Here is a 71800-nt window from a genome sequence, read left to right on the forward strand (position 1 = left end):
TACTATACTGGTATATCTGTTTGTTAAAAAGACCTTCTAAAATTACATAGAGATGTATAGGCAAATTCTGGTCATTAGATTGTCAGTTTTGGTAAGCTCTTAATCTGGTTTTGTGTATGTCTTACTGGTTACAAATGTACGAGTACGGCAGTGATACCCCTTCAATCATACTGCCAGGTTCTCTTAGGGGGTCTCCAAGAGGCAGTAAAATGGCCCACAAATTTCTCTAAGGTAAATAGAATGACACTAAACTGGGCCTTTTGTTGCTCAAATCTGCCCCAGGTGTTAGAAAAAAGTTACAGAAGACAGAAAGATTTTAAAGAAAAGCTGAGAGATTGCTCAGAGGGTTTTTAAGAAGTTGGTAAATGTTTTGACATTAGACTTTGGAAAGAAAGAAAGGAAGAAAGAAAGAAAGAGAAAGTTGGGGCAGTGCCCAGAGGGAAAAGGAAAGTCAGAAAATAGGGGCTAAGGGTAGAGAAAGATCAGTGATGTTACTGCAAAGAAAAAGGACACTGGAAGAAAGGCTGTTTTATCAACAAGCCATTTAGACTGCTGGTGGATGAACTTAAAGGCATAAGCCGGGGAGTGCTGACCCAAAAACTTAGGCCATGGCACAGACCCATTGCCTATTTGTCAAATATTGGACCCTGTGGCTGCTGGATGGACAAAATGCCTGAGGACAATAGCACCTGTGGCACAGCTGGTAAGGAAAGCAGACAAGCCATCACTGGGGCAAGTCCAATGCCCACCTAACCTGCTACCAAGTTCTGTTCCTAGACCAGCCATGGGTGAAATTCAGTGCTGCCACCAGCCTGAACCCTGCCACCCTGATGTTGGAGACGGATCCTGAGGCTCCCTACAAAAGCATGACTGCCAAGAGGTATGCCTTTGCTACATGGCGTGTGCATGGAGCATGTGGGGAGAGAAGATTCCTGACTCCCACCGGGAAGATGATCCAGCAAAAGAACCTACTGGAGGCCGCATGGACCCTGCAAGAAGCAGCCGTGACCCATTGTTCCGGACATCAGAAAAGAAACTAGAGGGCAGATGAAGCCACTTGTGCAGCTACACAACAAGCAGGGCCAGCCTTGACATTGATTCTACTAGGCTCCCTGCTTCCAAAGGACCCTGGATACAGTAAGGAGAAATAAGATGGGCAAGAGATTAGGACTAGAGACTAAATAGATTTTACAGAAGTAAAATCAGAGACTTTTGGGTATAAGTACTTGCTGATATTTATAGACACATTTTCAAGTTGGGTAGAGGTTTAACCAATAAAGTCTGAGGGGGCATAGATGGTGAGCAAGAAAATTTTAGATAAAACAGTGCCCAGGTGGAGAGTTCCCTCTCACCATTGGTTCTGGTAAGCAGACATTCACTGTTTTTGTGTCTCAGTTAGTGGCCCGAGAAATGGGAACAAATTGGAAATTTCATTATGCTAACGAGCCCCATATCCCTGGGCAGGTAGAGAGATAAATTAGACCTTAAAGGAGACTTTAACTAAATTAACCCTTGAAACTGGCAGGGGATGGGTATCACTCCTGGCTCAGGCCCTTCTGAGAGTACACTGTCTCCCATTGTAAACAAACTGTCTCCCTTTGAAATGTTTTTTGGCAGACTGCTGCTGTCATGATCTGTGATGCTCTTGTCTCTGATCTATCCCACAACTGTTACCAAGTTCTTACAGATCTCCAGACTATATTGCAGGACAATTAGAGTGCTGTGCTACAAGCCTTTGGGAAGGACCCTGTCACCTGCTGCCTGCTCCACAAGGCACACCCAGTGAGAAAGACCTTATATTGTGATCCTGAGTACACCAACTGCTGCAAAGGTTGCCGGAAAGTGCCACTAGATTCATCACACTCCTTTGAAGAGGACAGTTGCTGATCCCACTGACCCAAAAGAAAAAAAGATGAAGATGAATCAAAGATTTGATTCTCGGCTAAGACAAGTGGGGAATGTAAAAGGCAGTAGCCTTGAAATTCCCTTTTTATGCAGTTGTTTGTTAAGTGCTTTTAGTATGAGTTGCTTGTAGTATGAGGTGGAAAATTCCTTGCCCCTTCCCCCTTGAATAAGCAGGACCTAATCAGTGAAGGCCACCCATTGTTCGAAGGACCCTGCCTGGGGACAAGCCTTATCAGGACCTAATCAGTGAAGGCCACCCATTGTCTTGTAAGTTGTTTGAAGGACCCTGCATGGGGACAAGCCTTATCAGGACCTTTGCACAGACTTTGTGGTGTGCTGTCTACCGGATGGGTGGTCATAGCCCATGGCAGGAGGATGTGGCAACCCTGCCTGGTTGAATTCTATTGGTTGTGTGATCTTACTATATTTGAAAATAGCCCGCGCTTTGCTTTGAATGGATCATGCTTTTGCTAAGTTTGAAATGATTGGATCTTGTGTTTGCTATAGCCTGTTATTGGATGTAGGTTGATAAGGTGATGTGCTCCCCCTCCCTGAGTGTAGTCTGAATTCCTATAAATTGTATGGTTTGAGCCCTGTTCGGGGTCGAGCTTGGTAGACTAACACCAGTCACCATCTCGGCCCGGATTGCAATTCGTCAATAAACATCTTTGCTTCCTTACAGTGGATGGTGGTTTGATTTATGCTCGCTAACATAAATAAGAGAGAAAAATAAGCAAAATAATTCCCTGAACTCTTCCTCCCCCTTCACATACGATGTCACATGGTTCCCAAACAATCACAGCCAACACTTTAGTGTATCTTTCCTCAAAGACTTATACAGGCTTGCACAGTATACTTATGCCAGGGAACAAACTTCATAGTTAACTTTGTACCACCTGGCATATAAGTTTGGCATTGTTCCCACTGAACTTTTCTCCTGTTTTTTGCAGAGCAGATTGTTGGCAGGGAAATAGCCTGGGTGCCCTAGCTTTGCTGTGGACTGAAGCCTGTGTGTTCTGCACCCCGAGTAGAGTCCAACTAGTCTCTAGTCTCTGTTGGGACAGACTGGGGAGCAGGATGGAACAGTTGTTTCTTTCTTTTTTTTTTCCTCCAGAGTTACTGCCTGCATTACGAATCCACGGGAGGCTATTTTCCCCATTTTGTTTCCCTTATTGTTGTGCTTGTTGTAGTTGTTTTTGTTGGCATAGCTGTTGTTGTTGATGTTGTTGCATAGGATAGAGAGAAATGGAGGGAGGAGGGGAATACAGAGAGTGGGAGAGAAAGATAGACACCTGGAGACCTGATTCAACACTTAGGAAATTACCTCCAGCAGGTGGGGAGCTAGGGCTTGAATCAGGATCCTTACTCTGGCCCTTGGGTTTTGCGCCATGTGCATTTAAACTGCTGCACTACTGCCCAGCTCCCCGGAGCAGCTGTTTCTATTACTGATGAAGTTCTAGTTCTTGCCTTCGGCAAGGTGTTGTTTTCGACGGGTTATGTTGTTTTCGCCAGGCTGGCTTCACGGGCGGGTAACAGACGACCAGGGACTCATGGTTGAGCTGTAGGCAGTATCTCTTTATTCATGCAGGACGCAGCACTAAGACGAGCTAAGTTAAACTCAAAGTACAGTACAGTACAACTCACAATGCTGTCTTTATATATACTTGCCAAGTAGTGTGGAAACAGGATGTGACATAGAGAGGGTGGAGAGAAAAGTGACTGGCGAAAATCAGAGTGTGACAAGGAGGGGGTGGAGCAGGCGAGAATCCTATCACTGAACCACAAATGCCCTGGAGGGAGGGTGGTACTTGTTAACAGTGGTTATGTAAATAGAATGAAGTGGTTATGTAAATAGAATAGTGTTAAGCAGGGGGGATTTAAACCAAATGAAACATAAGGGGTCTCATGCATACCAACAACAAGGTATACATGACTGTGTTTAAGGTGTGAGAAGTCATAGCTAGCAGTGAAGAGTGTGAAAAACAACAGTGCAGGATGGTGGGGCAGGTAAGGGAATGGAGGGGCAACTGGATAAAGAAGTGTCAAGTGCGATGAGACAAATACTGCTTTGTAATTTAAAAAAAGACCATTGGAGGTGATGATGCTGAGTGAAATAAGGGAGTGAAAGGCAGCTACCATTTGGTTTTGCTCATGTGTGGAATATAGAGGGTTGAAACACAAACTTAGCAAAGGAGGGGGTAAGGGATGGAAGGGAGGGGGAAAAGAGGAGGAGAAATGATAAATAATGAAGGAGAATGAAGAAAGGAGAAGACAGGTGAAGGGGGTGGGTGGTAAGAGGAACCAAATTGTCTCTAAGACTTTGTGAGGTGGGTCAGGTGGCAGCACACATGACCTGAAGCACAAGGACCAGTGTAAGCATCCTGGTTTTAACCCCATGGTATTCACCTACAGGGGGCTGCTTGACAAGTGGTGAAGCAGGTCTGCAGGTGTCTACCTTTCTCTCTTCCTCTCTGTCTTCCCCTCCTCTCTCCATTTCTCTCTTTCCTATCCAGCAACAACGATGTCAATAACAACAATAATAACCACAAGGATGATAAAACAACAAGGGCAACAAAAAGGGGGGGGGCACAAAAACCTCTAGGACTGGTGGAGGCACCAAGCCCCAGCAATAACACCAGAAACAAAACAAAACAAAAAAAACTTTGTGAGAACTATGGTTATTTTGTGGTGGGGGTAGGGTGTCACATAACTCTGGTGGTGGGTGTAATGTGCAACTATACCCTTGTAATCTTATCATCTTGTCAGCCACTATCAGATCACTGATGATGATAATACTGAAAAAGGTTCATCCCAGCTATAAACTCATTTTTTAGGTTAAGAACAGAACATTAAAAAAAAAGTCAACCTAAACTGGAGTTTGTGTATTGCACCAAAGTAAAAGATTATGGGGTGGGTGAGTGGTAGAGTACAGGTCCTGGAAAAGGATGACAGAGGACCTAGTGGGGGTTGTATTGTAATGTGTAAAACTGAGAAATGTAACTGAGAAATGTTATGCATGTACAAGCTATTGTATTTACTATGGAATGTAAAACATTAATCCCCCAATAAGTGAAAACATAAAAATTAAAATGAAATAAAAAAGTATGAAAGGGGGAAAAACCTTCAACAGAGAAAGCCAGAATGACAACCTGTGGAGCAGATCTGACAGCAGCATTCTAGCAACGGGGTGGGGGCTGGGGGCCCAGGTGATGACCTCTGAGCCTTTGTTCTTTGTTGCTTGCTTGCCTGGCCACGCCCCTTCGGCAGGTTGCCCACATTTTCTCTCTGAATCCTGAGAGTGTAGGAGGGCAGGAACCCAGCTCCATTGTAGCACTGCCCTTCTGGCACTCTTGCCCTAAATACTGAGCCCAGAGGGTGTGGAGGGGAGTCTAGGAAGAGCCTTTGCCCTATATTAAAAAAAAAAAAATCAAATTGCCCATTCAGTTTTAGTGTAATTTGGAGGCACAGCCAGAAGTCAGACAACCCCAGTGCCTGCCTTGGTGGGCGAGCCCCACCGCCCACCTCCGTGGGGAGGGTGGAAACCATGCGCCCTGCGGACAAGACAGGCCTCGGCCCTTCTGCCGCCATGGGTGCCACTGCAGAAGAGTTGACCATCTGGCGACAGCACATGAATAAGAACAAGCTGCACACCCTAGCTCGGCTGAGCCGGGATGGTAAGGACACCACCCACCCCTCTGTGTTCCTCTCCATGGGCAGGCTGGTGGGGCTGGGGGGCGGGTAGGGGGAACCCACACTCTGACAGCCTGGGGTGCCCCAAAATCTGATATGATCTGTATACTGGCAACAAGTCTGTGCCCAATAAATGCCACTCACCACAGCCACCTCCAAGCTTCCTGGCCAGGAAAAGACGGCCGGTGGCATCCCTGAATCCTGGGCTTGTGTTAAGAAACTGGGGTGAGGAGGGCCCAGGTTCAAGGCCCCAGTTCCCACCTTCAGAGGGTGGAGATTTTTAGGAGCAGTGGAGCAGTGCTGCAGGTTATCTCTTCAGTTTCTCTTGCACTTTCTCTCTGTTTTCCCCCTCTGTTGGAAAGTAAGTGGGGGTGAACGTAAAAAGAGCTGCTTAATGTTTGGGAGAGGACCAGAGCAGCATCTCCTAGAAGACTTTCTAGGCTTGTTTGAAAGTGAACCCCAGGGGGGTGCTGAGCTCTTGGCAAAACAGGTGCCTCATGAATGGCACCACCATTACCATTAAGTCACTGGGCTCTTGCCCAGACTCTCACTAAATGATGTGAGATAAACCAGGAAGAGGCATCTCTTCTTTCCCTTCCTTGGCATCTATTCGACTTCCATATTTTTATAAGAACTTTATTCTGCTGTCAGGAACAGGAGAGCTATGGTGTTTTGGTTCACTGGAAGTCATCTTCCTCTGTTGGACATTTAATTACTTTCCCAGTTTTCATATTTCCATTAAATTATAGTTAAAACATTTCTTACTAAACATCTGTTATTTTTTCCCCCCAAACAAATTCTGAAATGAAACATAACAGGTAATGGTTTTATGGGTCTTCTTTTTAAAAATTATTTTAAAAATATTTATTTACTTATTTCCTTTTGTTGTTCTTGTTTTATTGTTATTGTTGTTGCTATTAATGTCATAGTTGTTGGATAGGACACAGAGAAATTGAGAGAGGAGAAAGATAGATAGCTGCAGCTGACCTGCTACACCCCTTTAAGCCACTGCGCTACAGTCCGACTCCCGATGTTATGTGTCTTAAGAAATCTATGCCTGGGCAAATTTCTCATTTTTTTTCTTGATTTCTTTCTGATTTCTGCTAGTATTCCTTCCACCAAGCCATTTGGCTAGAGGTCAGGTTGCCTGGGAGATGATTATGTCACAAAGGCCACCCTGACTGCCAGTCCCCAGGTCATAAAGGCTTGTATTGTTATATGGGAAGCTGGGCAATGTTATGCATGTAAAAACGATTGTATTTACTGTTGAATGTAAAACACTAATTCCCCAATAAAGAAAAAAAATGACATTTGTGAACTGTGAAAAAAAAAAAAACGTGGGCACTGTTGGGGAGACCAGTATGTGACAAAGGTCAGCCTGGATGCCAGGTCCCAGGTCATAAAGGTGGACATTTCCCAGCACCTCCAAGTGTATGGCTGTGTGCTGGGTACTGGGGAACTGATCAAAGTCAAACTTTTTTTTTTTTAATTTATAACCTAGTAGGGGGAGATACACAAAACCCAGTAAGCACAGATATAAACACACATGTACAGTGAGTGTGAGCTGTAATTTGTATGGTTACTAGGAATGCTATTTTTTAAAATTTCCTTATTGGGGGATTAATGTTTTCCAGTTAACAGTAAATACAATAGTTTGTAGATGAATAACATTTCTCAATTTTTCCACATAACAATACAACCCCCACTAGGTACTCTGCCATCATGTTCCAGGATCTGAACTACAAGGAAGACTTTTACAGAGGGTGAGGGTGGGGTATGTTTCAATGTTGACTAGAGAAGGGGGAGATGTGAAGTGAGAATCAGGATCAGTGGAGCAGGAGGGGAGGATTTTCTTTGGTAGAGGGAACAAGGAGAACAAACACACTTGACTGAGGGTGGGTGGACAGTGTGTGAAAGGAGGTGAATGACAACACTATGGCTGCTGTCTGACTGGGCATGGAAGTATGTGATTTTTTTCCCACCAAGGTTATAGTTGGGGTGTCGTGTTGGTAATACAAAGTCAGCACTCTTGGCAGCCATATTTTCCTTTTAAGACAGCAGAATTTAGAGAGTAGGGAGAGAGAAAGATAGTCACCTGTAGTCCTGTTTCATTGTTTGTAAAACATCCGCACTGCTGGTGGAGAGCCAGGACTCAAACTCAGGTCCTTGCACAGGTCCTTGCACAAAAAACTATGTGCACTTAACTGGGTGCATGACACGCAGCCAAAGTGTCTGTTTAATGAGAGGGAAAAGTCATGTTATTTGGGGCACTGTCAGTCACATCACATAGGTTGGCATTGAGGATAATCCTAATGAGGGGGTAGAAGAGGAATGAACCCCCAAGATCTGTGCTGGGAAACACTGGCTCAGGTGGTAGTGTGGAGAATTAAGTGGAGGTCGGGAGTGCCTTTAAGAGTGATCTAAGTGACAGCTCAGGTGGTGGCACAGTGGATAAGATGTTGAACTCTCGTGTATTTGTTATACTTTTGCATAGAGAGTGCAAAAGCTCACAAGAACAAAATTTCATTTAAGGAGTTAGAGGCTGGGCTTGGACCTGGATAGCACACATGCAAAGTACTTCATTGTCCAAGGAAGCATTTTGCTAACTCAATTTGTTGGATTTTCAAGCTTGAGGTCTTGAGAATAATGCCAAGGCATCCTATGTGCCAGAATGGTTCTCTGGTTCTGTCTCTTTCTCTCTACTTATTCTGTTCCTCATAGGGTTCCCCCTCCCCACCCCTCCTTGTGTTTTAAACTTTAATCAGGAAAATGAAAAGGCCACGCACTAGTGAAGCATGTGCGCCACTTAGGCAACAATGGATGACCTAACGTGGAACAATTGTTTCCTTTCAGAGTTATCTAAGAGAGAAAGGATGGCAACTGGCATGAATTGGTAGAATGAAGTGTAGAACGTGGACAGACTCAAAGTCCAGTGGGACATGAAAATCTATTGGTTACGTTGATGGAGTACACGACAGGATAAAGCAGAGAGGAACTTTCCAAGCAGCTTTTGAGCTCGGGTCTATGCAAGTGAATCAAGTGATGATGCTATTCGTCGAGAGCAAAAACCTGAATCGAAAACAAGATTTAATGGAAGCCCGATTCTAGTTTTGAGTGAGTTGTGTGTGGTTTTTCCCAGAGCACTGACCTTTGCAGGCTTATGGTTGTGCTGGGAATTGACCCTTGCACCTCAGAGCTTCAGGCTTGAGTCTTTTTGTATAACCATTGTGCTATTTATTTCTCCAATCGAAGCATATCGATTGTGGGATATTCAGGTAGGAAGTCAAAAGGTGATTGTGTGTATGTTGGTGGTAGGGGGTTGACAGGAGGGAACCTAGGCTTCTGAATTTGCCTTTGGCAGAGATCTGCATAGTGATGGTTGGCAAGGTCCTGGGCATGATGTAAGCAGAGGGCATGGAGGGAAAAAAGAGAATGTGGGGCTAGACCTCAACAAGCTCCAGCACTGATGTCAAAACTGAGCAAGTGAACCTGCTGAGGGAACTGAAAAGAAATGGCAGAGAGACATAGGGAATCCCAAGAGAGAATGATGCCACAAAGCCAGCCTTTGATGCCACAAGCCCTCATCTCCAGGGCACAGTGGATGCAGGCTCGGTGAGCTTGTTGGCAAGGTAACAGTGTCAGTGACTGCTGCAAAAGCCTCATTGGTTGAAGGGTAGAGAAGTATTTTTAAATATAAAAGTCATATTCCAATTCTCTGACACACTGACATATTGGGTCATCAGAAAAACTAGTTCGAAATCAAGTCTGTAAGGTTTCTAAATCTATACCAACTGAATTGCAGAGGCCTGAAACTATTCTAGAGGGGGGCAAGCGGTAGCTCACCGGCTTATGTGCACATAGTGCAAACTGCAAGGAGCTGCACAATCATACCATTTCAACCCCTTGGTTCCCCATGAGCAGGGGAGTCTATTCACAAGTGGTGAAGCAGGTCTGCAGGTGCCTACCTTTCTCCTCTCTGCAGTATTTTCTCCTCTCAGTTTCTCTCTGTCCTATCCAAGAAAAGAAAAAAAAGGTGTCCAGGGGCAATGGGTTCATAGTGTAGGTACTAAGCTCCAACAGCCCTGGAGGAAAAAAAAAGAAAAAGAAAAACTTCTGAGAGTGAATACTGTGCATGTGTTCTCTGTCTTCAATGAGAAGTAGGAAATATCAGGTCAAAGGAATTTAATGTTGCTCTTATTAGAACATCTACTAGATTCTTAAAAGCAAAACCACACAGTGGATTTGTATAGTATCCAGATGAAGAAACATGACTCTTACATTTCCAATTTAGCTCTCACAAGCCTTTCTACTCGCATTTGGTTGCAAGAAATACTGTTTCTCTGGGTCCCAACTAGGTCATTTTCTTTTTGAATAGATGTGTTTCCTGAAATCTGAGCTGCCTGCCACAAATCTATGTGAAAGACAGTGATTTTGACGCACTAACTTGGAAAGGGCTCCCTTAGATCCAAATAGTGAGATTCTGTTTTATTCCTATGTATATTTGATCATGATGAAAATTTTAACTTGGTGGGTACAAGTTGGAATAGGTTGGAGGATCTCTTTTGTGCTTAGCTTCTAGGAGGAGAATTCTTTGGTGATGAAAATATGACAGGATAGAGGAAATAAATGATCAGATTCAGAGCTTGTTTGGAGGTTCTAGCAGGGGAGCACAGCTACTCTTCTGCCCTCAACCAAAGACCAGTCACTTCTACTTAGGGAAGGCCATCCTCCTCGACCGAGTGCAGGACATTGGGAGGATCACACATGGAGTGGTGAGGGAGGAAGGTGACACCCGCCTAGCCAGCCAGATCAGCCAAATCAACCTGACAATCAATGGGGTGACAGATGTCACAGCCAGATTGCCCTCACATGCCCTGATTAGTTTTAATACATTGATTAGCTATGATTTAGACCATGTTTTAGAGGATAGGGCAAAAATCTTAGTATTTGACTTACTTACCTTTAGTACTTGGCTTATCATAGCATATGTTTTGGGGTAGGTTTCCACCACCAAGTTTGTCTCCAATGTCCATAAGAGCAATTACTAGTTCTCCTTGAACAACCTGTGCTTCCTTCCTCGGACATCAGAAAGACTGTGTATAACCTCCACATACTGGAAGTGAAAGACTATGGTATCTCTGTCTCGGGTAGTGGTTTGGGGGTGGAGGAAATATTCCAATGAATTGAGTGAGAGTTTGCTTTATTCCAGAAAGACTTTCTTCGAGCACACATCATGATGTGCTATTTCTTACATATTTACAGAGCTTAGCAGGGGTAAAGTTAAACAATCAGGGAAACAGACTTTCAGGAAGGACCTTATTTTCTGTCTGTTCCTAGCTGAGAATGACTTGCTATTTGACAGAGTGTTTTCCATTTGAATTTGGATAGTGACAGGGGCACTTACATAAATAAAATTATGTTTTTGTTTTCTTTGAATTTCAGAAGTCTCTGTGATATGGAGCTATGTTTGTGACTTTATTCTACGACAGCTGAGGCTGCAAAAGGTAGGACTTAGGAAGGTGACAAGGCAGTAGAGCACAGACCCTGCACACATGCCTGAGATCTTGAGTGTGAAGCCTGGCACTGACTGTGCTGGTGTGGTGCTCTGGTATCATGCTCTCTCACCTCTCTCTGTCTCTGTCTCTCTCTCTCTCCATATATATATATATATATATATATATATATATATATATATATATATATATATATATATATATATGCAACTATGGCATCCCTATAGCTTCTCTTAATATTATAGCCTTTGAGCTAGAAATGGACCTACTCTATGATCTTGCAATTCCTCTCCTGGGGATATATTCTAAGGAACCCAACATACCCATCTAAAATATCTGTGTACACATATGTTTTTGGCAGAACAATTTGTAATAGCCAAAACCTGGAAGCAACCCAGGTGTCCAACAATAGATTAGTGGCTGAGCAAGCTGTGGCATATATATATATATATATATATATATATATATATATATATATATATATATATAATACTACTTAGCTATAAAAATGGTGACTTCACCTTTTTCAGCTGATCTTGGATGGACCTTGAAAAATTCATGTTAAGTGAAGTAAGTCAGAAACAGAAGGATGAATGTGGGTTGATTGCACTCTCAGGAAGAAGTTAAAAATCAAGATTAGAAAGGAAAACACAAGTAGAACCTGAACTGGAATGGGTGCATTGCACAAAAGTAAAAGACTCTAGAGTGGGTGGATGGGGAGAATACAGATCCAAGAAGGATGACAGAGGACTTAATGGGGGTTGTATTATTATATGGAAAAATGGGAAATGTTATGCATGTACAAACTATTATATTTACTGTTGAATGTGAAACATTAATTCCCCAATAATTTTTTTAAAAAGAAAAAATATATCATAGCCTTCTAATTGGTTATATTTTATGCAAGAATCATGTGAAAACTTTGAGTCTAAAATTCTCTCAGGATTCTTCTTTATTATCCCTTCAGAGAAGTCAGCATCTTTTCTTCCCACCTTCTTTTTGCTGCATTTCTAGGGGATCTACATACCTGCTTTTGGGACATTTACTTTTATGTGGCAAAAACTAGATGCTGGGAACAGGTTTAGCTCTATCCAGATACCGATCTTTATCATGTCAGAGAAGCTATTGCAGCTACACGGACTACGACAAACTAAAATCCACACACCTGGTAAGTCCCTTTACTGGCTAAGCCTTCCCATTAAAAGAGAGACAGTTACTTCTGAGTATCTGCCATCCGCTCACTGTCTTTCCCGCACACAACTGTCCTTTTCTCTTCCAGGGGATATCCCCGTTGTACCACTGAATTTTATCATGGTTGCCATAGCGGGGCATTATAGCAGGGACACAGTCGAAGGATGCATTAAAGAAACTCTGCAGCTCTTATCTCGATCAATCTGCACACGAAAGAAAGTTGAATTTACTTTCCAAGGAATCGGTATCCTTACAATTGAAAATGACAAAGTAAAAATGAAATTTTTTCAGGACTTCTTGTCTGCAGTGAATACAAGTGGCAATCTGGAGAAAGATATTGCAAAGGTAATATTGACCTTCTAATTGTTTCTGTTTCTTACAGTTCTCTGTTGTCTACAGAGGTGTCATCCTTCAGTTGTTGGTCTGTCTTAGATGACAAGTGCCCCATGGGCAAAGAAGTGCTTGATTCTAAGTGTCTTACTCAGATAAAATAGTCAGAAGGACAAAACAATCTGAAGGTCTGAGCCAAGGCCAGGGGAAAAATATGGTTTAAAAGTATCTTATTGGGAGTTGGGAAGTTGTGCAGCAGGCTGAGTACAGTTGACCCAAAGCACAAGAACTGGCATAAGGATCCTGGTTTCAGCCCCTGGCTCCCCACCTGTAGGAGAGTCGATTCACAAGCAGTGAAGCAGGTCTGCAGGTGTCTATGATTCTCTCCCCCTCTCCATCTTCCCCTCCTCTCTCCATTTTTCTCTGTCCTACCCAAAAACAAAGACTTCAATAACTACAATAACTACAACAATAAAACAACAGGGGCAATAAAAAAGAGAATAAATAAATATAAAAATAGATAAAAGTATCTCACACACATAATTTCTTTTTGATTATTTTTCTTGGGGAATTAATGTTTTACATTCAACAGTAAATACAATAGTTTGTACATGCATAACATTTCTCAGTTTTCCACACAACAATAAAATCCCCACCTGGTTCTCTGTCATCCTTTTTGGACCTGTACTCAACCACCACTGCACCACGGAATCTTTTACATTCTTCTTCTAGCGTTTGCCCTTCTTCCGTAGCCAGTCAACAGCGTCAGGTTGAGCCTGATGTCTGCTTGTTGCTGGCTTTGAAAGTGACTGGGATCCAATGTGGATTCAGTCGGCTAGGAAGGATCGTCAGTTTCCCCAATAAATGGGTACTCACGGGATGCACCATGAGAAGGTTGATCCAATGCAATATACCAACTCCAGTTCAATTTCTACTTGTGTTTTCTGATCTTGTTTTTAAGCTTCTGCCTGAGAGTGGGATCATCCATATTCATCCTTCTGTTTTTGACTTATTTCACTTAACATGGTTTCTTCAAGATCCATCCAATATGGGCTGAAAACGGTAAAATCACCATTTTTAAAACCTGAGTAGTACTCCATTGTGTTTATAGACCACAACTTGCTCAGCCACTCAACTGTTATTGGACACCTTTGTTGCTTCCAGGTTTTGGCTATTACAAATTGTGCTGCCAAGAACATAGGTATACACACATCTTTTTTGGATGGGCATGTTGGGTTCCTTAGGATATATCTCCAGGAGAGGAATTGCAGGATCATAGGGTAGGTCCATTTCTAGCCTTCTGGAAGTTCTCCAGACTGTTCTCCATAGAGGTTGCACCAAGGAACAGCAGCGCAGGGGGGTTCTTTTGACCCCACAACCTTGTAGCATTTGTTGCTGCTACCTTTTCTGATGTATGACATTTTCATAGGAGCGAAGTGGTATCTAACGGTTGTCTTTATTTGCATTTCTCTGACAGTCAAAAACTTGGAGCATTTTTTAATTTGTTTCTTGGTCTTTTGGATCTCTTCTGTGGTGAATATTCTGTCTATGTCTTCTCCCCATTTTTGGATGGCGTCATTTGTTTTCTTGTGGTTGAGGCTGGTAAGCTCTTTATATATTTTGGTTATTAGCCTCTTGTTTGATGCATGGCATGTGACGATCTTCTCCCATTCTGTGAGGGATCTCTTGGTTTGGGTATTGGTTTCTTTTGCTGTGCAGAAGCTTTTTAATTTGATGAAGTCCGATAGGTGTATATTTGCCTTAGTCTACTTTGTAACTGGATTCATTTCATTGAAGATGTCTTTAATATTTATATGGAAAAGAGTTCTGCCAATATTTTCCTCTGAGTATCTGATAGGTTCTGCTCTAACATCTAAGTCCCTGATCCATTTAGAATTTACTTTTGTGTTTTGTGATTCACATTCATTCCTCTGCATGTTTCAACCCATTTTTCCAACACCATTTGTTGAAGAGACTCTGCTTTCCCCTTTAATAGTCTGGGCACCTTTGTCAAAAATTAGATGTCCAATGTGTAGGGGCTTTCTTCTGGGTTCTTGGTTCTATTCCACTGGGTAGTGTGTCTATTCATGTTCCATTACCAAGCATGTTTGATTACAATGGCACCATAAAAGAATTTGAGATCAGGGAGTATGATCCCTCCAGTTCTGTTCTATCTTAAGATTATTGTTGACAATTCTAGGTCTTTTCTGGTTCCAGATAAACATTTGTAGAATGTGTTCTATTCTCCTACAAAATGTGTTTGAATTCTTGATGGGGATAGCATTAAATTTGTATATGGCCTTGGGTAGTATATTCACTTTAATAATGATAATTCTTCCAACCCATAAACATGGAATTATCTTTCCACTTCTTTGTGCCTTTTTTCAATTTCCTTGATTAGTGACTCATACTTTTTAGTATACAAGCCTTTCACTTCTTTGGTTAGGTTTATTCCTAGACATTTTATTGTTTGTTGTTGTTGTAGTAAAAAGAACTGATTTCTCAATTTTTCTTCTTCTAACGTAGTGTTTGCATAGAAGAATGCCACTGAATTTGAATGTTAATTTTGCAGCCTGACACCTTACTGTATTGCTTGATGATTTCCTAAAGCTTCTTGCTGGATTTCCTAGCCTTATCTATGTATACTATCATGTCATCTGCAAATAGGGAGAGTTTGATGTCTTCTCTTCCAATCTGTATGCCTTTAATTCCTTGCTCCTGCTTGAATGCTAGGGCAAAAACTTCCAACACTATGTTGAATAGTAATGGTGATAGTAGGCAGCCCTGTCTAATACCTGATATGTGTGGAAATGCTTACAGTTTTTCACCATTGACTATGATTTTGGCTGTGGGATTCTGAGGGATCAGAGCTCCAGGACACATTGGTGGGGTTATCTGTCCAGGGAAGTCTGGTGGCATCATGCTAGCATCTGCATCCTGGTGGCTGAAAAGAGAGTTAACATATAAAGACAAACATGTTGTTGACTGATTATGAACCTAAAGGCTTGAGTGGTACAGATGAAGAGTTGGGGTTGGTCTCCATTCTGTGGATATCTAATGGGCATATTTTAGTTATATTCATTTTTCTAGCTTTATTTTTTTATTTATGAAAGGAGACATTAACAGAACTGTAGGATAATAGAGGTACAACTGCGCACAATTCCCACCACCCGATCTCCATAACCCATCTCCTCCCCTGATAGCTTTCCTATTCTCTATCCCTCTGGGAGTATGGACCCAGGGTCATTGTGGGTTGCAGAAGGTGGAAGGTCTGGCTTCTGTAATTGCTTCCCTGCTGACCATGGGTGCTGACTGGTCGATCCATACTCCCAGTCTGCCTCTCTCTTTCCCTAGTAGGGTTGGTCTCTGGGGAAGTGGGATTCAGGTCACATTGGTGGAGACTTCAGTCCAGGGAAGTCTGGTCGGCATCATTCTGGCATCTGGAACCTGGTAACTAAAAAGAGAGTTAACATACAAAGCCGAACAAATTGTTGAACAATCATGGACTTAAAGGCTGGAATAGTGCAGATGAGGTGTTGGGGGGGTACTCACTGCAGACTCTTGTGTACTTCTGCTTTCAGGTGTATATTTTTCCCTGGTTTATGGACACATGTGAACATGTGCTTTATCTCAGGGGATCTGGTCTATATCTAGGATTGGGGACTTTATTGGGGAGTGGACCACCTGGAATGGAATTAGAGAATACTATGAAAGGAAAGGTCTTACCTGAGTGATGAAGCTGAAGGGTTGTTGTCCCACACCTGAAGTCTCTGGACACAGTCTGAAGTGAAGCATGCTGGGGTGGCCTGATAGTGACAAAGAGTCATTGTTAAAGTATGCTAGTCTCTTGCCCTTATTGAGCTTTTGCAGTCCTTTCTTTGATAAGGATATCTTGGCAGTAAGTATAATAGGAAATAGGGAACGAACTTCCCTATTCTTTATCCCTCTGAGAGTATGGACTCAGGATCATTATGAGGTACAGAAAGTGGAAGGTCTGGCTTCTGTAATTGCTTCCCCACTGAACATTGGCATTGGCTGGTCAATCCATATTCCCAGCCTGTCTCTCTCTTTCCCTAGTGGGGCAGAGATCTGAGATAGGTGTGGCTCCAGGTAGAGTCGTCTGTCCAGGGAAGTCGGTTGGCATCATGGTATCATCTGGAACCTGGTGGCTGAAAAAGAGTTAATATAGAAAGCTGAACATATTCTTGACTAATCATGAACCTAAAGGCAAGGATATTGCAGATGAAGATTTGGGGTCTCTATTTTGGAAAAAGCAGGTCTATTTTAGGTTTATCCAAGGGGTTCATTTTTGCCTGAACCTAACAGGTAATATGCAGGTGGACACAGGTTATTGTCTGGGGAAATGGTGTAATAGTTGGAAAAGGGACTAGAAAGCTGGATCTGGGAGAAGAGTAGGGAGATCGTTATTAAATGGACGGTAAGCTTGAGGCTTTAGTCACTGAGCACCCAACAAGCCAGCCTTCCAGTAGCATTGCTTCCAGGGAGCCTTTGAGTCATCTATGTCCTGGAATGTAGACCAGGTATAAATCTCCTCTCTCCCTATTTTCCAGAAAACTCAAAATGTCAATTCAACTATAGCAAACATCAAAACTTCGAAGAGAAATCCAAACTGTGTTCTTTCCTTCCCCAGGTGAGTGCCTTGCCCCATAGGTTCCATGGACCTATCAACTCTGGCCTCCCAAACTCTCTGCCAACCACATACCACTCTGACAGCCCTGTACTGAATCTGGTGACAGAACTAGAAAAGACACATTCAAACTGAAACCAAAACCCAGAGGCATCCCCTCCTTCCCCCCCCGCCCCCCGGAGTACTTTTGAGACCTCAGTTTAGAAGAGGCAGGTCACAGTCAGACTCAGGCTAAAAAAGAAAAGAGTCTTCAGTCTGTGACTTCTGCATAACAAAGTCCAGGCACTCACTCATGGAAGAGAAGTAGGTTTATTTCAGTATTATCATGCTGGCTGGGGTGCTGCTCAGAACTGAGAATTCTCCTAGTATCTTATTCAGATCCAGTGAGCAGGCAAACATTTTGGTCCATTCCTAGAATTGAATTTGAATTAAAAGGAAATAATGAAACACTGGAAAAAATTGAACAACCTAAACTGAGGAAATCCGTGTTAAGAATGAAGTCAGACAAAGATGATGTGCAAGGTAAGCCAAAGATTTTAGCTGTCTTCTCTTTTCTGCTAAGCAGCAGGGCATTGTTGCTGAGCAACTCCTGTGCCGAAAATCAGTACCATTAGAGTTATAAGAAATGTGTTCTTCTAAGAAACTGGTCTTCTAGAATTTTCTTTTTTTTTTAAATTTTATAATTATTTATTTTCCCTTTTGTTGCCTGTTTTTTATTGTTGTTGTAGTTGTTATTGTCATTGATGTCCTTCTTGGATAGGACAGAGAAATGGAGAAAGGAGGGGAAGACAGAGAGGGGGAGAGAAAGGCAGACACCTGCAAACCTACTTCACTGCTTGTGAAGGGACTCCTCTGCAAGTGGGGAGCCAGGGGCTTGAACCAGGATACTTATACCCGTCCTTGTGTTTTGTGCAATCTGCATTTAACCAGCTGCGCTATTGCCCGACTCCCAAGAAATATGCTCTTCTAAGAAACAGCTCTTCTAGGGAGTCAGGCGGTAGCACAGCGGGTTAAGCGCAGGTGGCTAAGCACAAGGACTAGTGTAAGGATCCCGGTTCGAGCCCCCGGCTCCCCACCTGCAGGGGAATTGCTTCACAAACGGTGAAACTGGACTGCAGGTGTCTATCTTTCTCTCCCCTTCTTGGTCTTCCCCTCCTCTCTCCATTTCTCTCTGTCCTGTCCAACAACAATGGGATCAACAACAACTACAACAATAAAAACAAAAAAAAGAAGAGCTCTTCTAGAATTTTCTATCACACCTTAACTAAAATCCATGAGATTCTCAACTAAGACTCTTTGCTGTCTCTATACTACTTAAAAGACTCAAGTTCATATGGCTACCGGGGGAGTGGAGTGGCCTAGGTAGGTAACAGAAATACATCAAGTGAGCTGCATGTAACATGTTCCATATATATATTCTGAGTATGAGTTTTACAACTGTCTTATATGGCTTAATAGAAAATAGTAGGATTCTCATGTCTGTAGCTGATGTGACTTTGGTTGAAACATATGTAGAAATAACAAAGGTTTTATTTATTTTTTCTAAGTTACTAGAGATAGCTAGAAGTTGCCAGACAATGTTTTGAGGACTGTTCCTTTCATAAAGAGATACTATTTGTTATCTTAAGTTGTTATTTATGCAATCTTTTCCTTTCATTTTCTTCCTTTCTCTCTCTCTCTGTATCTGTCTCTGTGTCTCTCTGCCAGGGATTGAACCTGTGATTTCAGAGCATCAGACACAAAAAAGTCTTTGGCATAACCACTATGCGATCTCCCTGGCCCATTATGCATTATATTAAGCACTTAGCACAGTTGGTGTAGAGTAAGAATGTGTTATATGTTCCTATTGTAATTTTCTCTCTTCATTGTATCTATGACCATTAAAGCCTCAAAGGAAACGACTGAAAGGAAACTTAACTCTATCTCTTATTCCGCAGACAACTTTCTACCTAGACCTCCAGGTCAAAAACCCATTCCAGCAACTGGAAATATTGTTCCCATAATATTGCCTATCTCAGTGGAGCCTAATAAGACTGTCTTTACAAAAACAGGGACCAAAAGGTAACATGCTGGTCTTTTGTGGAGTGTGGGGATTACACTGTACTAAGTGTAGTTTGAGTCTTATCTTGATTCAGGGATATTAGATGTTTCCATCCATGCCTTCACATGGTGTCCCTGCATTTGTGCTCCATGGTGAGGACTGCAGGGATGTCCAGGGCTCACAGTCTATCAGAGGGAAGCTAGGTGTGCATGGTCGTCAGCAGTGCCAAACACACTGGAGACCTCACTTACCTTGTTTAACTTTGCTTTAGAATGTTAATTCCACAGGCAGAAGGTGTGTGTGTGTGTGTGTGTGTGTGTGTGTGTGTGTGTGTGTGTGTGCGTGTTCACTGTACCTCCCATGCCTGAGAAAGTGCAGTCAGTAATGCTCAAAAGTCAAGTGTAAACAAGCATGCTGAGATTGAAATCCAGGGTTATCAGACACATAGGTCACTAACCTATACAATGCAGAGCTCAGAAGAGAACCACTCAGCTGTCTTCCATTGGTTATATTTGCCTCTAATTTCACTCTAGATGTGAAAATGTGTTGTTGTTTTTTAATTATTTATTTATTTATTCCTTTTTTCTGACATTGTTGTTTTATTGTTGTAGTTATTGTTGTCTTTATTGTTGGATAGGTCATAGAGAGATGGAGAGAGAAGGGGAAGACAGAGAGAGGGGAGAGAAAGATAGATACTTGCAGTTCTGCTTCACTTCTTGTGAAGCGACTACCCTGCAAGTGGGGAGCCAGGAACTCAAACTGGGATTCTTAGGCCGCTCCTTTTGTTTGCGCCATGTGCACTTAACCCGCTGTGCTACTGCCCGACTCCCTGTTGTTGTTTTCTTATAGTGTGCCACATCCACCCAGTCCATCAAAGAACACCAAAACAGAACCTAAGACCTCTGAGACTACAACTTGTAGGGATCATGAGAAAGCAGGACAGGTACCAGTCTCCTCAGACAAGCAAATGATGGGGGTGGGTGCCACTGAACACAAACAGGGCTGGGAGAACAAGGGTTCTGAGTGAACATAGACCCTGCACATCAAGTGGGATTGTGGCCACTCCTGCAACCCGAGGACTCAGCCTATCAAACCCATCATGCCAATCGCTGTTAAATGTCCTTTTATCAAACACACTCCTGAGACTGGAGAAATCCAGTCATGGGGGAGGCACAGGAAGAAGTGTGAAGATAAGAAAGCAAAAGATAGGAACAGACCCTTGGTGTCATTGTAGGAACTTTGTTACGTGTGTATGCAGCGCACTAAGGCCAACAGTACACTGTATTCTAAAGTCGAGAACAAAGAAGAAGAACAGGACGAGCAATTTCTACATCAATACCAGATAATGAACAACAAGGACACTGCATTCAAAGACCAGGTAGTGTTATGCATTGATTGAGAGGTGGTGCAGTGGGGGCAGCAGACAAGACAAGGCCACTGCAGATGTCCTGCGCATGTCTCCCTGGCAGTGTGCCAAATCAGGCATTTCATGTGAGAATAAAGTTTGGGTCATGTCCAGGTTTCCAGGAACAGACTAAAGTCTTGTTTGGTGCACTATGTTTAGGAGCTGAAGCTAATTTTTGATCTCTTCACAGCTTATATAAATGCCCTGGGGAGGGGTTTGGAGGATTAATGCCTTTACTCTTCTCTGCTGCATGAGTGCAGGGAAGAACATAGATAGCCACCATTTTCAGCTGCCATTCTGCTTGGCTTGCTTGACCCATCAGGCCTTGGGTTTGAAAAAGAAAGGTCTTGACTGGGAAACATTTTGTCAGGGAGCAAAACAAACATAGAAAAGCCCAATCAGTTTGGACTCATTTGAAACACAGTCTTTGTAGAGAGAAAGGTTAGTAGCCACAGAAACAGAATGACATTTTCAGTGTCTGTTGGTTTTATTTATTTATTTTCTTTTTCCTTGCAAAGTTGAGACTAAAATCAGAAAAAGAAGAATGCATGAAGAATGCTGCATATAACCTTGGTGTCGCAGATGCTATAAAATCACAGAGGAATCAGAAATGCCACTTTTCTGTAAGAATTGTTTCTGCCTCTCACTTGCATATAACCCTGTCTGGGAATGTTTGAACCCACCCTCTGGAGGGCAGATTAAAGGTATTCCAGTGGGCTTTACAAGAGTGACACTTACTTTCTGAGTGGGAGCTCATAGAATCCATAGAATCTTGGGCCCCTCCCCACACCCCCAGAACTGAGGTCTCCACAGGTGTAAGACCCTCAGGTGAGCTTTAGGTGCAGAAGTTTCGAGAAACCTCATTACAGATGGTAGTGAATATGCTTCACCACCATTTTCATGTTTTTAGTCACTTTGGCTTCTTTTTTTATCTACCTAAATCATCCTTTTTTCACACCATTATCTAGTTAACCTGAGAACTCTTGGACATGATAGATAGTCCACTGTATTGCCTTTGTTCACCATGCAGGGCTTTGGGCCTAGGGTAGAGCTTAGTAGAAGAACCTATGATTGCACACCTTTGGCCCTGGGGTTAGATTGTTCACATACACACACACACACACACACACACAAACACACACACACATATTCACATCACACACATATACATACATACATACACATACCATGGGGAAGAAAAAAAAGACCTGTGACCTCTGGTCAGTTCTGCTCAGAGTCACCTTGGAGCAGGTGAGTTCAACATGTAGCTGCTTCATCAGCACTTTGAAAAATGACTTTTCTTTCTTTTAGATAGATGTAGAAAGCAACCACAGCACTGAGGCTCCTTCAGTGTGGTAGCGCAGGGCTGAAACCCAGGTCTTACCAACGACAAAGCAGTCACTGTATAAGCCAGCTATTTTCCTAGCCCATCAGTTTCTTTCTTGCTCAGCTCAAAGAAATGAACTGCTCCTCTTTCATCCTAGAATCCATACATCTTTGAGAACCGACCAGAAAGTGCTGCTATTGTCACTGAAAAGAAAAATGAGTATACTAAGAACCTTCTTAAACAAATAGATGTCAATAGTAAACTGGCCAAGAAAAAACAAGAAAGCCAGGAAGTCTTGGAGCAGCTAGAACTGCTGCAACTCAAACAAGAGTGAGTTTTGGTGGACTTGCAGGGAGACTCCGGTGGGGAAGGGTTGGGCAGCACAGCTAGTGCTTCAGCACATCTCAGGCAGCCAACCAGGATCCCCATGCAGCCCGTCATCGCCACCATGCTTAGTGTCAGGACAGCCTTAGTGGCCAGGCACAGTTGTCAGTCAGCACCATGGCCTTTGGCTTTGTGGTCAGTGGTGTTAGTAGAGGAAGAAGGGGCCAGTCTGAGGCAGGGACCCTTCCCAGTGTAGGTTTATCATCAGTCTCTTGGGGGCCCTGGAGCCAAGGTCAGGAGTGTGGGGGCCCAGACTGGAAGCAGGGTTCAGGCCATCATGGAAAGCATTCAACATACTCATACCTGCCATTCTCCTGTAGCTCAGACAGGGATGAACATTTCTCTCATTTCCCACTTCTGAGGAAAGAGAGTGTTTTGTTGCACATGGCTTGAGGCTGAACATTTGAGTCAGGGAGGAGGTTAGGAGAGAAGTGAAGGAAACTGCTGTGGGAAATACTCCCCCAAATGGAGGTAATTCCTGCCTCCATAAAGCTAGACTCTCTCTCTCTCTCTCTCTCTCTCTCTCTCTCTCTCTCTCTCTCTCTCCCTTCCTCCCTCCTTCCCTCCATTCCTTCCTTATTTGCCACTATGGTTATTTGGGGCCTGGTGCCCTGACACTTCACTATTTTTGACAGTCCTTTCTCCCATCCAAGTACTAACCAGGTCTGACCCTGCTTAGATTCTGAGATCAGATGACATCGGGTGTGTTCAGGGTGGTATGGCCATAAACCTGACAGTCCTTTCTTTGATAGACTGAGAGAGAGAGAGAGAGAGAGAGAGAGAGAGAGAGAGAACAGGAGAGACACCTGCAGCACTGTTTCACTGTTTGTGAAGCATCTTCTTTCCAGGTGAGGACCTTGAGCTCTCAGGTCTTTACACATGGCAGCATGTGTGCTCTCCCAGATAAGACACCACCAGGCTCCAAGGCCCGTCTCAATCAGGTATAATGGAGGTTTCCAGAAGGAAGTGCCAGCTGTTAATTCCTTGGAACTTATTCCCACTGTAACTTGTTGGGTGTGTTTTGATGATGTTGGTCTCCATTAGAATAAACTGTGGTCTCACCTCCTCCTCTTCCAATTATCAGGATTGATGAACAAAAAGCTGAACTGAAGAAACATCAATTTGAGCAGAGAGAAATGTATAAGAAAGCACTGGAATACCAGGTAAGTGGACGGGTTGCTATTTTGAGAACTGTACACTGCTTCCTAGCACTCTGAACATAGGTGTGTGGAGGGTAGAATACTGGGCCCCCACCCACCTAGCAGGTTTCCTCATGTGAGTTTGGGTGCCCTGGCTCCTTCCTATAAACAGTGGGTCTGTCAGTGTACCCCAATGCTGCAGCCTTCACACTGGCTCTCTCTGTTCCAGCTGAAACACAGGCCTTCCAGACTGCCCATCTATGAGCCCATGGGCACCTTCACCAACTTTGGGCAGAATGAGAAGACCCTGGAGGCCGAGAAGCGGCAGAGAAATATTGAATACATGAAGCAGCAGGTGGAAGCCGCTGCAGGCCACAAAAGACAGCTTATCCTCAGCCACATAAAAAATCTGCAGCAAGAAAAAGAAATGCTCCAGAAAAACCAAGAAAAGTAAGGGGCCTGGCCCTTCCTTCCCCACCATAATCCTCTCCTCCTTTCTCTCCCTCTCCTCCCCCACCCCTTGACACCGACCTTAGTAGAAACATGTGTGGACAGGTGGAGAGTCATGAATGACCCTAGCTCGCCCCAGCCTGCTTCTCATCTCTACTCCCCTGTCAACTTCTGAGGCTGTTGCATGTCACAAGCCACCTTATGGGATGAGTATATATCCAGGGATTAATGTTTTACATTCAACAGTAAATACAATAGTTTGTACATGCATAACATTTCTCAGTTTTCCACATAACAATACAAACTGCACTAGATGCTCTGTAATCATTTTTGGACATGGACTCTCCCCCCACTGCACCACAGAGTCTTTTACTTTGGTGCAATACAGCAACTGCAGTTCTGGTTCTACTTGTGTTTTCTCTTCTGATCTTGTTTTTCAACTTCTGCCTAGGAGTGAGATCATCCCATACTCATCCTGTTTCTGACTTATTTCATTTAACCTAATTTCTTCACACTCCATCCAAGATGGGCTGAAAATGGTGAAGTCACCATTTTTATCACTGAGTAGTATTCCATAGTGTATATAGACCACAACTTGCTCAGCCACTCATCTGTTGGACACCTGGGTTGCTGGTAGCTATTACAAATTGTGCTGCTATGAACATATGTGTATACAGATCTTTTTGGATGTGTATGTTGGGTTCCTTAGGATATATCCCAGGGAGAGGAATTGCAGGATCATAGGGTAGATCCAAGAGATGTGTTTTTAGATGAGTTAAAGGAAACAAACAGCTTTGAGTGGTGATTCATTGACAGAAACAAGGTTTTGGCTGAAAGCAAGCGGTTCTGGACCCCTTAACTAGGGTTCACTCTATCTGCTCATGTTATTGACTCTTTTTCTTTTTTTTTTTTTTGTTGAAAAAACTTTATTTATTTTGGGTTGAGATTGGTAGAAAAGTAGAGAGAAACCTGTTGCACTTTCCTCCTGAAGTTGGGGACCTGAGGCTTGAACGTGGGTCCTTGCACACTACAATGTGTGCCTTCAGCTAGGTGCCCCACCATCTGGACTCCACCTTTACCTCTTATTCCAAAGAGTGAGAGCAAAACCAGATTTCCCACTGAATCCAAAGGAGAGAGGACTAGGCGGGAGATGGTGGCAGTGGATGGAGTCAGACTCTTGCCTTCCCTCCAGGCATTTAGCAGAAAGATGTGCAGAAGAGGATCGAAGGAACACCATCAATCAACACCTGAGAAAAGAATGGGATAAAGATGTTGTGCTGAAGCATCAGCGAGATGAAGATGCCAAGGCCTTTGACAAGTAATTGCCTTCTGGGGTTGCAAGTTGCCTTCTCTCCCCATTTCCTCTCCTCTGATCTGTGGGTCTATAGAGCTTCATGCAAATGAGTGGGGATTGCCAAGGGAACTCCATGGAGGACAGAAGTCTGGGTTTAGTGTGGGGACAGCTGTGCTGCCTGCTAAATGTCTACCAACTGTGTTTTCCTCTGCCTCTACTCAAGGGACCTTTGTTTTCCTTTTGTGGACGGTGGGGAACAGAGTGTGGGGCATTTCTCTTTGGAAATAACAAGTTTCAAGCAGTGAGTTATTTTCCAACCCAGGCTTATGGAGTGTTAAGAGCAGAGCTGAAGAATCATGGGTAAATGGGCAGTCAGTTAGGAATGGAGTCATGGGTAATGGGTGCTATACTAAGTGAGACACCCAGCAGGAAACAGGAAACAAGACCATCCTCCCAGAGGGTGCCTGTCCCCTCTCCTCAGCCCTGTCTCTCTCTACTCACCACCCAGGAGCAGAGCCTAGGGCCATGGAGGTTGACAGCTAGCCTGGGAAAGTCTGATGATCTTTTGTCTTATTTTCATCTGCCAATGGGGAAAGTTAACATGTGCCTGACTGAGAATGTGAAAAACCTGCAGAATCAGATGGAGCCTATCCCTTCAGATATTAGCAAAGCCTCAATATGCCAAACTTTTTTTTCCTGGACCTTTGGTCAGGCTTATAGTGGAGCTGGGAATTAAACTGAAACTTAAAAGGAAGTGAAAGTCACTTGCAGACCACTATGTTATCTCCCTAGCCCCAAGTATTCTAAATGACCAATTAGCGACTTGTTATCCTAGGTGACCCATGGATAACTCCTCCTCCTCCTTCCTCTCCTCCTACTCTTCTTCCTCTCTCTACTCCTCCTTCACTCTGGCTAATGATGATACAGAGGATTGAACCTGGGACCTCAGAGCCTCAGACATGCAAGTCTTTTGCACAACTGCCATGCTAGCTTTCCCACTGGGATACAATCTGTTCTAGAGAAGATGTTTTGATTTTAGTGGAAGGTGTTTCCTCCCCCTCTCCCATGTAGGGCCGTCATTTGTGGCAGTGAGTGAGAGGAGAAGGGCAGGCTGGGGGCAAGGGGAACAGGTAGTTGGGGGGGGGGGTCACTGTCCTTGTCTCCTTTTCACAGCTTTGAGGAAGGCCTCTCACTATTACTTGTGCTTCCTCCCCTGCAGGGCCCCAGACAAACTATTTATTTTGGATCAGTGTAATGACTACAAACACTGCAGACAGTGTCAGCGAGACCCGTCCAACAAGGGCAAGACCCACTTCTGGCCTTATAACAAACACTTGCCAGGGTATCGCATGCTCCTGTGATGCCAGAGTCCGATCCTCGCCTCTCAGTTGTCTTGGGACTCCAGCAGGATGCCATCTGGGAGCTTGCGGAGGAGATTGTGTCTGTCCTCCCACCTTTTGTGAATCCATGTGTGCCTGATCACCCCCAGCCTCCCCCTAGTCCACCTGCACCCCAGAGCATAATGTGACAGCTGTGGGGAGGAGTTATGTAGCCTCAACCTAGGGTGTAGTGCTGTCCTCCACCCACACCACCAACATCAATCTAGCCTCAACCTCACAGCACCTGCTGCCAAGGTGGCAGGGGTGAAGGCACCCAGCCTCACCTGAGCTGTGATGCGCTGCCCTCACACCCGCCCGCCCCCACATCCCTTTCCCTCACAGCCCTGATTTCAGGAGAGCTGGTGAGAGTGCTCCCAGCCTAACTCTGGACTATGCATCTGACCTCAACCTCCAGCCTGCACCAGACCACTCTCATCCCTCCCACTAAACTTCCCTATCTCCCAGTCTAAACCCCTTGCCCAACCCTCCCCATTCCTCTATTCCAGCCCATCCCCATCCCACCCCTCCCCCCTCAAATCCCACACCTCCCACTCTACTCCTCCCTGAACCTACCCCCTCCCCATTACCCCTCCCTCTCCACTCCAAACCTCTCCCATTCCATTCCCTCTCCCCCACTTTACCCCTCCACCAACCCACCCCTCCCCACTTCACCCCCCATTCCCCTCACTCTCCCCCAGTCTACCACTCCCCAAACCCACTCCCTTCCCAACCACCTCTCTCCTCCCACTCCAACCTTCTCCATTCCACCTCACTCCACCAACCTCCTTCCCCCCACTCCACCAGTTCCCTTCAGTCCAAGCCAACCCTTCTTGTCCACCAGTGCAGCCTCCTGTCCTCTAGGCTCACCCTTGACCCCATATCACTCAATTCCAGGGCAGCTGGGGAGGGGGACCCCAGCTTTACCCCCTAGCTATGCAGTGCTGTCTTTATTCTCATGCCCTTGGCACCCAGTCCATGTTCCCCAGAGCATCTGCCAAAGAAGCTGGGGAAGAGGCACCCAGCCTCACCTCGCCTGGGGTGTATTCCTGCTTGTGCATGTACCCTCCTTGTGTGTCACCCCCGTCCTTTTCTAAAAAAGCACAACCTCCTCTTGGAATTTATGTTAAAATAATAAAGCATTTCTATGTGCCTGCTTGCTCTTAATCTTTTTTTTTTTTTTTCTCATCAAGACTTAACCACTATGGGCTGACTTTTTGAGAGACAGAAGCAGCACTGAATTTCCCTCAATTCTGTGGGTGCCAGGTTTGAACCAGGGTCATGCACATGACAAAGCAGCACACTGTTTTAGTGAGCTATTTTTCCAGTCCATAGTTCTTTGTCTAATGTGGTGCCTTGTTCGAGGTGGAATCCAGGGGCCTCATGCCTGCTCATTGTGACTGAGCTACCTTCCTCGGACAACCTGTAAGTCTGTATGTTTTAGAGAGAAGACAAGATCAAACTACTGTCCCACCATCCATGGAGCCCAATCCAAGGCTTCAGCCCTCCAGGGAATTCTTTCAGACAGAGGGAGAGCAGGAAAGACCCCAGTAGGGCAGCTTCCTCCAGTGTGGTGGGGGTTGGGCTCTAGCAGGGTTGAGTGTAGGGCCAAGCAGGGTCTGTTCAGGGAAGCTTTTCTGCCAGCCTTCCACTGGCCTTTATCCAGGGTGCTCCCATGTAATGGTAGGTCTCCAACTCAGGGCCTCCTGCATCAAGGCTTTATCACAGCTCCCTCCTGGGTCCCTGCATGTAACAACTTTCTGTAGCTAATGGTAAGGAACCCAAGGCCCTGTGCTTGTGTAATTCCATTGCTCAGAGGCCTCCTGGCTTTAAATGTTCCACTGTGTCCAGAGGGGGAGAGAGACTAAAGTTACCCTAGCACCGGTCCCCTGACCATGAAGCTCCCCAACCCTTTTACCATTCATGGTACTCTCATGTGGTACAGGGGCTCGAACCCAGGGCCTTAGTATGAAGAGCTATTTTCTGCCTCTCTCCTCCAGAAAAGTTGCTTGTGAATCTGATCATGCCTCCCTAAGCCTGGACTTTTCTGAAGGAATGAATGTTCTGGAACAACCCCCAACCCCCATGAATCTTTAGCCCGAATCCAGGAGTCATGGGACAGAGCTATGCTTTGGGGACACTACACTGAGTGTCAGCACACTGGGAGATATGGAGAGACTAAGACCTGCACGAAAGGGGCCTGTTGTGGCTGAAAGATGGCAGTGTGGCTCTAGGCAGAGCAGGCAGCAGGGGTTTCCTGAGTGTCTGCTTCCTGTGTCATGCAGTATCATCACTGGCACACTCGATGTCAAGGATTGAAGTCAGGATCTCATGCTTGTGACTCGTGTATTTTAGTTACTGCTCCACCACTCTGCTCTCTCACTTCTCAGCTGCATGTCCTGAACCACTCTCCTCCCGTCCAAGTGACTCCCCACATGGCACACTTCTGTCCCCACCAGCAGCTATGGGCACTGTCAGGGCTGAGCTCCAGGTGGGGCTTTTAGATTTCTCACAAGCTTAGGTTCAGAGCTGGCAACAGAAAGTCTGGAGAAATCCTTAAGCCAGATGTGGAGGGAGGTTCTAAAAAGATGGGCACTTAGGGCCTGTGGGACAAGATGTCCCTGGGCTTCTGCTCTTGAGCAGAGAGTTTAGGGATAGACAGTGACAAGGACAGCCATCAGAGGTCATCTGTATTGTGGGTGTCCCTCCCTTGTCCCTGCCCCCAGCCCTGCAGAAATGGCATCAGACCATCTGCACACTCATGGCTTCCCTAGGCCAGGTGTAGCTGTCCAGTGAGAAGGAGTCGTAGTCAGGAGTGTAGACCAGGGAGAAAACAAACACCTCCTTGTCCAAGGGTTCCGGGCAGTAAGTGGCCAGGTTGTGCTTGTAGGCATATGTGAGGACCTGTGAGATGGTCGGGGTGGGGGATGAACGGCCGTTAGTGTGCCCCTAAGGAGGGCACCAGCTAGGGGAGCAGGGACAGTTAGGAGGACTATATACTATGAAGCTCCTCAATTCTAGGAAATGAAAAAACACAAATAATAATTGGGGCCAGGTAATCACACATCTGATTGAGCACATTTGATACAATGCCCAGTGACAAGGGCTCAGGCTCCCAGTCCCCATCTGCAGGAGGGACGCTGCACAAGTGATTGAGCAGTACTGCAGGCATCTCTCTGTCTCTATCTCCCTCTTCCCTTTCAATTTCTGATTCTATCCAACAAATATTGCAAATATTAAAAATGATTGGGGAAATAAATACTTCAGGTATATTCATAGAAGCACTATTTGTATCAACCCAAGTTTCGAAGCAACCAGATGCCCAATGACAGATGAGTCGCTAAGAAAGTGGAGCACTGGTGGAACACTGATCAGCTGTGAAAAATGACAAGGTCATCTCCTTTTCCTCATTGTGGATGGAACTTGAAAGAATCATGTGAAATAAGATCAGCCCCAAAGAGAAGGATGAATACTGGATGATCTCACTCACAGGCAGATCTTAACAGTCAAGGACAGCAAGGGAAAACAAGTAAAATTGAACTGAGTTTCATGTATTGCACAAAAACAGCAAAGGACTCTGGGGAAGGTTGTGGGAAAAGGGCCGTGGGGGAGCTTGAAGGGAGGATTTCTGTTGCATGATGGAACAGAAGGACCTAAGTTAAGATTGAGAGTGTTCTGCAGGTGAGAGATTGCACCCATGTGTCAACAACTGTCCTGTAAACCACTATCCAGCCAACATAACAGTAAAAATTTGGTTTAATCAACAAAAAAGATGTAAGGTATATATGTATATGTATATTAATATAAATAACAATATAATAATGTCCTCAGCATTCCTGGAATCATCAAAGATAACTTCACTGCTCCACATTTGTTTTTTCCACCAGGGGCATTTCTGGGGTTCAGTGCCTGCATGGATCCACTCTTCCCTGTGGTTGTTATTTTTTAATGAGACAGAGATAGTGATAGATAGAAGTGAGAGACAGAATTAGAGGGAGAGACAGAATTGGAGCCACCTGCAGCACTGCTCCTCTGCTTATGAAGATGCCCTTGCAGATGGGGATCGTGGCTTGAACCTAGGTAACCTGTGCTCTCTACGAGGTGAGCTACCACCTGGCCACTCTGATTTACGCTTATGGCCTGGGCTCTCAGGTTCCATTTCTGGTTCCATACAGTCTTCTGTGTATACACATGTACATTAACACATATGTGCATGCATAAGATGCACATGTACACACATGTGCAGCTATGTCTTTCCATACCTGTGTGTGCACAAACATATGTGGGAGCACTGGGTGAGAGCATGGCTGACAGGAAGCAAGGAGCGGACAGCCCAGGTAGCACAGTTCCAGCTTCCTCTGCACCATTCTCCCCTCCTCTCCGCAAGCCACAGAGAAGGCCACTTGCCTCCCTGCCAGTGTCACAGGGCAGATGTCCTCATCTTGATGGCGATTCTCAGAGACACATCTCTGATGGAGCTGAGGGGCGGGTACTGTCTCCCCTGTGACAGGTGCTGCTCTGACACCTCCTGGACATTTTGCTGGGGGGGTGGGGTGGGGTGCTCTTGGGGAGGGGAGTAGGGAATGGGAAGAGAGAAAGAAGTTGAGTTTGGCCATTTCCAGAACAAAGCCAAAGTCTGAGCCTTGGCTTGGTGGGGGGTGGGGGGAGGTTGGCACTGACTAAACTCTCAGAAACACTCAGCTTCACTCACTACAACAGGGAGACACCAGCAGTTGAGTACAGGTCCCCCAAGCCCGAGGGTACGCCTTGCATGTGCCAGAGCTCAGCAGTCTCTCTCTCCCTCTCTCTCTCTCCCCTCATCAAAATAAATATTTAGTCAAATATAGCTGTTCTTATGAATGCCCAGAGTTGTCCAGAAAGAATCCATGAAGCACATCAGAGTCTTCTAAGAGTGGAAGCAGCCTAAATGTAATGATAAGCTGAGTAAGTACCAGGATATATATTCCATGGAATACTACTCTGCGTCCAAAAAAACTTGACATTGTGATCTTTGGGGCAACATGGATGGAACTGGAAGTGATTATGCAGGCTCTAGGTCCCAGAGCCTGCCTATTTCAGCCTGCCCACCTACCTGCCCTCCAGCTGCCCACCTGCCTGACCATTCACCTGTCCACTTGGATACCCACCCACTTGCCTGCCAGCCCCACAGCTCTTGGGTCATGTCCATGCCTCCTCCAGGCTCCCAGGCCCCAGGTCATCTTCCCCTGGAGGGCTCATCTGCCCGCCTGGTAAGGGCCTTCTGACCTGGATGTTGCAGTAGCACTGCTCAGCTGTGCACTCGGCCCTGCTGGTGGGGTTGCTCAGTGCGAAAATTATGGAGCGCTCATGGAAGGAGGCCATGTCCCTGAGGGAAAGCATCTGATAGATATCTTTTATCTTACTTATTTCACTAAGCATAATCAGGTGATTGACACAAACTCTCTCTTCTCAGTCCAATCCTACAATACTACGATATTTTATTTTATTTTATTCTATTTTTTGCCATCAGGGTTCTTGTTGGGACTCTGTGTCTGCACACCTCCACCAGTGGCCCCTTTCCCCTATTTCCTCCAAAGAGAAACACAGAGATAAGGGGGACATTGCAGAATAACTCCAACTTTGGGAATCTCCCCTCCTGCTGCTGCTCCCTTTGGTGACATGGGACTTGAACTCAGGCCTTTAAGTCTGGTCACGTGTGCACTCTGCCAGGAGGGCCCCTGCTGTCCCCATAGTCCCAAGACTTTTACCCAGTAGCTGCTCAACAAAAAACGTGGCCTGAGCAAAGAGCTTTGCCAGCATGGAGTCTCAATACCTCCGAGCCTGGCCAACCCTCCTACCTATGATGGTTGTGGGCTTCACTTGCTGCACCACCTCCTCCAAGGAGCCCATCTCAGCATGGTCCTGGGCAAAAGTCTCTTTTTCAGGGCTCAGATGGCTCCTCCCCTGCAAAGACAGAAAGAAAGGGTGTAGCTGTGAGGAACCTGGGGAGAGTTGCTGCATTTGAGCCACAGAGAGCACTCTGTACTTCTTTCTGAGAGAGAGAAATAGAGAGATAGAGAGAGAGAGACACACACACACACACACACACACACACACACACACACACACACACACACACACACACGGGTAGCCATCACAGCATCAGAGCTTCTCCCAGTAATGACACCCTCCCATGTGGTGCTAGGGTTTGAATGTGATTCAAGTACATGGCAAGGCATACACCCTGCCCACTGAAATATATGGCTCTCAGATGCAGGTGTCCATGGTACTTATACTTTAGTATTATTATTATTGCCAGTAGTGTTATTGCCCAGGCTCAGTGCTTACATAACTCCACTACTCTTGGTGGTCACTATTTCCTTGTTCCTTTCTTACCTTCCTCCTCCCTCCTCCTTTTCTTTTCTTTTTTCTCCCTTTCTTTCATGGAGACAGAGAGTGACAGAAAGGGAGTAAGGAGAGACATCTTCAGCCTGTTCTATAATTTGGGAAACTTTTCCTTTGAAGGTCAGGACCAGGCACTTGAAACCTTGAACTCAGGTTCTCACAAATGGGAACCTTTGTGCTCTACCAGGTGTGCCACCTCCTAGCCCCAGTTTTTACATTTTCATCTCTGACCTTTGAACAGTCTCGTGGGTCCCTCTCCCCAGTTTTCTAAGCTAGTGGAATCTGGGACTTGAGTTCAGGCTCTAAGTGACATCTGAGTGGGGTCACTCTGTGCTGCAGGGTAATTATCTTTCTCTCTCCTTTTCCCCTTTCTATTTCTCTCTATCTCTTCCTCTCTACATAAAAAAGGCAGCCAGGACTAATGAAGCAGTGTAGGCACCGAGCCCCAGTGGTAACCCTGGTGGCAAAATCAATCAATCCATCAATCCAAATAAAGAGCAGGCCCTGCCCTCATCCTCCTCCTCTCTCTCCTGCCTGCCAGACTTGCCTCCTCACAGGTGAGCACCCCATCTCCAGCTACTGTAAGATACCCCATGTCTTGCCCCCAGGCCAACCCACCTTGACAATGAGTCCCCTGGAGTCCACCATCCAGATCTTCTTGGTGGCCTCAGCCGCAGGGATGCCTTCCTGCTCCAGGGCCATGACCAGGAGGTGAGTGATGCCCAGGGCAGCCTGGGGGTGCCATACAGGACAGGCTCAGACCCAGGGAGGCAGCAGCCAGCCCTCCTCCCTCCACACCTGGGAGACGCAAGGATCCTCAAATGAGAGAGGGTGCTAAAAGCCCATAGGTCTGGATGTTCCTCCAATGCAGTGCCCGTGCACATGGCAAAGGAGCGCAGTGTCCAGATGAGGCATCGTGCCAGGCTGCCTCTAGGCTTCTCCATTTCCTGGCAGCACCTACAACCCCGACTCCTCCCCGCTTCCTTGGAAGACGAACACATGGCTAGAGAGCCGGCTTCTGGTGACCCACAGAGCCGCAAGTATCCCAGCCACTGCCATGGAGGCTGTGCCTGTGACAGAGCAGAGTGGGCTCAGCTACTTGGTGGGGGTGGGGGGTGCCCCGTGTGTCCAGCTGGCTCCTAGAGAGACCGAAGAAGACCTAATTAACAGTCTGTTATGTAAAGACAGAAGCTGCTGTGTAGCCCTCCCACTCAGAAGCAAACATAGTAATGGACCAGATCAAATAATGATAATCTTGTGGATATTAAAACCAGTGAATGGGAACCAGAAGAGAAGAGGGGCTCTTTAGGGAGAGGTAGGAAATCAGGGTCAGGGGATGCTGATTTTCTTTCTCCCAATAAACCCCGCCCCCCAAACACACACACCAGCCCTTTATATTGATTTGCTGTGTGGGGACTCAAGCACAGTCTTTGGCCTACATTTTTATCCCAGTGGATCACCAGGGCCTTACACTACTGCAGACAGGGGAGAAAAGATTCGAACATGAATTTACAGCTTGGTTTGCAGAGCATTTAGATTGTCTGGGGACCTAGTAGGAGTAGGTCTCTTGGGCTGATGAAATCATACTCAACTCAAAGAAACTTCCAAAGCCAAGTCAGGGAGTCACAAATCTGAACTCACAGATCTTATGACACAAAAGATAGATATATTTCCCCGAATGACAATAGGCCCTCGAAATCCAGCAAAGAAGTCTCTGGTCCCCTTTTTTGGATAGGTATTTCCCCAGAGCCCTCTTTAATGTTGATCTCTTGGAGTCTAAAGATGTGTTTCTGCCAACTTGATGATTTTTGAGCGCCTGTAAATCTTCCCTAGAAGAATTCCAGGGTTTCCTCAGCCTGGGAACCTATTTCAGCACAGCCTTCTGCCTCTTGGAGGAGGGATTGTGCTCTGACCAGCAGATGGCTCAAAGACCATCAGCAGAACAGCCCCAAGGCAGGGCCTTGGTGCTGGGAGTGGAATGTTCTCTCTGGTGGCTGGAATCTGAATAACCCTGACAGTATCCACTGCCAAGGTGCTCTCTGCTCTACTGACAGGCAATTTGCTCCCCCAGGTCACCAAATATAATTTTCCTAGACTTCTGAGCAGCACCTTGACCTTTGACCATTGGTACTCTCTATATCCAGCAGTGTATGTGGCTTCCTGAGCCCCCCAACCCCTTGGCTGCCTAGCTGGCTTTGGGTGTTCTCCCTGGGGTGCCTTTGGAGGAAAAAGTTACTCCCCCCACAACACACAGTTCAGCCCAGAACCTCAAAGGCTGAACAACAAGTCTTGAGCTCTACAACAGAAGGTTTGTTTTTTTCTCCAACATTGACTTTCATGGGGGTTGGGGGTGGCTCTTGGGTGACATATTAAGGACTTAGAAAGGGGGGATCAGAAGTTGGCTCACCCTGTAGAGTGTACACATTACCATATATAAGGTCCTGGGTTCAAGTCCCCCAGCCACCCTAAGGGAGCTTCTGCAGAGGGGTGGGGGCTTCTCAAGTGGTGGAACAGTACTGTGGTATCTCTCCTTCCCTTGAAGTCTTTCATTCTCCATCTCAAGGAAAAAAATGGTCATTGAGAGTAGTGGAGTCAGGCAGACACTGAACCCCAGTGATAACCCTGGTGACAAAGAGAGAGAGAGAGAGAGAGAGAGAGAGAGACCATAGCACCTCCAGTGTGTGGGGGCTGGGCTCAAACCTGAGTTGTGCACAGGAGAAAGGAGTGCACTATCTGAATGAGCTGTTGTGCCTGTCTCCTTCAAAGCCTCCCACCTTAACCATGTTTCTTTCAAATATGTATATGTATTTCATATATATGTAGTTTATCTTTCTTGCTAACATTTATTTATTTATTTACATTATTTATTTTATCTGATAGAGCAGAGAGAAACTGAGAGGGGGGAGGTAGAGAGAACCTCAAGCACTGCTTCACCACCTACGAAGCTTTCCCCTTGCAGGTAGCGACAGATTGAGGACTTGAACTTGGGTCCTTGCGCATGATAATAAAGCCCTTAACCAGGTGCACCACCACCCAGGCCCCAATACTTCATATATCTGTATGTGTGTATTTCAAATATGTATATTCAAGAGGGATTTCATTATTTATCCATTTATTTTTTAAACAAAGCACTGCTCAGTTCAAACTTATGGTTCTGCTGGGATTGTACCTGTACTTCAGAGGCTCAGGAGTGAAAACCCTTTTGCAAAACCACTGCAATGTCCTTTCAGGATGCTAATCCCCAGATTCTTGGTCACCTGACAAACCCTTCAGATCAACTAGGGAATGAGGGCTGAATAGGGAGCCAATGTGGCCTCCAGTTGAACCATTTATTGTAGAAGGTGGGCTTGTTGGAAGCTAGCCATAGTGACTGGCCAGCTGTCCCTGTGGGCCCATTGTCAGCCCCGTGTCACAGTGAGGCTGAGTTGGGTCACTTAATGGAAGCCACAAGTGGCCACTGGGAGGCATAAAGGTGATGGGACCTGATGTGCCCTCCCCCATCTACCCCTATAGATACAGGGACCAGGGAGAAACCAGGGAAGACCAGGTGGGCTTCCCTCTCCCCAGCCTAGTGCAGAGTTACTGGACTCCAGCAAGGACTCTCCTATCACCACCCCCTTTTTGGTGTCTTCTGGGACATTCCTGGTCCCAGACAGACCAGCAGTAGTCCCCAGAGTCAGAGCTACGTATTTCCTCCCAAATTCTGCAGTGAGTCTACCCAAGGATGAAGGACACAGGCCCCCACCCCTACTTCCCAACCTCAACCCCCGGACTGCTTTACTTGGCCTGTTCTGACTCAGCATGCTGGCAGCTCTGCCGGGACCAGAGAGAAAGGCAGGAACATCTGGTGCAGCATGCCCAGACACTGGACTGGCAGTGAGCATGGATGCTCCCCAGAGAGTCCTGTCCCTGTGGAGTGTCCTCTATCTGCAGTCACAGGCCCTAGGGACATCTTTCTAGTCCCCACTGTTGAGGACCCCTCTCTGGATCCTCCTTGGCACTTCCAATCCAGGTCATGCTTATCAGTGTCTACTAGAAGCCCCTCCCAACCCCTGGGGTCTTCAAGGCCACCAGAAAGGGGACACACTACTCATAGTTCGTCATTCCCTGTAAATGCAGACATGACAGACATATGGTTGAGAGAGAGAGAGAGGAGGGACATCTGCCATACTGCTTCAGTACTCATGAAGCTTCCTGCTGCAGGTGAGGACTGGGGGCTTGAACTTGGGTCCTTGAGCATGATAACCTGTATGATCTACTAGCCATGCCACCATAGGACCCCTATATATTAAGTGCTTTAAACATTTACTGTATCTGCCCCAGGTCTTTGTTAGCTTCTTCTGTGGAGAGAGGCTGAAACTGTAGCTCACTACCAGCTTGTACTAGCTGGTTGCATTATTTAGAATGCCCTTTACATGTTTCATTCTTTTTTTTGGTCACCAGTGTTCTTCATAGGGCTCAATGCCTAAATTATATATATATATATATATATATATATATATATATATATATATGGTATGATAGACGTCAAGAGACAGAGATAGATTAAGAGTGAGAGAGATAGAAAGAGGAGAGACACCATGGCACTGCTCCATTGCATGAAGCTTCCCTCTTGTAGGTGCTCCCATAATGGTGTCCAGAGGCTCGACCCTGCGTCCTTGTACAGTCACAGATATGCAGTCATGTAATACTCATCTCCCTGGATGCAGCTATGGTCTCCAAGGAGCAGTGGTTTAGCAAAGCCCCAGCACTCTCTCCCAGGTCACAGGGAAGCCTGAGTCATGAGGCAGTGGAGCCACAGTGGCACGCTGGCAGCAGGTGGTCCTGTGTGAGGGAGCCAGTCCCAGATACTCAGTCCCAAGGCAGAACCTACCTTGGATGTCATCATTGAACATGCAGTACTTTTCTCAGTCTTGTTTAGCAGACGGAAAGCATTGGCACTGGCCAAGTCTTCAAACTGGATGAGGCAGTGGATTCCGTATCTGAGTGGAGAAGTCAGTGAGAGTATATGCTACTATGCAAGAGGTCCTGGGTTTGAACCTCAGCCACAACATGTGGGCAAATGTGGATGGGGAGGGACTTCACAAGTAGTGGACCAGCACTGTGGTTTCTCTTCTCTCTGTGTCTCTCCTCTCTATCTCTCTGTCACTCACCCTTTATCTAGAGGAAAGAAAATAAAAAGCTTCTGTGAGCTGTGGAGCTGTGCAGGCACTGAACCCCAGCAATGAGTTGAAAGGGTGAGATACTGAAAGGGATAGAGAGCTAGTGAAGGGGAGACACCTCCACAGCACTGCTCCTCTGCACAGGAAGTGTCTCCCCTGCAGGTGCTCACACACAGTGGCCTGGGATTCAAACCAGGGTCCTCTGGCCACGTAACATGTGCACTCTACCAGACAAGCCCCCTAGTGCCTTGTTGCTCCCTATTTTTTGTTTGGGGTGGGGGCATGAAACAGAAAGAAACAGCACTGGTCCACCAGGCATAAAGTGCCCCTGGTGTTGTGATGCTCTCACGTGGTGCTGGGGCTTGAACCCAGCACTTGCAGCTACTCCCAGCTTCTTGAAGAGTCCCTGAAGAGCCACTGAGACACGCAGTTCATTCAGTTCCTCATCCTGTGTCAGGGTGCTCTGCCCCAAGAGAAGCCAGAGCACTGTGGGAGGTGCTGGCTTATTTAGGCCAGAGGACAACCTCTCTGGGCATTTCTGGATGACATCCCTCTGGCTCTTCTCCAAACATCTACCACATTCCTGCCCCTTTGAGCCTCAGTCTCATGTGTCCTCCTCAGCATACTCGTCCCTTCAGATACATTTTCAGCTCCTTTTTCTGGATCTTTCTTTTTGGCTCCAAGTGTGTGTGTGTGTGTGTGTGTGTGTGTGTGTGTGTGTGTGTGTAGCTGGTCGATGTGATTTGGGGCAAGACAGAGCAAGAAACTCACTGGCCTTAGCTGGGCTTCCCCTGGGCAGTTCTCCACAGAGTGAGGGCACCCTCATTCCAGGGAGGAGATGTCCCCTCATTAATCTCACAGCCAGTATCCACAGGACCTGCTCACTCACTCAACCTGGCCCCAGGTAGGGGTGAGGCATCCTGAATGCTAGAACCTTTTGTGGGAAGGACACATTTCCCCTCCACTCATAACATCCTGAAGCCTGCCTCCAGTCAGAACAGCTCGGGCCTGGAGGTTTCCCTCTTTGGACTTTAGATGCTGGGTTCCCTCCCCTATGTGCCTCAGGAACCACCCAAGCCCACACCCCACACACACTCACCACTGATGGCCCTTACTGTCTCTGAATTCAGAGGTGAGGTCAGCTCAGTTAATTGTTTCTTTGTTTAAATTTTGACACAGGGTTGGTCCTGGAGCTTGGTGCCTGCACAACAAAACCGCTGGTTCTGGCAGTCACTTGTTTTTCTTCCTTTTTGTAAGTTATAACTTTATTTTATTTATTTATTGCTGGATAGATACAGAAATTGAGAGAGGAGAGGGAGATAGAGAAGGAAAGAGACAGAGACACACATGCAGCTTTATTTCAGTTCTTGTGAAGTTTTACCGTGCAGGTGGGGACCAGGGGTTTGAACCAAGATCCTTGCACACTGCAGTGTGTGCTAACCCAGGTGCACCACTGCCTGCCTCTCTCCCCAACTGTTTTTCTTTTAGTTACTTGTTCAGAGGTAGAGACAGACAGACAGAAGAGAGACACTGGAGCATAGCTCCTAACTTTCCCCTCCCATCCACACCTGCAGGACCATCTTTTCCTTTCTCCTTTTATTTCTTCCTTCCTTCATTTCTTTCTCTCTCTCTCTCTCTCTCTCTGTCTTTCTTCCTTCCTTCCTTTCTCTCTTTCTCCCTCCCCTCCAACATTGCTTAGCTCTTGTTTATGGTGTGATTGGGGGTTGAACCTGTGACCTCAGAGCCTCAGGCAGGAAAGTATTTGTGTAGAATCCCTGTGCTATCCCCCCAGCCTTATGTTTCTAAGAATTTATCCTAAGAAGATAATCAGGATGGAACACAAACACTGATCCGTAGATACTCAGTGCTAGAACTGGGTTTCTATTTGCCAGGAGATGAGAAACCAGTTGTGGGAGGGAATTTCTTTATGGAACTCTGGATACACCCAGCATCTGATCAAATGACACCTTTCAGCAGGGAGGCAAAGGATACAGCTTAATGGTAATACTAAAAAAAACCCATGCTTGAGGCTCCAAGGTCACAGGTTCAATCCTTAGCACCAACAATAAGCCAGAGCTGATTGGTGCCCTGGCAAAACAAACAAACAGACAGACAGACACAAGCAAACAAACAAAGCAATGACACAGTAGGACAAAAGGTAACTTGGGAGGGAACTCAGAATACACATGACCTTGAGAACAGCTGAATTCTGGTGGCTGGGAAAAGGCATCTTAGGCCTTAAGGATGGCTTTGGTGGAAAAAAGACTGAAGAAAAGAGTCTAGAATGGGAACCACTATTCTACTTTCACCACTTCTCTTCATGTTCTCCATGACTTTAGCTTTTTGGAACCAGGACTAAGGCATGGGTAATTTCATTGCCCAGGACCACATTTTTCAGAAAGAGAGAGAGAGAGAGAGAGAAAGGAAAAGGAGGAGGTGGTGAAGAATGAGTAAAGTCATCACAGCACCTGAATTTCCCCTGGTGCCAAGCATCCCTGTGTGGTGTGGGGGCTCACACCTGGGCCAGGCCCTTGTCCTACTTGGTCTGGCTTCTTTTCCTGGTTCCTTTTAATTTGATGTTTTATTAGTGACTTAATAGTGTGCTGCAAAATCATAGGATAATAGGGGTCTAATACCATACTACCCCTACCATCAGAGTTCTGTGTTTCCATCCCTCTCCAGCAGAAATTGCTATAGTTCTGAGGTCATAGGTGTCGGTTGAGTATATTTACCTCTCTCTCTCTCTCTCTCTCTCTCTCTGTGTGTGTGTGTCTATATATAGGTGTGTATGTAGTTATATTTTTGCCCATTTTTATTCATTTTAATTATTTATTCACTTCCTTTCTAAGTCACACCTACACCTATTACTTCTTCCAAATGTCCTCCCTTTTTCCCCTTTTCTCCAAGATAAGCAAAAAAGTACCTGACTTCCTCTGGTTTTTGAGATTCTCTTCCCTCTCAGTGATGGTATAGAAATAAAGATACTTGGTGACAAACATTTCAGGTCCCAGTGGAATTCAGGTCATCTTCCCCTAACATTTTCCCCCTCTGGGAGTAAGAACCAAAATTCTTTTTGGGGCAACAAAGGAGTTCTGGCTTCTGTAACTACTTCTCTGCTGGACACATATGTTGCCTGGCCTGGCATCTCTCTCTCGCTCTGTCTCTCTCTCTCCTTCTCTGATGTGGCCTGTGCAGAGGAGGTGCCCTGAGGCAGAAGCATCCCTGCCCTTGTGACTCAGGTTGGGGGCATTACCTGGTTGTTGGTGCTCACATCCAGCATCACAGGCAGGCACTGGTGTAAGTTGATGCCCCCACATGCTGTGTATAGTGCCAGCTTTCCCACAGGGATGCACATGCCATAGCAGCCCAGGTGCCCCAGGCCAAGGATGCGTTCCCCATCTGTCACCACGACACCTGCAAGACAGGGGGAATGCTTCTGCAGTGGTCCTCCTCTGGATGCCAGCCTACTTGAGCCAGCGTAGGACTCTGACCCCTTGACTCCCCTCTGAGGATTTGTGGTTTCTGCAGGCTCAGTGGAGGGAACCCATCTGTCATCATCCTTCAGAAAAACCAAGGTTACCATGCACCAGGATATGGGTTCAAACCCTCAGCCCCCACTATCCCTGGAAGCCTTTCTCTGGCCCACTCTAACTCTGTCAGGCCTATCAGGTGTGTGAGCCTGTCTTAGCTAAGACAGGATGACTCTTCCCTTGGTGCTGCGGTGGCTTTCTTTCTGGTCCAGGCTGAGAGGACCCAGTGCACCACCAAGTAACAGCACAGAAGAGAAGAACCCTACCTTAATGTCATCCTCAGGCAGAAGTTGAGCATGGTGGCAATGTGGCCCTTGTCATGAATGGTGATGAACAGCCCACTATGGGAGACACAGCCACAGTCACCAGAGGGCGCCAGAGGCCAGGCATGCTAATCACCAGGCTCTGTCCTCAGGCCTGTCTAGAGGTTATCATTTAGGAAGCCACATCTTGAGTGCAAATGGCCTCCCACTAGACTGTTTATTCTGTGGGGCCAGAAAACACCTGTCTTCTCACTGGCGCCACACCCATAGCCTACCCTACCATCACCCTCCACAGGGCACTTGTGAGCTTGTTGGATCCAGGACACTCACATACATACAAGTGCACTGGTCTGCATCTTATGTTTTTGTTTTTATTTTTGTATTTAGTGAATAAAGCCTCTGGGAATATGATCAGAGTGACTTCAAAATGAGGATGACATGGGATAAAAAGTGCCGGGGCATGACCTAGCAGTCCATAAATGAGGATGGAGGTGGGTTACTTTTGCTAGAGAGTGATACTATAGCTAGATACATCCTGCTAACCCCTCGGAGGAACTAGATCCAGCTAACTGGCATGTGGAAACCCTAATCCTAGTGACCTTACTTAGAAATTGGGTTTTTGCCGACAATTTAAGGTAAGAGGCGCTGTCATCTAGTCTGTCAGTTGTCTCCCAAAAAGAGGAAAGAGAGAGACACACAGGGAGAAATGGGTGCCCCAACCAGCAGGGCGGTGAACAGGTGCTAGGAATCCAATGAGACCTGAAATGATGGAACATGAGACACGAAGAATGACAGCAAGACAAGTTTCTGATCAAGCTGCATTTTATTGTGAATACAGGCATTATAAGGCTTTGGGGAAGGAAAGGGAATGCTGGAGGAGGGGGGAGGGTGCTGGGATAGCCTGAGGGTACTTCTTCCCGAGCTAGTGCTCTCTGGGTTGGAGAGAACTCAACTGGAGCCGATCTAGGCTGCTGCGTGGGAGAGGGATCAGGAACTCGTGCCGCACCAACTTGGCAGGAGATACACTCTGGAACTCTCGGAGCCGGAAAGCAATTTCCAAGTGTCTTTAATCAGAAGAGCAGCTGTTTTTATACTCTCCAAGTAGGGTGGAAACAGGATGTGATATAGAGAGGGTGGAGAGAAAAGTGACTGGTGAAAATCAGAGTGTGACAAGGAGGGGGCAGAGCCGGCAAGAATCCTATCACTGAACCACCAATGCCCTGGAGGGAGTGCTTTATGTAAATGTAAAAGTGATTTATGTAAATAGACCAAAGCTTTGAATGGGTTCAGTAAATCCCTATATAGGCATATGGTTAAGCAGAAGCCAGGGGGAGGTGGTATACTACCCAACAGGAGGGGGAGCAAACTACAAAGCGGAATTTTCCTTGCAACAAATGGAAGGAACCAAACTGTGTGTTGACTCACTTGTGTTGACTCACGTGATTACTAATAAATGGTTTACCTGAGGGGAAATGGCCTGCCCAGGGGGGAATTAACACTTGTCTTGAGGGGTTCCGTTGTCTCAAAGCTTATCATCTATAAAGCAGAGAAATGGCTCCTGGCATATCCTCCCTTTTTATAATTTAAAATTGAGGCAGGCAATGGGGGTGAGGAGCAGAGACCCTAACAGCAGGTTTGGTGGGCGTAACCAGAGGAAGGAAGTATTGACCTGATTCCTCCCGCGGAGTGGGTGCAAAACCAACCTTCCCGCATCTTATAAGGCTCTCGGTGTCTTTTTGGGGAGGGGAGGCAGAGCCACAGTTTCTAGGGAAACAATTTTTGTTGCTGACACCAACCTCCATGCAAATCAGGTTTGCTTCACGGGGGACTCAGAGGCGGACGATAGGGTCCTCCCCCTGCAGTGCTTTGCCTTCTACCCCTTACTGGTGTCCTTGCCCTGCCATGGTTGGATGTCTCCATGCATAATTCTGAGTTTTATGCCATCTGAAAAGGGGGTCTGTCATCCTCAGGTTTAGCCAGGCCTCTGTCAGCCAAATCAAGTCTGTGATAATGTATTTGCAAAGGTTTTGATGCCAAGGAGTCAATCTGCCATTTTATAAAATCAGTAATCTTATTAAAATAAAGGACCTTAAGGTAATCATTAACAAAAGACTAATAAGGGTCTCATAAGGGGCTCTGTAGTGACTCAAGACTATTTGTGGTGGAGTCTATAACCTGTTGTAATTTGTCAGAAAATTCATGGGAGAAATATATAGAGTGTCCTAGCGTGCCACCAGCAAGTCTAAGGGAAGCAGTCAGTGGATGTGATGTCTAGGGGAAGAAACACAGCACGTCTGGTCTTCTGGTCAGCGCCAACTGATGAAATTTTTCTCTTCATAGAGGGTCAGCTGTGGAACAAGCAAAACTAGGAGGCAAGGACCAAGTAGAGAAGAATTGACATGAAAATATAGGATGGTGTTGTACCAAAACACAGAGGAGGTGCATACACATTAGAAGTCAAGGTGAGGTTCCTTGAACATCGAGGAATATTTTGAGAAAAGTGAGCAGTCAATAAACATGCAAAGATAAAGTCAGCAGTGGTAGGTCAGCAGAAAGAGAAGACTTGGATAGGCTGGTGAGGTTAGCTGGAGTATCTACTGCCATGGCATCCTTTGTGGTAAGGACTTGCCAACAGGGACTCTGTGGATTTTGCAAGAGCAATGTCATCCACCATAATAAAAGGAAAACAAACATGGACATCCAGTGTTGAAAAAGAGAAAAAGAATATGTCTCTGTGACTGGAAAAGTGGGTGGCTTTGTCAATGAGATACAATAAATGGACAATTCGAATTTTTGTAAATATTAAGAAGATTTAGTATGTTACTTCATTGACACTTTAGCCAACTGAATACTGGGGGGTGCATTTCCCTTTTTTTATTAATTAAGCTTAAGGGTTTTAGTTTTTCTTTTTTTTTAATTTTTATTTAATTTATTCCCTTTTGTTGCCCTTGTTGTTTTATTGTTGTAGTTATTATTGTTGTTCTCATTGTTGGATAGGACAGAGAGAAATGGAGAGAGGAGGGGAAGACAGAGAGGAGGAGAGAAAGACAGACACCTGCAGACCTGCTTCACCGCCTGTGAAGCGACTCCCCTGCAGGTAGGGAGCCGGGGTTCGAAACAGGATCCTTATGCCGGTCCTTGTGCTTTGCCCCACCTGCGCTTAACCCGCTGCGCTACAGCCCGACTCCCAGGGTTTTAGTTTTTCTTGTTTGAGCTGTAGCCCAATAAATTTAGAAAAAATATCAACTGAGAAAAAAAGTTTTTGTTTACTAAACATGGGCAGGTGAATTACATCAATCTGTCAGAGAGCATTGGCTTTTATCAATGGAGATTAATCTTAAAAGTCTGAATAACAGGATCTTAATTAAACAATGCAGGAGCCAGTAAAGTGCTCTCACTATGGCAGGTCAAGCGTTAAAATATTTAGAGGCTTGTAAAAAAAATGAGAAAAATTTTAGGATATGAGTGACTTTAGGAGTCATCACACACCCATAAATAAAAATAAAAAATGTTTAGTTTTAAATCTTACCATATGAGCAGTCAGTTCTTCATGTGCAGATGTACCTATAATTATTTACTTAGAGAGAGAACTTGTACCAAGTTAATTGATGATCTAATGGTTAGAATTGGCTTGAGTTTTTTTTTTCTATGATTTTAGAAGGCTTTTTATTAGAATATACCAATATGTTATAGAAAGTCAATACCTAAAGTGTTGACATGATAAAATGTTTACCTTTTTTTGGCATTATTTTAAACTGATTAGACAGTTTAAGCACACTATTATACCTTTAGTTTACTAAGATCTTTACTCATCACAAGGCTATCATGGGTAAGCATAGATATAAAACTCTTAATAGATTTTGTTCTTTAGAACTCTAATATGGCAACTTAAAAGGCTAAAATAAAACCTCATAACTTAAATGTTCAAAATATTAATTTTGTTAAATCAGGATTTGCCAAAACAAATCTTCTATCAGACCAAAAACACCATTTATTACCTTAATTTATCAAGAATAAACCTCTGGCAGTGTCTTAAAACCAGATAATTTTTAAAAGCAGAAAGATATAAAGAGGAAAACCAGAGCAAAAGCCTCTGACATGTAAATAATTAACATAACGATTGTGTTATCTTTTACTAACCCAAGCCAGTATTAAAAACAATTTTAAGTAAAATGTTAAACTTTATTTGCTAGGACCTTTGTTTATCACAAAGCTATCACACCCTTAAGGCAGCTATGAACAAGGGTGGGTACACGACTTAATTGATCTTTCACTTTGACTTGGATAGGTAACTTAAAAAGCTAAGATAAAACTTATAACTAAAATGTTAAAATAAATTTTTACTGTTAACATTTCTTTTAGATGATTATTTTACACTAAATAATTTTGTTGAATCACATCTGTTGAATGAAAATTTTTTATCAGGCCAGGAATATGTTTAACCCTTTTTTTTCCTGGCAAGGCCACTGCTCTACACTGACTGGGTTATTAGAAAGTCAGTTCAAGCATGGAATTAAATTAACAAACAGTGGCAGTTGATATTGGGGTGCTGGTAATATCTACAATTTTCACAAGAGTGAGAGAGACTGTAGAGGCATTTTACCATGCCTAGAGATCTCAGAAAATATTTTAACTAATGAATTGATGTTGATATTAGCTATCAGAAGGACGAAACTGTCTTATATTTTACTCTGGTAAAGGTGTGCCAACTCTATGAGTCCGGATCTTTAAAACCACATTTAGCTTAACTAAATCTTATTTAAAACTTAAAACAACTTTAGTTACTTAGGGGTTAACATACATTAATGAAAACAAGGTTAGCACAGACTTAAAACATACATTTTTGGTGAAAAGAAAATTTTCCCTTTGAAAAACCGCTTTGTTTTTTGGATTTCTAACTCACAGACTATCTAACCAGGTGGGGCTTTTGTAACTAGGGAATGACTGACTGCAGTCTTTGCCAATCTGTGGAGCAGGGGCTCTGAGCCGTGATTGACTGTGCAGGCGGAACAGGTGGGCTTAGTTTACCGCCGCCAAACAGAGAAAAATCCTTGAAATTTTTTTTCTAGGCTAAGGTACATTTTACAGTTTTAAAGAAAGTGGTCTAATCAGTATTATTGGCCAAATCAAGGACCGGAGCACAAAACGGAGGGGCGGTGGTGTAGGGAGGCAGTTTGGACAAGGAAGAGCATAGGGGTTAGGGTTAGCCAGTTTGAGCCTGGCTCCGAGTAACAGGGAAAGCCAAAACCTGTCTTGATTTAGATGGTTTAGTTTTAGTTTTAGGGATTGGGTTTTTTGGTGAGGCTAAGAATGTAAGCTCTTCTGTAACTGCAGCTATTTCTTTCATTAATTGAAGCTGCTCTCTCCGGTCAGCAAGGACCTTGCGGAGGGTGGAAATTCCTGTAAGGGCTCCTGAGCGTGCCTGCCTGATAGAAGGATTGTCAAGAAGAGGGTCAGGCTGGAGAGCAGGGGCACGGATATAGGGAGGGAAATTAAAGGGAGGAGGACACCAATCAGGATTGTAGTATCTGGCAGCCTCTTTTTCTAGCAAAGCCTCATTCTCTGAGGGAAGTGCTTCAGGAGAGGGGGGGTTTGTAAAACTGGATAGAGGCGGGGAAAGAATGCTGGTTTTCATTCTCATGTGAATTAGCAATAGGAGGGTCAATGGAGAGAACTTCAGTGAGTGCGGTGGAACCTGTAGGGAGGGGAACAGGGCTTTTACTTTCATCTGGTGCTGGGAGGCTTTTATTTTGACGGGGTACTGGGGGATCAAGATCAATAATCACAGAAGGGCATGGGGATGGGGACTTTGTCCTGGACAGCGGACTAGAAAGTTGCCGGAGGACCTTTTCACCCTCTTTAATAAGGTTTTTAATATCAGGGTGATTATTATAAATGTTTAAGATATCATTAAATTCCAGTAACAAACGGCAGAAACAGTTACACGTTCAGGAAAAAAGACTGATAGTGATCATTAATACAGTCACCAATTCTCCAATGTTTTTCATCTATAGTGCCTTCCTGGGGGAACCAGGGCAAATATTTCCAATATAATCTAAAAACTTCTTTAATTCTTTCTTTTTAACCCTAGTTCCTCGTGTCTTGAGTGACTCCTTGAGTCCTATAATGAATAAATATTGTTTGCTAAATTCATGTCCCATGGTTTTGCTTACCTCAGCCGCTGTGACACTCTCCTCCAGATGCTACTCACGGTCCATTATCTCTGTGGCTATCTATGCGAATCTTTGCGTTACCCTCCTTCGGCCAAGGTGACTCATTGAATTCAGGTAGGCCTACCCTCTCCATCAGCGGAGTTTCTAGGTCCAGAAGGCTTCTTCGCCCCACGTTCTGGGTGCCAGAATGCCCCGACCAACAGGGCGGTGAACAGGGGCTAGGAACCCAATGAGACCTGAAATCAAAGAACATGAGACACGAAGAATGACAGCAAGACAAGTTTCTGAGCAAGTAGCAAAATTTTATTGTGAATACAGGCATTATAAGGCTTTGGGGAAGGAGAGGGAATGCTGGAGGAGGGGGGAGGGGGAGCAACCTTCAAAGCGGAATGTTCCTTGCAACAAATGGCAGGAACCAAACTGTGTGTTGACTCACTTGTGTTGACTCACTTGATTACTGATAAATGGTTTACCTAAGGAGAAATGGCCTGCCCAGGGGGGAATTAACACTTGTCTTGAGGGGTTCCATTGTCTCAAAGCTTATCATCTATAAAGCAGAGAAATGGCTCCTGGCAAATGGGCATGTAGTGATGATGGCAGACTGCAGGAGAATCTACAAACTAAGGATGGACTAGGCTTGCTTGTGAAGTTCACAAGCTACAGAGATAAGACAGGACCCCCCCATAGCTTTTAGAAAGCTCATGACCCTACCATTACCTTCATTCCAGGATGCAAGCCTCCAGCAGTGAGATGAGACATTTCACTGTTTGAAGCCACAAGTTTCTGATGTATTTTTCAGAAACAAGATACTGAGGAATCAAACTCATGCATGTCCTCTGCCTCTGAGCTAGCTCTGCAGTCCATCCCCCACCACAAGCAATTTTCCTGGGAGAAATCATGGTTTACAGGACAGTTACTGACACCTGAGGACAGTTTCTTATCTCCTTGTGATAGATGGAGATCTCAAGGGCCAGTAGACATGTGAATAAACATTCAGTCACTGGTTATCAGAGAAATGCAAGTAAGAACAACAAAGAGATGTCAGCTGTGAGGATGTCAGACATCAGAAATGACAGAAACACCAAGTGCTGGCGAGGGGATGGGGAGAGGGAAAGCCTTCTATACATCTGGGAGAATGCAAATCCAAGCCCTGTGGGAAGCAGTCTGGAGATTCTTTTGATTCTTCTTATTTTTCTTTTTATCAATATTTTTAATCATTTTGTTGGGGGATAATGGTGTACACTATAGTTGTTGACACATATAAAATTAAACCAGGCTCCGTGTACATTGTAATGTGTGTGCTCTACCAGGTGTGCCACCACCCAGCCCCTGTAGACTCTTCAGAACACTAGAAACAGATATGTTGAGAGGAAGATCCAAGATGGTGACTGGAATGTAGCAGCACCAGTGGGCTGTGACATCAACTGCTAGAAAGCATTGAAATCCTGGCTTTCAGCGGGACAAGCAAGTAGGCATCCTAAAGGTAGACCAGGGAGGTGATTATAATTCAATTTGGATTAAAAATTAGATCAAAAAGAAAGGAAAATTCTTGATTATTTGTCTCAGCCCTCCTCTCCCCATAACCAGACCTCAGGGGTAGAGAGCTGCTGCTAGCAGGTTCCCCATGGAGCTCCTTTCTTTACCAAGATTCATGGCCCACCAGGGTGCCAATAAACCCTGCTTCCAAATTTCTAGGCTATTTTTATTGTTTCTCTGATTTAGGGACTTAGACCCATTCAAGTGACAATTAGCTGATCAAGCAAGCCTCTCCCAGCCTGCTTGAAAGTTTTTTCTTTCTTTTTTTCACATTCGCTTTGTATTGTGTTTTCTTTCTCAATCAGTTGTCTAGACTAAACTTACATAGGCTAACAGGGAGATGACCAAGCTGTAGACTCATTGCTTGGGCTTTTACTCTGCTCTGTTTTACAAATACTATTATATATACACGCATATCCCTTCCCCCCCTCAGGTGACCAAAATTAACTCTTAGTATACTTTCCATTGCTAGATGACAAGAATTATCACCCACTGTGAGAGAAACTTGTCTCACTTTTCATACCTTCTCTATACACTATCGCCCTTCTCTCACATCCAAGCCAATTAAAAAAAATATATATATACATATATATATATATATATATATATATATATATATAAACTCTCCTTTCACTGATTTTTTTCCTGTTTTCTCCTTTTCTTTTTTCTTTTCTCTCTTTTTTCCCCCTGTCTTCCTTTCTTCCTTCCTCCTCCCTCTGCCTTCTGAATTCACTGATCCTTATTTGTGAACTATTTCAGGAAAGAAGTCTGACTCAGAGGGGACTCTGTGGGTGTCTCTGCTCTACTTCCCCTTCCCCTCTTGCTACCCTAGAATCTACAGTAGACAGTAGATTTGCATAATTGTCTATTCCTGCTATCCCTTTTTTCCTTTCTCTTTCTTTTCCATTTAAATTTGGTTGCTATATTTTCTTGAACTGGAGACATTGTGGGAGTAACTAATATTGGTTAAACTTCTTCAGTCATTACTTTAGTTACCATTGTAATTTCTGAGAGTGGTGATTGCATTTGTCATAAAGGTATTTAGTATAGTGTGACTTGTACATAAAACAAAACAACTGAGGAACAGCAGAACATAAAAATAAAAACACATTAAAATGGGTAGATCAAGGGCAAATAAAACTGCTACTCCGATGAATGAAGACAAGAGCCTAGAAGAAACTACAAATCAGACAGAAGTAACCCTAGATAAGAAAAGCATGCAACAACAACAAAAGCCCTGGACCAGATGGCTTCACAAACGAATTCTACAAAACTTTCAGGAAACAGTTAATACCCATACTTCTTAAGCTATTCCATAAGATTGAAGAAACAGGAATACTGCCTTCCACCTGTTATGAGGACAAGATCACTCTGATACCAAAAGCTTATAGGGACAGAACAAAAAAGGAAAACTATAGGCCAATATCTCTGATGAACATAGATGCCAAAATATTAAACAAGATCTTGGCCAACCGGATACAGCAACACATCAAAAAGATTGTGCATCATGACCAAGTGGGATTCATCCCAGGAATGCAAGGCTGGTTCAACATCCGTAAGTCAATCAATGTCATTCACCACATCAATAAAAGCAAAGCCAGAAACCACATGATTATCTCAATAGATACAGAGAGAGCCTTTGACAAAATCCAACACCCATTCATGCTCAAAACTCTACAAAAAAATGGGAATAGATGGGAAATTCCTCAAGATAGTGGAGTCTATATATAGCAAACCAACAGCCAACATCATACTCAATGGACAGAAGCTGAAAGCATTCCCCCTCAGATCTAGTCGGGGACTAGACAGGGCTGTCCAATGTCACCATTACTCTTCAACATAGTATTGGAAGTTCTTGCCATAGCAATCAGGCAAGAGAAAGAAATCAAAGGAATACAGATTGGAAGGGAAGAAGTCAAGCTCTCACTATTTGATGATATGATATGATATAGATGATATGATAGTATACATAGAAAGACCTAAAGAATCCATTAGAAAATTACTGGAAGTTATTAGGCAATATATTAGGCAAGGTATCAGGCTACAAAATCAATGTACAAAAATCAGTGGCATTTTTGTATGCAAACACTAAATCTGAAGAAGAAGACATCCAGAAATCACTCCCATTTACTGTTTCAGCAAAATCAATCAAATACCTAGGAATAAATTTGACCAAAGAAGTGAAAGACTTGTATACTGAAAACTATGAGTCGCTACTCAAGGAAATAGAAACTGATACCAAGAAATGGAAAGATATCCCATGCTCATGGATTGGAAGAATAAATATCATCAAAATGAATATTCTCCCCAGAGCTATATACAAATTGAATGCAATACTCATCAAAGTTCCACCAAGCTTCTTTAAGAGAATAGAACAAACACTACAATCATTTCTGGAAACTGAAAACACCTAGAATTGCCAAAACCATCTTGAGGAAAAGAAACAGAAATGGAGGCATCACACTCCCAGACCTTAAACTATATTATAAAGCCATCATCATCAAAACAGCATGGTACTGGAACAAAAATAGGCACACAGACCAGTGGAACAGAATTGAAAGCCCAGAAGTAAATCCCAACACCTATGGGCATCTAATCTTTGATAAGGGGGCCCAAAGGATTAAATGGAAAAAGGAGGCTCTCTTCAGTAAATGGTTCTGGGAAAACTGGGTTGAAACATGCAGAAGAATGAAATTGAACCACTTTATCTCACCAGAAAAAAAAAAATCACCTCCAAATGGATCAAAGACCTAGATGTCAGACCAGAAACAATCAAATACTTAGAGGAAAACATTGGTAAAACACTTTCCCACCTACACCTCAAGGACATCTTTGATGATTCAAACCCAATTGCAAGGAAGACTAAAGCAGAAACAAACCAATGGGACTACATCAAATTGAAAAGCTTCTGCACATCCAAAGAAACTATCACACAAACAAAGAGACCCCTCACAGAATGGGAGAAGATCTTCACATGCCATATATCAGACAAGAAACTAATCACCAAAATATATAAAGAGCTCAGCAAACTTAGCACCAAAAAAGCAAATGACCCCATCCAGAAATGGGCAGAGGATATGAACAAAACATTCACCTCAGAGGAGATCCAAAAGGCTAACAAACATATGAAAAACTGCTCTAGGTCACTGATTGTCAGAGAAATGCAAATTAAGACAACACTAAGATACCACCTCACTCCTGTCAGAATGGCATACATCAAAAAGGACAGCAGCAACAAATGCTGGAGAGGATGTGGGGACAGAGGAACCCTTTTACATTGCTGGTGGGAATGTAAGTTGGTACAACCTCTGTGGAGAGCAGTCTGGAAAACTCTCAGAAGGCTAGACATGGACCTTCCATATGACCCAGTAATTCCTCTCCTGGGGTTATACCCCAAGGACTCCATAACACCCAACCAAAAAGAGGTGTGTACTCCTATGTTCATAGCAGCACAATTCATAATAGCTAAAACCTGGAAGCAACCCAGGTGCCCAAAAACAGATGAGTGGCTGAGAAAGCTGTGGTATATATACACAATGGAATACTATGCAGCTATCAAGAACAATGAACCCACCTTCTCTGACCCATCTTGGACAGAGAGAGAAGGAATTATGTTAAGTGAGCTAAGTCAGAAAGATAAAGATGAGTATGGGATGATCCCACTCATCAACAGAAGTTGATTAAGAGGATCTGAAAGGGAAACTAAAAGCAGGACCTGATCAAATTGTAAGTAGGGCACCAAAGTAAAAACCCAGTGGTGAGGGGTAGACATGCAGATTCCTGGGCCAGTGGGGGGTGGTAGTGGGTGGGAGGGATGGGTCACAGTCCTTTGGTGGTGGGAATGGTTTTTATGTACACTCCTAGCAAAATGTAGACATATAAATCAGTAGTTAATAAATATGAGAGGGGGAAAATCAATTGTATGTCTCAAAGTTTCTCAAAACACAAACTGAATCCTTTTAATATATAGGCTGTGTATTTGATATGCGGACTCTCTCAAAAGCCTAGACCAAGTAGATTAGAAGCATCCAATAGCACAGCTATATGCAATATACTGGATACTGTACAGCAAACCATAACAAAAGGACTTTTTCAAAGTTAACCCAATTAACGAATAATGTGATGATAACATTAACTATCGATTGTCTTTTTGAACCCTAAGACAGCAGGAACCTCACATCTCCACTATAGAGCCCCTACTTCCCCCAGTCCTGGAACCCTTGGATAGGGCCCAGTTTCCCGTATGTATCTCCCAATCCAAACCAAATAATATTGCATCCGCCGATCACAACCTAACCAACGCAACGATTGCCACCTCAACATGCTTCACCTCATACTGTTCTAGAGACTTCACGTGCGGAATGACAATCCTTCAGCTTCATTACTTGGGTTCCAGATGCCACCAGGATGCTGGCCAGGCTTCCCTGGATTGAAGACCCCACCAATGTGTCCTGGAGCTCAGTTTCCCCAGAGACACACCTTACTAGGGAAAGAGACAGGCAGACTGGGAGTATGGACCGACCAGTCAACGCCCATGTTCAGCGGGGAAGCAATTACAGAAGCCAGACCTTCTACCTTCTGCAACCCTCAAAGACCCTGGGTCCATGCTCCCAGAGGGCTAGAGAATGGGAAAGCTATCATGGGAGGGGGTGGGTTATGGAGATTGGGTGGTGGTAATTGTGTGGAGTTGTACCCCTCCTACCTTATGTTTTTGTTCAGTAATCCATTCTTAAATAAAAATTTTTAAAAAATGAATAAAACACCATAAATTCATAATTTGTTCAAAAGTTTAAAAAAAAGAAAAGCATGCAAGCAATAATAAATTTATTAATCACAGAAATGAAAACAACTTTGGAGGAAAGGAATAACAGTATTAGGGAAACAACAGATGAGACCCTCAAGGAAAATACTAACTACCTTGAGGCAATTAGAGAACTGAAAGCTGAAATAGCTGTAATGAAGAAAGCAACCAAGGGAAGGGAAAACAGACTAGCAGAGGTAGAAAACAGAATTAACCAGACAGAGGATGAGCTAGAGAAAACTAAGAAAGAGGTGAAAAATCTCAAAAAGATATTGAGAGACACTGAAAACAGAAACAGGGACATATGGGATGGTCTCAAAAGAAGTGACATTCACATAATTGGCCTGCCAGAGGCAGAGAGGAAGGGGAGCAAGCATTCTAGATGAAATAATAGAAGAAAGCTTCCCAGACCTGAAAAACAGAAAGGAAATTAAGACCCAAGAGGCTCAAAGAGTCCCAAACAGAATCAACCCAGACCTGAAGACACCAAGACACATCATAGTCACAGTGAAAAGAAGTAAGTATAAAGAAAGAATCCTAAAGGCTGCAAGAGAAAAACAAAATCACATGCAGAGGAAAACCTATAAGACGATCAGCAGACTTCTCTACCCAAACTCTAAAGGCCAGAAGAGAATGGCAAGATATCTATTGAGCCCTGAATGAAAACGGGTTTCAACCAAGGATAATATGTCCCGCTAGATTTTCATTGATACCAAAAGGAGTCATCCAAACTTTCTCAGACAAACAACAGTTAAAGGAAGCAATGGCCACCAAAATGACCCTAAAAGAGGTTCTAAAAGACCTCTTCTAAACAAGAACATCACTATAATACCTGCAACTTATCATATAAAAACTTGTTGAACAATGGCACCACAACACATTAAATCTATAATATCAGTAAATGTCAATGGCTTAAACTCACCCATCAATAGGCACAGAGTGAAAGGTTGGATCAGAAAACATAATCCAACCATATGCTGCTTGCAAGAATCCCACTTGACCCAACAAGAAAAACACAGACTTAGGAAAGGATGGAAAACTCCTACAGGCTAATGGACTACAAAAAAAAAAGAAAGAAAAAAAGGCAGGGACAGCCATTCTCATCTCAGACACAATAGATTTTAAATTAAATAAAGTAATAAAAGATAGGCAAGGTGATTACATAATGATTAAAGGATCAATCAGCCAAGACGATATAACAATTATTATATAACAATTATTAACATCTATGCACCCAATGAGGGACCATCTAAATACATCAAACACCTTCTCAAAGAACTTCAAAAATATATCAATAGTAATACAATAATAGTGGGAGACTTTAACACCCCACTCTCACGCTTAGATCAACAAAACACAGAATCAACAAACAACAGAATTAAATGAAGAGATAGACAGACTAGACCTCTTGGACATTTTCAGAGCTCTTCTCCCCAAAAAGTTGGAATACACATTCTTTTCAAATCCACACAACACATACCCAAGGATAGACCACATGTTAGGCCAGAAAGACAGCATCAAAAAAATTCAAGATCATTGAAATCATCTCAAGTATCTTCTCAGACCACAGTGGAGTAAAACTAACTTTTAACAACAAACAGAAAATTATTAAAAGTCACAGAATCTGGAAATTAAACAACATACTGCTTAAGAACCACTGGGTCAGAGAGACACTCAAGCAGGAAATACAAGTGTTCCTGGAAACAAATGAAACTGAAGGCACAACCTATCAAAATATTTGGCACACAGCTAAAGCAGTAATGAAGGGGAAACTCATAGCCATACAATCACATATTAAACAACAAGAGAAAACTCAAATAAACAACCTTACTGCACACATTAAGGACTTAAAGGAAGAGGAACAAAGGAACCCTAAAGCAACCAGACAGACACAAATCACTAAAATTAGAGCAGAAATAAACAACATAGAAAATAAGAGAACCATACAGAAGATCAATGAAGCCAAATGTTAGTTCTTTGAAAGATTAAACAAGATTGACAAACCCCTAGCCAGACTCACTAAACAAAAAAGGGAGAAGACTCAAATTCATAGAATTGTAAATGATAGAGGAGATATCACAACTGACACCACAGAAATCCAGAAAATCATGCAAGACTTCTATGAAGTACTATACACCACCAAGATGGAAAATCTGGAAGAAATAGAAGAATTCCTAGAAGCATATGCCCTTCCAAAACTGAACCAAGAAGAACTACAAAACTTAAATGCACCAATCACAGACAAAGAAATCGAAACTGTTACTAAACTGTTACTAAACTAAACTGTTACTAAACTGTTAACTAAACTGTTACTATCTCCCCAACATAAAAGTCCTGGACCAGATGGATTCACAAATGAATTCTACAAAACCTTCAGGAAACAGTTAATACCCATACTCCTAAAACTTTTCCATAAGATCAAAGAAACAGGGACACTCCCTTCCACCTTCTATGAAGTCAACACCACTCTGATACCCAAAGCAGATAGAGACACAACAAAAAAGGAAAACTACAGAACAATATCTCTGATGAACATAGATGCCAAAATATTCAACAAGATCTTGGCCAACCGGATACAACAGCACATCAAAAAGATTGTTCATCACGACCAAGTGGGATTCATCCCAGGAATGCAAGGCTTGTTCAACATCCATAAGTCAATCAGTGTCATTCACCACATCAATAAAAGCAAAGCCAAAAAAAACATGATTATCTCAATAGATGAAGAGAAAGCCTTTGACAAAATCCAACACCCATTCATGCTGAAAACTCTACAAAAAATGGGAATAGATGGGAAATTCCTAAAGATAATGAAACCCATATATAGCAAACCAACAGACAACATCATACTCAATGGATAGAAGTTGAAAGCATTTCCCCTCATATCAGGGACTAGACAGGGATGCCCACTATCACCATTACTCTTCAACATAGTATTAGAAGTTCTTGCCATAGCAATCAGGCAAGAGAAAGAAATCAAAGGAATACAGATTGAATACAGCCAGAGTGAAGGAGGAGTAGAGACAGGAAGAAGAGTAGGAGGAGAGGAAGGAGGAGAAGGAGTTATCCATGGGTTACTCATGATAACAATTTGTTAATTGGTCATTTAGAATATTTGGGGGCTGGGGATATAGCACAGTGGTTCTTCAAACGACTTTCATTCCCTTTTATGTTCCAGTTTGATTCCCAAATCCACTATAAGCCTGATCTGAGCTCTGGGGGAAAAAAGTTTGGAATATTGAGGCTTTGATAGCATCTCCATCTGTTTTGGCACGTTTTTCACATTTTCAGTCAGGCACGTGTTAACTTTCCCTGTTGACAAATGAAAATAAGACAGGCTAGCTGTCAACCTCCATGGCCCGTGGCTAGAGGCTCTGCTCCTGGGTGGTGAGTAGAGACAGAAGATTGAGGAGAGCTGACAGAAGCCCTCTGGTAGGATGTTCTGGGCCAGTTCCCTGCTAGGAGTCTCACTTTGTATAGCACCCATTACCCATGACTATTCAGCTCCATTTTTTAAAATTGATTTTTATTTAAGAAATGATAAATTAACAAAACCATAGGGTTCATCTCCATTCTTAACCAAGCACCCATTTACCCATGATTCTTCAGCTCTGCTCTAAATTGAAAATTCCATAAGCCTGGGATGGAAAGTCACTCTCCTTGCTTCCAACTTGTTATTTCCTAAGAGAAATGCCCTGTCATCTGATTCCACCCAGGTTTGCCCACCCTCCATAAAAGGAAAACCAATTTCCTCTGAGTAGAGACAGACCAAAACACTGTTGGTAGATTTTTGTTTTCCTCCAGTGTTATTGCTGGGCTCGGTGCCTGCACCATGAATCCACTGCTCCTGGAGGCCATTTTTTACCCCTTTTTGTCGCCCTTGTTGTTGTAGCCTCGCTGTGGTCATTATTATTGCCATTGTTAATGTTGTTCGTTGTTGGAAAGGACAGGGAGAAATGGAGAGAGGAAGGGAAGATAGAGAGGGGGATAGAAAGATAGACACCTCCAGACCTGCCTCACCGCCTGTGAAGCAACTCCCCTGCAGGTGGAGAGCCGGGGGCTCCCGGTCCCTGCATTTTGCACCCCATGTGCTTAACCCACTGCGCCACCGCCCAACCCCCACTGTTGGTAGATTTTTAACAGGCAACACAGCTATCCCCACACTAAACCCAGAGTTCTATCCTCCATAGAGTTCACTTGGCAGCCCCCACTCACCTGCATGAAGCCCTGTCAAGCCCCAGATCAGAGTGGCAGAAACGAGGAGAGGAGGCAACTTACAACCCCAGAGGGCAATTACTTGTCAAAAGCCATGGCATCTTCATCTCACTGCTGCTTCAGCACAAAGTCTTTATCCCATTCTTTCTGTAGGCTGAAATTGATTTTATTCCTTCTATCCTGTTCTGCACATCTTTCTGCTAAATGCCTGGAGGGAAGGCAAGAGTCTGACTCCATCCACTGCCACCACCGCACCCCCAAGTCCTCTCTTCTTTGGATTCAGTGGGAAATCTAGTTTTGCTCTCGCTCTTTTAAATAAGAGGTAAAGGCAGAGGCCAGGTGGTGGTGCACCTAGTTAAAGGCACACATTACAGTGTGCAAGGACCCAGGTTCAAACCTCATGTCCCCAGCTTCAAGAGGGAAGTGCAGCAGGTTTCTCTCTGCCTCTCTCCCTATCTCTATACAAGATCGATATTTTTTTCAAAAAATAAAAGGAAAAAAAAGAAAAAGTGTCAATGACATGAGAAGGAACAGCGAACTCTAGCTCTCTGATAACTGAGGGGTCCGGGACTGCTTGCTTTCAGCCAAATCCCTCTTCTGGTCAATCAATTACCACTCAAAACTGTTCATTTCCTTTAACTGATTTAAAATCTCATCTCATAGGGTGACATGTGACATGTGACAGCTTCACAGTGTGACTGGGGAGAGTGAGATGAGAACCAGGGGTGGGGTGAGCTAGGGCCAGTCATGAACTCTCCATTTGTCCACCCATGTTTCTACTACAGTGTCAAGGGGGTGGGGGAGGAGGGGGAGGGGAAGGAGGAGAGGGTTATGGTGGGGAAGGAAGGCCCACACCCCTTACTATTATTAGATTTTCTGCAGCATGTGTTTGTCTTGTTGCTGACTTTCAATGTGGCTCGAGATAATTTTTTTCTTTTATCTCCTACAGTGGCTTCTGTCTGTTCTTTCATACATTCTATGCTTCACTGCTGCTTTCTCTTTCTTCCCAACGATGGTGTAGGTGCCCATGGGCTTATAGATGGACAGTCTTTAAGGTCTATGTCTCAGCTGGAACATAGAGCCATTGTGAAGGCTACAGCTTTGGGCTACAGTGACAGACAGAAGTTGTATTTCTTTTTTTTTTCTTCCCTATGGGGTGTGTGTGTATGTGTGAGCAATCAAACACCAGATCCACAGGTGTGCAATCACAGAGTCTTTCACTACTAAGCTCTACCCCTGGCCCAAAGCCCTGCATGGTGAACAATACAGTGGACTATCTATCATGTCCAGAGAGTTGTCAGGTTAACTAGATAATGGTTTGAAAAGAGGATGATTTAGGCAGATACAAAAAGAAGGCATAGTGACTAAAAACATAAAAATGGTGGTGAAGCATGTTCACTACCATCTGAAATGAGGCTTCTAGAACCTTCTGCACCTACAGTCCACCTGAGATTCTTCCTCATGTGGAGACCTCAGTTCTGGGTGTATGGGGAGGGGCCCAAGATTCTATGGAATAAGCTCCCACCCAGAGAGGAAGTGTCACTCTTGAAAGGCCACTGGCATCCCTTCAATCTGCCCTCCAGAGAGTGGGTTCAAACATTCCAAGACAGGATTATATTCAATAGAGAGGCAGAAACAACTCTTCCATAAAAGTGGCATTCTTGTTCTTGTTTGCTCTGATAGCTTCTGCAAGGCTGAGGTTATAGGCTGCATTCATTTTTTTAAATATTTATTTATTTTTATCAATGAGAAAGAGCGAGATAGAGAGAGAGAGAGACAGAAAGGACAAAACATCACTCTGGTACATGTGCTGCCAGGGATTGAACTCAGGACCTCATGCTTGTGAAACAGAGCTTTGTCCACTATGCCACCTCTGGACCACTAGGCCACACACTTCATAAAATGTTCCTTTTTGGCATTTAGTCTCAACTTTGCAAGGAAAAAGAAAATAAATTTTGAAAGGCTGGAAATGTAATTCTGTTCACGCAGAATACTAATTTTCTAATCTTTCTTTCTACAAAGGCTACATTTCATAGGAGTCCAAATTATCAGCTTTTCTGTGTTTTTTGTTTGTTTGTTTTGTTTTTTGGCTGAGGAGAGGTTTTTCAGTCAAGGCCTTTAATTTTCAAATCCAAGGTCTGGCCCAAGTAAGCCAAGCAGAATGGCACCTGAAAATGTGTGGCCATCTATGTTCTTTCCTGCACTCATGCATCAGTGTAGAGTAAACCCTCCATTCATCCTCCAAGCCCTTCGCCAATGCATTTATATAAGCTGTGAGGAGATCAGAAAGTAGCATCAGCTCCTAAACGTAGTGCACCAAACATGCCTTTAGTCTGTTCCTGGAGACTTGGCCATGACCCAAACTTCATTCTCACATGAAACGCCTGATTTGGCACACTGCCAGGCAGACATGCGCAGGACATCTGCAGTGGTCTTGTCTTGTCTGCTGCCCCCACTGCACCACCTCTAAATCAAAGCATTGCACTACCTGGTTCTTGAACACTGCTTCCTTCTCCTTAAGCATCCGATATCTCCAGAATCTGCTCATCCTCTAATTCCATTTTTGTTTGCCCACACTGTAATATACCGCACTATTGACCTTGTTGCACTACATGCAGAGATAGTATATTTCCTACAATGACACCATGTGTCTGTTCCTACCTTTTGCTTTTTTACCTTCACACTTCTTCTTGTGCTCCCCCAAGAATGGATTTCTCATGAAGTGTGTTTCATTAAAGGAGGTATCAACAGCAATCAGCAAGATGGGTGTGATAGTCTGAGCTCCTTGGTTTGTGGCAGTGGCCACAATTTTGCTTGATTTGCAGTGTCTACATCAACTCAGAATCCTTGTTCTCACAGCCGTCCTCTGGGGATGTGGCAGAGAGATGGTAGAATCACAGGTCTTTGCTACGCTTTATGAGTGTCCAGAATATCTGCTTGATTAGGCCGGATTCATTAACATAGTAGAAGCACTCTCCTTGTAAGAAAACACAGATTCCCCCCTTTCTCTGCCACCAGAAGGTCTACTTCAGGACAATTTTGAAGAGCCACCTTGGCATGTGAGGAGATTTGGTGCAGGAGAGAAGCCGGGGAAGCTGTGGTGGAGTCCATGGCTAGCTGGAGCTTGTCTTTGAAGTCTTGGGCTTTTACGAGACTGTTATCCAAGGACCCTCTGACCACAAATGTAAGGTTAGAGATATGTAAGGTTGTTTTAGGGTAAGCATCAGAGACCACCTGAGGCCAGTTCAGTGAAATTTGAGTCTTTTTTAAAAAAATATTTATTTATGTATTCCCTTTTGTTGCTCTTTTTTATTATTGTTGCAGCTATTATTATTGCTGTTATTGATATCATCATTGCTGGGTAGGACAGAGAAAAGTGGAGAGAGGAGGGGAAGACAGAGAGGGGGAGAGAAAGACAGACACCTGCAGACCTGCTTCACCGCCTGTGAAGTGACTTCCCTGCAGGTGGAGAGCCGGGGTTTGAACCGGATCCTTCAGCCAGTCCTTGCACTTTGTTCCCTGTGTGCTTAACCCACAGTGCTACTGCCCAACGCCCAGAAATTTGAGAGTCTTTATTATATCAACAACTAAAATTACTGCTCAGAGTGCTGTCTGGAGTTTACTGTAGCACAACCATTTATAGAGGCCAGTGCAGGAAGCAAGCTAGGTTACAGAAGCCCAAGATGTGGGGGTTGGGCGGTCTGTTGCTGCAGTCAGGACAACTTGTTACGGAAACAATCAACAATCAACAATTAATAATTTCAGAACACTAGTATCTACTTTTTGTTGGCAAGTAAAGTGGTTGAATAGGTTCAGGTTAAGTCAAGATGGAGTCAGTTACATTAAGGAAGTGGGGATCGTGCCACATTCCCCACTGGTTTTAGGAGATAATACCTAAAATCTTGAAGATCGTCTTTGCCTGGTTTGCCTTTTGGTCTGATATTTTCAGTAATATTATCCAATGATATAATTCTGGTTTTTAACTTGAATTCAATTCTAGTAGTGGGTCAAAATGTTTATCTTGGGAGCTGGACGGTAGTGCAGCGGGTTAAGCGCAGGTGCACTAAGCGCAAGGACTGGCATGAGGATCCCGGTTTGAGCCCCCAGCTCCCCACCTGCAGAGGAGTCGCTTCACAGGTGGTGAAGCAGATCTACAGGTGTCTGTCTTTCTCTCCTCCTCTCTGTCTTCCCCTCCTCTCTCCATTTCTCTCTGTCCTATCCAACAACAACGACATCAACTACAACAACAATAACTACAACAACAATAAAAAGACAACAAGGGCAATAAAAAGGGAAGATGAATAAATAAAATTACAAAAAAAATTTTTTTAAAAGTTTGTCTGTTCACTGGACCTGAATAGGGCACTAGGAGAATTCTCACTTCTGAGAGCACCCCAGCCAGCCTGATAAATCTGAAATTAACCTGCTTGTCTTCCTGGAGTGAGTGTCTGTACTTGGTTATGTAGAAGTCACAGACTACTGTCCAATGTTTCATTGTTGGTTTTTAACTTGAATTCAATTCTAGGAATGGGTCAAAATGTTGTTCACTGGATCTGAATAGGACATTAGGAGAATACTCATTTCTGAGCAGCACCCCAGCCAGCCTGATAATTCTGACATAAGCCCGTCTCCCAGGAGGGAGTGTCTGGTGTTGGTTATGCAGAAGTCACAGCCTTAGACCCATTCTCTTTTTAGCCTGAGTCTGACTGTGACCTGCCTCTTCTAAACTGAGGTCTGAAAAGGTAATCTTATGCAGGGTGGATGGGGTTGACTTTGGGTTTTGGTATTAGTTTGAATGTCCTTTTTCTAGTTCTGGCACCAGATCCAGTACAGTGGTGTCAGAGTGGTATGCACTTGGCAGAGAACTTTGGAGGTCAGTGTTGGTAGCCTCGTGGAACCTGTGGGGCATTACATTCACCTAGGAAAGGAAGGAACACTGTTTGGATATTTCTTTGAAGCTTCTGTGTTTGCTATACTTACATCCACAGTTTGAGGTTTCTGGAAACTAAGGAGAGAGGAGTGTTACAGCCGGTCTATAGATGACTCACAGGCTTTCTGAAAGCAATGCTACTGGAAGGCTTTCTTGTTGGGTGCTCAGTGACTAAAGCCTTGAGCTTACCATCCAATAAAGAATGTTCTCCCTACTCTTTTCCCTGACCCAGCATTCTAGTCCTTTTTCCAACTATGACACAAAATCCCTAGATAGCCTGGGTCCACCTGCATATTAGATGTCTGGCTCAGGCAAAAATTCCTTCTATCTCCCTCCAAGATGGGTCAGAGAATGTGGGTCCATTATTTTACAGAAATGATTCCCAAAGTGCAAGACTTGAGCCAGTATTTGGTGCATTAGAGGACTTTATTACACCGGTGTATAAGAGACTCCAGGTCCCTCTGAGAAGTTCTCCCCACAGTTTTGTAAAGCACACAGTTTTAGTGAGGCCCCCTTCAGCAGAGGGGTGGAGGGAGCAGGTTTGTTTCACAATTACAAAGTAGGCAGAAACAGACAAAGGCAATCTTTCCAGTAACTGCTATAGATCTTCCTTATCCGTGGTTTGGTTAAAAAGGGGGAGAAAATAGTGCCTATCATGGATCAGTCTTGAGACAGCTCAATTTATTCCCTAGTCATCAGGTACCTTTAGCACTGCTGTCTGGGGCCCATTAGCTTAGCAATGTGGAGGGGAGGAGGGGTAGCAACTACAGCCACTGTTTTAATTGCCAAGAGAGCAAGCACAAAGAAAATGCAGTCTGAGGCTATGTCTCCATATTAGAGAGGAAAGGCACTTCTTTACCAGATACATAGATTAAAATATTCACATGGGTAAATCAGGAGAGTATGCACTCTATGTTCATCTCTTTCCCATAATAGTTATTTTTAATAGCTACATTATATATATATACATATATATATATATATATATATATATATATATATGTAAATATCACAACTTTCTCAACCACTCATCTGTTGTTGGGCACCTGGGTTGTTTCCAGGGTTTAGCTATTACAAATTGTGCTGTTGAACATAGGTGTACACATATCTTTTTGGTTGGGTGTTATGGAGTCCTTAGGGTATATCCCTATGAGAGGAATTACTGGGTCATAAGGAAGGTCCATGTCTAGCCTTGTAAGAGTTCTCCAGACTGCTCTCCACAGAGGGTGGGCCAGTTTACATTCCCAACAGCACTATAGGAGGTCTCCTTTGTCTGCACAATCTCTCTAGCATTTGTTGCTGCTGTCCTTTTTGATATATGCCATTCTTACATGGGTGAGGTGGTATCTCACTGTTGTCTTTATTTGCATTTCTCTGATAATCAGTGACCTGGAACAATTTTTCCTATGTTTGCTAACCTTTTATCTCTTCTGTAGTGAATATTCTGTTCATCTCCTCTGCCCATTTTTGGATGTGCTCATTTGCTAACACATTTCTAATAATGACTTGTTCTTTGAAATATTAAATCTCCTAAAAGCTTAGACCAAGGAGTACAGAGACAACTGTTTGCATTACTTTCTAAGACATGGTTTTTATAAAAATAGCATTAAAGGACATAAATTATGGTAAGGTTTTCTATGATATAGCAAATCTTAAGAATGGGGTTCTCAAAGTTAACCCAATTGCCAAATAATTTGGTTAGAGCAATCTATTGCCTTCTTAAACCCTAAGACATCAGGAACCTTCCCCTTTCCCTATAAAGCTAGTATTTCTCTCAGTCCTGGAACCTTAAGGGTGGGGCTCACTTTCCAGCATGCTTCTCTCAAGTCATACCAACTGATACTGCATCAACCTCATCAATGCAACCAGTACCACCTTGGCATGTTTCACTTCAGCCTGTGTTCAGAGACGTCAGGCGTTGAATGTCAACTCTTCAGCTTCATTACCTTTCCTAGCTCATAGGTCTCCTAAATTCCATTTCAGGCGGTCTACTTCTTAACAAAGTCTCAAAACCTAGATATAGACCAGGGCCCATGAGATAGGGCATATATACACATGTATTCATAAATTAGGGGAGAATAAATACCTTTAAGCAAAGGTGCACAATATTTTGCAGTGAGTCTATAAGTGAAACAAAGCAGAAAAATTAAAAAGACACCATAAAGTACCTAATCAAATAGTTTCTACTTAGACCTAGATACCTATTTCATCTATTTCCTATTACACTTCCCTCCATCACTCCAAAGCTAACCTTGTCAAAATAAGGACTACTAAAGCTGAAAAAGGGCAAGAGACTGGCATACTTTAATGATGACTCTTTAGTCACTACCAGGCCACCCCATCACCCTAGTCAGGGAGTCCTGGGATTCCCACGGAGACACGATGGGCCTAGACCTCTAAGAGATCCCTGTCACCACTGCCACTGGTCATCTCCATCAGGACCAACATAATGGACCCCTTTGTGGGCCTCTTATGTTGAGGACCTTTCCCTCAAGGTAGATCAACAATGGTAGGACTGTTCAATTATCCAAAGGGAGGTTGGATAACTTACCCTACCTACCAGCCGAGGAAGATAGGTCCTGAAATTAGTGCAGCCTAGAGTGTTTCTAGTAGTGACCACAGAATCTGAGCTCGGACCTACAGGGATGCAGAGGTTACATAGGCTCCTGTGATGAATATGGGCCTCAGATCAAACTGGTGGGATTTACAGTTAACAATATTTATATAGTTTTCCCATATTTGGGAACTACTCTCTTCCCTCATCCAGCTTTCCAGTCCTTTTTGCAACTATGATGCCATCTCCCCAGACAATAATTTGGGTCCACCTGCATATCAGATCTCAGGCTCAGGCAAAAACTAGTAAATAAAATATACCTACCTGCTTTTTCCAAAACAGAGACCCCAAATCTATATCTGCAATATTCTTGCCTTTAGGTTTATGATTAGTCAAAAATTTGATCTTCTTTATATCTTAACTCTTTTTCAGCTACCAATTTCCAGACTGTCGTGAGCATAGACCGAAAAAATGACCCTGATATTCATTAATTAAATAGGAGAAAGAATTCTGCCAGTGGAGACCAAGGCTGTTATTTTATAAGTGCTGCAGTACTCATTTAGTGACACTAGATGGGGCGGCTCTAACACTATGTTACACTTTAACATCACACTCTTAGATTAAATTATTTAAATGCAGTTTATAAATCTCAATAATATTCTGACATCAAATTCTTATAATTACAATTATGTATCCCAAATACCTCCTCAGTATAAGACAGGTAGGTGCGCAGGTAAGGTCATAACAAGTGATGTCCTCAGGTTGAGAAAGCTGGTCCAGGCAGAGTTCTGGTCCGGCTGGGTCCTGGTTCTGGTCCGGCTGGGTCTGGTTCTGGTCCTGATCTGGTCTGGTTTTGGTCCTGATCTGGTCCATTTCTGGTCCAGGGAGATGGTCTGAATCCTTTACTGGCTTGGTTCGGAATCTGCAGATGCCTCCGTGACTGATGTCAGTGTGTTGATTGCCACGGGGTATGCTGGATGTATTTACAGACTACCATGCAGTTCAAAAGTTGCCATCCATGTTCAAAAGTCTGGGGCTTTTTATTCCTGAGCTAGGCTGGAGTGTGGATTAGGTCATTTCCAGTCAATGAAAATTGGGGGCTTCGTGACATGTACGTCTAACTTTATCAGGCTATACAGATGTAGCGCTTGCCCTGCACAGGACTATATCTTATGCTGGTGTAAGAAGCATTTGAGAGAACTCAGGGGCCGCATAGGGCTTGCCCTGCACAAGACTTTATCTTATGCTGGTCTGCAGGGGGCATTTCAAAGAACGGGGCTTGCTCTACATGTGACATTATCTTATGCGGGTGCAGGAGCATTTCAGGGCGTATGTCCTATATAGGACTGGATGGATCAACCTGCCAATGCCCATGTTCATCGGGGAAGCAATTACAGAAGCCGGACATTGACCTTCTGCACCCCATAATGACCCTGGGTCCATACTCCCAGAGGAGTAAAGAATAGGAAAGCTGAAAAGTGCTCTGGCTAACTTTTAAAAATAAATAAATAAATAAATAATAAAAAGAGCACTTGAGAGTTTAGACCAATATTCCTAGTTCTAGATTAATTTCTTCCACTTGACCCAGCAGGAGCACCACCTGGAGGACACCTATCACTCAGTCTCATAAATATCCATGAGGGCTGAATAGGGCGGCCCTGAGCAGAACAAGGGGCGGCGCCTAGAAACCCATCCCAGGTCACATCCCCCTGGTCTGAGAGCACAACCCAGAGGGGACTTGGCCCGATGGGGCGTGGCCTGGATCAGCGCCCACGGGAGAACTCAACTGGTGCCTGCGCACCTGCCAGAGACTCTTCCACCAACAGGATGGGGGAGGCCAGTCCGGCTTCCTCTAGCTTTTCAATGCCGGTCTCAGTTTAAAAAGTTGGGCTGTGAACATCCCTGTGCATAACGTGAGGGTTTTAATATGGAGCAGTGCGGTGGGCCACCAAGGCCGAATGGGCGAGTCCACAACCCAGACGTCAGTGTCTTCAATGAGGCCCAGCGCAGAGGGCTGGGCAGTGTTCCTGCAGCGTTTGCATAGGAGCTGGGGTTGAGAGGAAACCCTCGGAGCCCGCCTCTGCTGTCCAAGCACCAGTGGCCAGGGGTCCTGCAGGGGTCCTGCGAGGAGAGGCGAGGAGAGGCGAGGCGAGGCTAGGCGAGGCGCTGCCTTCAGAGCCCGGCAATCACTCTCAGTCGTGGACGGGCCAGACACGTGCGGGCAGGCGCCCTGCGCCCCATTGTCAGCAGTGTGGCGGTCACCCGCCCACGGAGGCTGGGAGCCCTTTTCCACAGTGGTGGCAGCAGGGGAACATGTCCAAGAGGGAGGCGGCTGTGAAGGCAGGAAGCTACATACCTGCCGCTAAGAAGCAGAAGCTGAGCAGCTAGGAGAGGAGAACAGCAACCCGGACCTGTCTGGGGATGAGATTGTGAGTGTGGCGCTGGGGCTGGCAGCACAGGGCTCTGGCTGTGCTCTGCTCCCACCCCGCTGGCAGCAGGGAGTCTGAGCAAGGACTCCTGGCTTCTTGAGGTTCTGGTTTTTACAGACTTATCTCCCTTTCCCTTTCTTCCCTTCCCCTTATTTCACCACCCCTGGTCATTGATAATTGACATTGATAATTTAATAAATTAAATTAATTAAATTAATAAAATAAATTAATAAAATAAATAACATTGATAATTTTCTAAAACATTGTTAAAAGTTCTGTTAATGAGACTGGAGCAGGAACCTGGCATGTGCGGACTGGGGGTTCGAACCTGCGACCTTGCGTTTGCAAAACCTGCACCCTGCCTGCTGTGCCTCCTCCCCAACTTCCAGAGTCGGATCTATTACTGTTATGATTATGATGACTATTACTAAATTTTTTAAGCTCTGCCATGAACCTTGGTGAATCATCTAGGCCTGTATTGACTGACTGTGTTGAGGCAGTCACGAGACATGGAATAATAATAACAGGTTGGCATTATTAGGGCAAGGGAGACCTGCATAATGGTTCTGCACAATCACTTTTCTGCCTGAGGCTCCAGAGTTCCAAATTCAGCCCCCAGCACCACCAGCAGCCCGTGCTGAGCCATACTCTGATAAAAAGGAAAAGAAAAAAAAAAAAAGAATATTACCACTAAGCCCAGTTTCATTGTGAAGTTTCTATCCAGTGAGGTCCTCAAACTGTCTCAGTGACGATGTGTTCAAAGTTACTCTTCTAAAATATGAAGCCTCTTCTGATAGATCGCAAGATCATAGCTTAAACTGGTTTGTCACAGGAGGCTGGTGTAAGTTTCTCAGGGTGTGTGATGTTTATTTGCTTTGGACCCCTGTTAGGAGTAAGGTTACATCTTACACATCTAGTCCCTAGAGTCTCCATCACTGAAATACACCAGCACAGACACAGCCTTTGCAAGCTAGGCCTTGACTTTCAAAGTATACAAGATAGTGGGGGCTTGTCTGTGGTATTTGTACTTGAAATTTCTGGAGACTGCATTTTACATCATTTTTCCTTTCCTGCTTGAGTTCCAATATTACTCTGTATTGGGAGTTTACATTTTGTTGCCCGTGTTTTATTGTTGTAGTTATTATTGATATTGTTGTTGTTGGATAGGACACAGAGAGAAATGGAGAGAGGAGGGGAAGACAGAGGGGGGAGAGAAAGACACCTGCAGACCTGCTTCACTGCTTGTGAAGTGACTCCCCTTCGGGAGGGGAAGCAGGGGCTTGAACTGGGATCCTTACACCAGTCCTTGTGTTTTGCACCACCAGGAGTTGACATTTTTTACCTCTTTTACTCCTGTCCTTGGGAAATGTTTTATTCTCTTAAATTTTGTTAGGCAAGTTTTTGTAGTGATTAGAAGCTGAGACTGGATACAGTTAGTAGGTTAGAATTCCCACAGATAGGGAGTCGGAGGTATCACAGCAGGTTAAGTGCAAGTGAGTTTGAAACCTGCAGCCCTCCCAAGCAAAAGATCAGTTATGCGAAATAAGCCAGAATATTAAAGAGACTGGCACACATGAGGCCACATAGAGGTAGTATCATTCCGACCATTCTCACTGGGGGTGCTTTCTTTGTATTTTTTGCTGATATGTCAAGTCAACAATTCTAGAATGCACTTGGGACTTTAATGCTTAGAGGACTCTACTGTTTGTAGTGTCCAGTTTCTTCTTTTTTTCTTCTTGTGATAAAGGGTAAGTGACAGAGAATGAGATAGACTGTAACACCACTCCACCACTTGGCAAACCCCCCATCCATCCAAGATGTTACCATGTGGTGACTTGTGCTGGCACCTTGGTAAGCCATCTGCTGTCCCCAACCTTCCCCTTTTTTCTTTTCTCTAGATGATAGGTGAGATATAAGAGAGCTAGAGAGACAGCAGAGACCCCACAGCACATCTCCAATACTCCTGAAGCCCTACCCCCACCCCACAATCTGTCTTCTATGGTAGCCTGGGACTCAGACCCAGGGTCTTAGACATGGTAGCCTGTACACTCCACAGGTGAGCCTGCTGACACCAGCTGGTATGCTTTTTAATCTTTATTTGGAAACAAAAAAGTCTGTTTCTTAGAAAATGCTTTTTCTTTTTAGATCAGTCAGGCTATCCAGTAAAAGTAATTTGCTACTAAAAAAGAGTGTTAACACTTGGTGGATTTTTTCCCCTAAACTTATTCCTTGCAGGATGATGCTGTCAGTGTAGAAAGTGGCACAAATACAGAATGCCCCAATACACCTACAAATACCCTGAATACACATGGAAGGAAAAGCTGGTGGAAGGGAAATGGAAGTCAAAGAAATGTAAATCCTCCTTCAACTGTGTGAATAGTCTCAAGGTACGTGCTGAACACTCAGCATTACAGTTACTTTGCAGTGGAAAGCATCTTTAAGAAACTGTCCAGTTTAGAGTAATTCCAATTTACATTACTCTCAAGTTATCTGTTTTGTAGTTGAGATACATAGTCATTTTGTATTGCTTAACTTTTTGCTTTGCTTTGTTTTAAATGGGTAATACTTGGCACAGCAGACTATTTTGTCTATGTTTTTATTCAAATTAGCTATTGTGGGAAATGTTACTCTTTTGATAAAAATCTTAAAAAATATAAGGAGCACTTGTTTGTAAAAATAGTTGACCATTTAACCTTAAGTCTCTATGAATCGAGTGATATTTCTGTGCAGTTCATACATATATGTTTTGTTTGTTGCTTGTGATTGCTTTCAAAGAAAAGGGTATAAATGTGGGCTGGGGAGATAGCGTAATAGTTATGCAAAAGAGACTTTCATGTCTGAGGCTCCAAAGATCTCAAGTTCACTCTCCAGCACCACTATAAGCCAGAGCTGAGCAGAAGTAAAAACAAGTGTGTGGGGGGGGTGAGAGTGTGTGTGTAAGGAGAGGGTATAAATGTAATACATTTTTGATTGTTGAGTATTTGGGGAAGACAGACTAGGTTACATAAGTAATTATGCCCTCAGGGAGACTGGTGGTGGCACACCTGATTTAGTGCCCATTATCTCCAAGTGCAAGTTCAAGGACCCAGGTTTGAGCCCACATTCCCCACCTGCAGGGTCACACTTCACA

At 44.2% G+C, this 71800-nt stretch overlaps 1 protein-coding gene, 1 long non-coding RNA gene and 2 pseudogenes across 2 annotated transcripts; 3 read left to right on the forward strand and 1 right to left on the reverse strand.

Annotated features, from left to right (window-relative positions):
* Nucleotides 1-12606: 12606 nt before the first annotated feature.
* LOC132534059 (uncharacterized) lies at nt 12607-18487 on the forward strand. The gene is made up of 3 exons (XR_009545764.1): nt 12607-12644; nt 17201-17280; nt 17693-18487. It is a non-coding gene; the product is annotated as an uncharacterized LOC132534059 (long non-coding RNA).
* Nucleotides 18488-20495: 2008 nt separating this feature from the next.
* Nucleotides 20496-26896, forward strand: LOC132533754 (coiled-coil domain-containing protein 81-like). Its single transcript, XM_060175791.1, has 8 exons — nt 20496-20696; nt 21242-21346; nt 22208-22380; nt 23321-23375; nt 23526-23597; nt 23803-24021; nt 25049-25341; nt 26537-26896. The coding sequence occupies exons 1-8, from the start codon at nt 20571-20573 to the stop codon at nt 26676-26678; spliced, it is 1185 nt and encodes a 394-aa protein (XP_060031774.1). The 5' UTR covers nt 20496-20570; the 3' UTR covers nt 26679-26896.
* Nucleotides 26897-29435: 2539 nt separating this feature from the next.
* Nucleotides 29436-48250, reverse strand: LOC132533755 (NADP-dependent malic enzyme, mitochondrial-like; annotated as a pseudogene).
* Nucleotides 48251-68554: 20304 nt separating this feature from the next.
* Nucleotides 68555-71800, forward strand: part of LOC132533756 (polycomb protein EED-like) — a 6911-nt pseudogene continuing 3665 nt past the window's right edge.

The sequence above is a fragment of the Erinaceus europaeus genome, chromosome 17 (genome assembly GCF_950295315.1).
Source record: "Erinaceus europaeus chromosome 17, mEriEur2.1, whole genome shotgun sequence".
NCBI classification, from domain to species: Eukaryota; Metazoa; Chordata; class Mammalia; order Eulipotyphla; family Erinaceidae; genus Erinaceus; species Erinaceus europaeus.

Coding starts and splice junctions, on each gene's coding strand:
- LOC132533754 (XM_060175791.1), top strand. CDS start 20,571: ATGCAGCGCACTAAGGCCAACAGTACACTGTATTCTAAAGTCGAGAAC. Junction 24,022..25,048: donor TGCTCCAGAAAAACCAAGAA/AAGTAAGGGGCC, acceptor TGGGTCCTTGCA/CACTACAATGTGTGCCTTCA. Junction 25,342..26,536: donor GATGCCAAGGCCTTTGACAA/GTAATTGCCTTC, acceptor CCTCCCCTGCAG/GGCCCCAGACAAACTATTTA.